Below are 72,089 nucleotides of genomic sequence, written 5' to 3'. Positions count from 1 at the left end.
TCATCCTCCTCCTCTGTGTCAGGTAATTCTTCAGTCATATCAATAGTACAGTGGTCTGTTTTTCCATCCCCTCCATCCTTCCACCCTCTCCTTTTACCCTCTTGTCTTACCATGGGCGTGCTTGCCCGTTCTTCCTGCCTGCGTCCTGGGAGGTCTCTAAGTCTGTCGACATATGGGGTGTGTGCAGGGGTGGGTGTCAGTGGGTGTGGTGCTAGATGTCATGTTGTTAGAGTGTGTGGGGCGTTTGTACCGGTGTCGGAGGTAATAGTTGTGACGCTCTACTTCCTACCTCTTTTACCTTCTCTTTACCTTTCGTATCCTCTTCCCTTCTTTCGCACGACCATGGTGACTTGTGGTTGGAGCATGTAATGTACAACCTCTCTAAACTTTCCCCATTGCCATCTCCTCCGCTTTTCCCCTAAACATTCTTCCCCCTCGCTGCAAAATCCATCAGGAAAAGATAATCCCCAGTCCGTGCGTTTTCCACCCACTGTCACCATCTGTAGATCTATTAAGTCTGCTTCCTTGTGCTCTCCTCCTTTAACAGCTGCCCCTAGTGTTGACGTTGTGGCCACCTCCAAATCCTGGCGTGTGTATGTTCGTACACCGTGCTCCACCCTCCTATCTTCACTCTCCTCATCCTTTTTTTGCATTATTTCACTACCTATTTCCTCTCTTTTTCTTTTTAGTTCTTCCAGCACCTCCGCACTTACCTTCGCTAGTATTCTTTCTTCCTCTTCCTTCCTTTCCCATTTTGCCCGTTCGCTTTTTAATATGCTCTCTATTACTTTACCTTTTTCATATTTCCAGGCGCTTTCAGATAGTATTTTCTTTTTCCACAGTTCCATTTCCCTTTCTTTCTCTTCCTCCCTCTGTTTCATTTCTCGTATCTCTGCTTGTGACACCCTTTCTGCTATTGCCTTCATCCACTCTGCTTCCTTATTCCTTTCTTCCATTCGTTCCTTCATCCTCTCCTGCTCGTCCCTATTCTCCTTTCTCTCCTTCTTTCTTCCTCGTGTTTCTTGCTCGAACTGTCTGATCAATGCACTCTCTTAATTCAGCCAACCTCTCCTCCACATTTTTTCCTCTGCCTGTGACAGTTGACCTTCTCTTGTCTTACTCACCTCTGTCCTTGTCTGTGTGTCACCCATTTCATCCTTTGCCATCCTTCTCACTATGTCCTCTTCTTCCCCTGTTAATGTCCCTCTGAGTTTCAGGAGCACCTGTGCTGCTACCCATTCGTCTGGTCCTATGGTTGCGATGTGTTCCCCACTTTCTTCGCCCTCTTCGTTCCTGCCTGTGTGGAGTTCAAGTTCATCGTGCTGGTCACCTCCCCCCCACTCTAGTAGCTATCTGTAAGTGCATATGGTGGAGGGCTGTATTTGGGGTTGGAGTACCCCTCGGCGGCCGTCAGTTGTTGTCTGTCGGCTTCTCTTAATTCCGTTACTGGGTACAACCCCCCCTTCTTCCTTCTTCACTACTTTTGGCCAGAGGCATATCTTCTGTCCCTTCGGATTCTTCCTTCTCCTTCTTCCTCTCGTCTGCGCATAGTGCATTGCTGCTCACCGTGCCCATGCTCTCTTTGTTGTCTTTCTCCTCCTTCACTCCCTTCGTTTCATCGCTCCCTTTCTCCTCTGTTGTCCCTTCCATAGTAAACTTTCCCATTGCCCCTGGCCTGGCTCCCTGGAACATCTTCCATAAGTTTAACACTTCTATATGGTGAGTTAATTTCTTTCCCTTGTACGTGTTGTGTATGTATGTCAATAACAAATTTTGTGTTTATGAGTCAAAACCGCCGCCAGGCGGCCATGGTGTCAGTATTTTGTTGTCTGTTCCTTGTGTCCAGTCGATACTGTACTTGATCATTTTCTCCTTGTATGGTGATAGTGACGTACAAATGTGTCGGAGGGGTGTAGTTAAAGCGTTCCTCCTCACCCCAGACCCCGACCCGTAATATGTGGCCATGTTACATTTTTGTTTTCACAATATCAACCTTCTTTACCTGGCCCCATAAGCTGGGGACTTCCGACCGTCTGCTGAAAGGTAATAAAGTCACAAAATATACAGTTCTTTTCCTTTATTGTTTGTGCCCCTTGATGTTACCAGTATGGCCCCCTACGGCCGTGGCGCATGCAGCCCCCTGTGGCTACGTGCCCTGTGTGGCGTGCTTTTACAGCCCCCACACCTTTCCTTCTTCTTCAAACCTCTCCCTCCCCTTTTTAAACCCCCTTGCTGAGCATGACCGGCATTCTCTGCGCGCGGCCACCTCTCCCCTTTTCACCCCTCCCTGATCGAGAGCTGCCGGCGTTCTCCATGCGCTGCCCTATCACCCCTTCTATCCCGCCCTTCCCTTTTCCTATCCCCCGGCCACTCCTGGATCAACCCGAGATGGTCGCGGTGTCCTATACAAGCCCTACAGGTGACATCACCAACTTCTTCAACTACTACTGGTAAGAAACCTTTATAAGATTAAAGAACGCGCAATATGTTTTAACTCCTTTTGTCCCTTGTAAACCCCACAGCTGTCCACTCGCTACAACCAGAGCAAGGAAAACTACAATAAACTCTTATAATCGGACTGTGCACGCTGTGTCGCCTCACGTGTGATACGCCCCTCACTAGGGGAGCTTAAGCAGCCAACTATCTTCCGCACTTGGAAACAACTAGCTACCTCCTGTGGGGAAACTTCATCTACCTAACAAGCTTCACACTCAATTAGTAGGGATCCTCATCTACTCATTGATCCAAAACACCAATTCATAGGAAAGCCACACCCCTTCCTTACAGGTGACCGCGATCTGAACAAATCAGTGCCTTCTAACAACCACACGTGGTGCCTTTCAGCTCCACTCAATTCACTCCGTGACGCGGTATAAGGCGGCCCTCGTGCCTGTCCTGCCACCACTCACTCGTCTATCGTCACTTATTTATCAAATCTTTTACAACACACTGTAAACACCTCCCGCCACCCTTTTCACAACTCCTCCCCCCCTCCTGCATAATATTACATTGCTTGTTGGGTGTGTCATACTCACCAAGTTCTCTTGAGGCAAGGCCGCTCGACTGCGTGCACCCCTCCAAAGCGGCTCGCCACCTCCCCTCGTCTGGACCACTTCTGGACACTCGCCAACCGCGGGTGGGATACTTCTCAATCGGCTCCCGAGGGCCAATATCCGGATTGCGCTGTCCGGTCTTCTCACAGTTCCGCGATGGTCTTGTAGTCCTCAAAAGGGGGCAACGGCAGAGGGGGCCACGCTGCCGGGTCACCTCATAGCAAGAGGCCTTGGAATAATGCTCTCTGGGGAACAGGCCTCAAACAGATCTCAGCAGTGCCTCCAACTTGTCGGGGTGATTATCCCGGGGGCCGGCAGAGCCGTCTGCGGACCTCTGAGCTGGGGAGGCCCCAACTCCTCCCACGTCCCAGAAGGAGTATGACACACGCACACAAGGAGCAAGGCAATGACTGCTGTTGTGACGGCAGGGACACGCTTAGTCCGTATGCATCCAGAAAAGCTCTCATCATTAGTCGGGCTTGCAGGCCCTTTTTACAGCAGTATGATGCGCTACTTGAGTCACCTGGGAAAAATCATCACAAAACCTATTGCCACTTCGGATTGGTTCCCCGAGTGGTAGGGTTAGTATATGTCCCCTATAGAGAGAGATGTTAGTGGTGGAGGACAGGTCAGGTGGTATACTTGGGCTGTTCCTAACACTTGCTACTTTGGAATTGTTACAAGGGGACCCTTGGAGATTGGCTAGGAGTGATGGCGGCAGTAATAAGCCCCCTGTATTCCGATTGGTTCTCCCGCGAGCCCCCAAGCCTGGAACCATCGCTGTTCCAAGCACGCGGTGTACCTGACATTAGCAACAATGTGCAACTATGTGTTAGTGCGGACAATGGACAGGTCTTCTTATGGGCTGGTGAGCAGGTCTTTCCCATTGCTGTAGGTGTCCATCTTTGCCGCTTCGTTGTTGCGACCTGTGTCCCAGACGTGGGACCCTGGCGGCTTCTCGTCTCGTAAGCTTGGCATCTTGTCAGTTCGGCTTGGTCACATGTGTGGAGACAGTAGCTGGAGCAGAATTATGAGCATTAGATTTTGTATTCTGTCTCTGAGGGCTTGGCACCTGCAGGTGTAACCTTGGCGCTGGACGCGCAGCGTGCGGGTTGCAACATCGTGGCCTTGGCTGTGGGCTCTCGTTAGGGCTCGTTCTGCATGGTCAGCACTTGTATTTCCCTCTGGGAGGGTTTTCGTTTGCGAGGCTCCTGCCTGGGGACTCTTGCTTGCGGCCTACTTGGGCCTAGTTTCTGGGTGGCGGTACATAATCCATAGTATGGAGGTCACGGGGCGACAGAGTGTCACAGGCAGCGTTAGATATACATGGTGGTGTCCTCATAGGGATGGGTGGTGAGAAAAAAGCGTGAGCAAGCATGTACACGAGCTCTTCAGGCATTTTGCGTTTCTGCGGTGCTGTAGAAGGCCTATGTGAAAAATAACAACAATGCATGTCTGTGGGTGTGACCGTCCGCTGCGTCGTAGCACTGAGTATGTTCTTCGTGTGGGTTGGTGTGTGAGTGACCAGTGTGCATGGTGGCACGTGTATTCTTGTCTGTTGGCTATGTCGTCATGGCATCTCTAACGATGTGAATACTCATGGCTGTTGTTTTAGTCGAGCTGATCCATGTCGCAGGCGTTGGTATGAGCCTGGCGTGTTGGTGGGCTTAGTCCTCATATGTGTAGGTTTTTGAACATCAGGTAAGTAGATGAACTTCCCTCGTGGGGGGTGTCTGGGCCGTGATCCCCTAGGCCATGGTCTGGATGAGATTGGGCGGAGGGTGTTATCCCATTCTCCCACTTCAACACACTGGAGCGACTCCTGCCCCCAGGCCCTCTCTCATTCCGTGCATCACGGGCATCCAACATCAACTCCCCGACACAGGAAAAGAGCTGCCCCCGAGATCGGCCGGAAAGAAACATGACCACTGACGGTGACATTGTCCGGAACCCAAGCTGCGCACAGCGTTACCCCATCCCGCTGGACATCCGGCACACCAGAGATAACCATGGCAAACACCAAGGGGAAAGCCAAGGCCACCATTATGGAGTCATTCACCGCAGCCAAGCCCAAAGAAACACCCCAGAAGCCCAAAGAGACTGGTCATGAGCCGCCCACACCAGAAGACAATGTCAAAGCCAACCATATACTAGAGGCCATCAATGGGCTACGCTCCTTTATAAACACCAAGATAGAAGAGGTGAAATCAGATGTGTTGCTGATGCGCCAAGACATACGCAACCTCACAGACCGCGTGACAACCATGGAGTCGGCGCAGCAGGAAATGACCGAGGCCCTCAAACACATGCAAAGTAGAGTGCAAGATCTAGAGAGATGCAATAAGTTCCTAGAGGAGAGAGCTGAAGACGCTGAAGGGCGCTCCAGACGCAACAACCTGCGCCTACTTGGAATTCCTGAGGGAATGGAGGGCTCCAATCCTACCGGCTTTATATAAACCCTCATACAACAAGAAATAGGCATCACCCACCTCTCGCAGGGGTTTGCTGTCGAAAAAGCCTACCGCTCTTTACAGAAGAAACCACCACCAGGATCCCACCCACGCCCGATGATAGCCCGAATCCTGAACTTTCGAGACAGGGACATCATCCTACACTTCTCATGCGAGGGAGGGGAAATCAAGAGGGACAATGCCAGAATTGCAATCTACTCAAACTTCACGCCCACAGTGCAGAGAGCCAGGTACACTTTCGTCCCAATTAAGGCAAGGCTGTGACAACTGAACATTAAATACATTAAATACATGTTAATGTACCCCTCGAGGCTCAAAATAATACACAAGGGCAGAGCAATCTTTCTGGAGTTGCCGGCGGCGGCCAACATGTTGTTGGAGCACAATAACCTGGTTCGCAAAGGAGACGGGGCACCGTAATGGGTACCTTCGCGTCAAGAGGCAAGACCACCCGAAGACAAGGCGACAATTTGGGTCAAGCCACGAACAGCAAGATGGACGAGAGGCTGTTAAATTACCAGCCCATGCCAAAGGCATTCCCCACAAAAGGACGGGTGACGGCACATTGCTGTCACCTCACACCCGCTCAAGATGACCTGGAAGGGCCTTGACAGAGTGAGGGCAGCCGAGCTGTGCCCAAACAAGGCAACTGCTGGGTGCAGTCATTCCAGTTGGACGAGTTTAGTTCCTTTTTACTTTTGTTCTGGTTTGAAATGTTTTTAAGTCTTTGCCGCAATTACTACACGGAAATGATGGCCACGCCACAACCGGACTGGGGCAATGCTCTACAGCCATGGCAGCTGACATAAAGTTCCTACCTTGGAATGTTAGAGGGATTGGCACCTACATGCGCAGAAACAGAATCAAATCTTTCTTGAGGAGAAAACATCTCCATTGCACTGCTCCAGGAAACACACTTCACCGCTGAGATCGACTCGAAGATACCAAACTGGTGGGTGGACAGGGCTTTGGAGTGACATACTCTAAGTTTGCACAGGGGGTGTACACATGGATAAGCGGCACCACACCTTTCAAGCTCCTGACTATGGCAGCTGACCCCAAAGGCAGATATCTCATACTCCGAGGAAGCATCGAGCAACGTGAGATCTGCCTTGTTAACACATATCTCCCCAACTGCGGTACCTCGGCGTACCTCGACAAGCTGAAGCTAAAACTGGATCCCTATACAGACTGCTGTTTCATCTGAGGAGGCGACTTAAACTGCGTACGGGGCTTCACACTCGACAGATCTGCCCCTTCGGCGCACCCGGTCAGCCGGTCCTTCTCCACCCTGCAGAGAGTCATACAAGACCTGGAGCTGTCGAAGGTGTGGAAGGAACTGCATCCAAGAGCTAGGGAATTCTCTTACTACTCATCCCCACACGAAGTGTACACCCAAATCGACTATCTGCTGATAGACAAAGCACACCTGCCTCGGGTGGAATCCGTTTCCTACCTGGGCAGGACCATATCCGACCACTCCCCATTACTCATGGTATGGAAAATGAAGGGCTTCAGACCACCCATACTGATGTGGTGGATGCCAACTGAAGCACTAACAGATGGGGCATTTAAAGAGGACCTTTGCGACAAAATAGACAAATATATGAGCAACAACGTGGGGAGTGTGAGCAAATGGAGTACCATCTGATGAGGCCCTGAAAGTTCTAGTGAGGGTGGAGGTTATAGCAAGCACCGGGGGTATCAGGAAAACACTAAAGGAGGGTCTAGAAGTCAGGGAGGAAAAGATTAGACAACTGGAGGTCATGGCTAACAAGTCCACCGAACGGGAGAAGGAGATCTCTGCGGCTAGGAAAGCCTGCCAGGAAGCCTGGGCCAGATTGGCTAAATTTGATTATATAGCTAAAACCACAAGAGCACACTCAGAAGGGGATAAAACCGTCAGACTACTCTCATGGTTATGCAAAAAAGAGAACCCGAAAACACCCAGTTGTTGAAATTATAGGTCAGACAGGCGAGGAGCACACCATGCAATCAGAGATTAATGCCATGTGCAACATTTTTTACTCCCACCTATACTTCCATGACTCAATTATACCCCAAGATGACATACACAACACACTTGAAGAGATAGGCCTTCCCACGCTTGACGATGCCCAAGGAGACATACTTAATGGTGAACTAATAATCGAAGACACACAGGAGGCGATCAAATCATTAACCACTTACAAGGCTCCGGGGAGTGACGGGTTTCCCCCGGAGTTCTATAAAGCATATGCCACTGAGCTAGCTCCGACCCTATTCAAAGTCTTTAAGGAAGCCTTTGAGACTGGAACACTAGCGAAGAGTATGAACGAAACACTAGTTATTCCCAAAATTAAGCCAGGGAATCCACCGCAAAAGTGCGGATCACACAGGCTGATAGCCATCCTTAATTACGATATAAAAATACTTATGACAATATTGCCTAACAGATTGTCGAGGGTTGTAGGGGCCCTAGTACACCGGGATCAGAATGGGTTTGTACCAGGTCGCAGCACAGCGGCAAACATACAGAGATTACAACACATCATAGCACATATAACAGCCTCACAGGAGCCGTACGTGGTGGTCTCCCTGGATGCTATTAAAGCGTTCGATTCCATATACTGGGAATGGCTCCTGGCCACCTTGAAACAATTCGGGCTAGGCGAATGCTTTATCCACTGGATTAAGGTCCTATACAAGACACCGGTGGCCAGGGTTAAAACTGGAAGAACAGTGTTGGCACTGTGGGACATACAGAGAGACACCAGGCAAGGATGCCCATTGTCACCAATGCTATACATCCTAGGATTAGAGCCATTGGCAATATTCATGAGAAAACAATTCTTCGACGCAGGCATAAAAATAGGCAGGATATACCACGTGATCTTGCTATATGCGGATGACGTTTTACTCTACCTGAGGGACCCACACCTTAATTTACCCACAATCCTGGAGATACTAAAGAACTTCGCAAAAGTGTCAGGGATCTCCTTTAATCCGGACAAATCATGTATATTCCCACTAGCGGGACTGGCTGGGACAACGAAGGCGGACCTCCCAGAGGTTGGGATAAGATGGGAGCCACACACATTTCGATATCAGGGGATTAACATTTGGCACACACCCGAGCAGACACATGGGGGTAACACCCTACTAGCTGTACAAGGGCTCAAGAAGTCCACGAAGTTCTGGGCCAAATTACCCCTGTCAATGATTGGCCGAGTCGCTATCGCTAAAATGATAGTGCTACCGTGCTTTCTGGATCACTTCTAGAATATTCATTACTACATATCGGCCTCCTTCTTTCGGCTGCTGAGCACACTACTAAGGGAGTTAGTGTGGGGGAACTCCAGACACAGGCTCTCTCTGGACACACTGACACTACCATACAGGGCAGGAGGAGTCCAGCTACCAGATCTCGAGAGATAGTTCCTGGCAGCTAATAGCACCGGTACGCCTGAAAGAAATCCTCTGGGTCCGATGGGAAGGCTCGGGGGGGACACCTCTGCTGATACAGTTGGGCCGGAAAGTATGGGATAGGACTCTGAAATTGCTGAAGAGCAGGAACCCGTACTCCCCAGAAATGTCAATGACCGCTGATGTCTGCTCCAACAGAGCGGAATTGGCGCTCATAAGACTTTGGGAAAGACACAGCATCTACACCTTGAGGGATGTATACGAGGAAAATACGTTCAGGGAGTTTGAATCCATGGTCACAAAAGAAGGTCTACCTCAAGGCCAATACCTGACGTACCGAAAAATTAGAGAAACGGCAAAACAAAAATGGATTGAATGGCCAGAGGAACCCGAAGTGAGCTTGACTCTAACCCTAATGCACAACCTGGGAGACGGTTGGAAACCTACCTCCAGGTTATATGCCCAGCTCACGGATAGACCCAACCCCAGAGGTAATGCCCTAAAGAACTCATGGGAATTGGACCTGGGAATAGGTATAACAGACAATGAATGGGAAAGAATCCTACAGTATCCCAGGGAAGTGTCAAGAAACACAAGATTCAGATAATCCAATTAAATATTCTACACAGAACATCCATAACCCCGAGCAGAATGGCCAAATTCAACAGGATCACAACTCCACTATGCCCTTGGTGCAACTCTGACGAGGCAGGGATGGAGCACATGTTCTGGGGGTGCCCAAAGATACAGCATTTCTGGGCCAAAATTGAACAAGCTTGCAAAAGAGCGGGGCTAACCCGGTATGAATGGTCACCGAGTGAATGCCTGTTGGGGGCCTACCCGCGAATAAGCAAAATCAGAAACATTGTGAAATTCATGGACATGGCTTGTGTGCTGGCTAAGAGAGTCATTGCTGTGGCATGGAAAACTCTGAGGGGGCCTCAATACGCCAAATGGCACAAAGAATTGGAACACTGGTCGGAGGCGGAAACCAGGATCTGGGGAAAAGGTGTGGCCAAGACCGGGACGGCCCGAGCATGACATACAAAGCCTGGAAATCCCTGACATGGGATATGTTTCTCCCGTCGGACGACAGACCCTTGTGAGAAACTGGAACTCACCGTCCAGATCACGATAGACAACGGGAACCAAAGCAACAACGATCGACAGATCTGCCCCCAACTATCAACCCTGACAGTCCCCCGCTGGGGACGCTGTACCTAACCCACCCCGGAGGCGCCCCACTACCCCAGAGGAAGGCGTAAGACGGCAAAGGCGTTGTTTTATTTTGTTGTTTTTCTCCTTTTTTCTTCTTTTGTTTCCCCTTTTGTTTTGTTGTTTGAATAAAGTTAATATATTTGCTTATGCTACCATTGGCACATGCTGATAAATATCGGATAAAACTGTATTTCCTGTATTTACGAAATGCCAATAAAAACATTACAAAATAAATTAAGGTCCTTCAGTAGGTTAAGGACAATACTCCCGGTTGTTGCAGGGTCCTCAAATTTGTAACTGGAGAGTCCTCAAGTTGTTAGAGGGCAATGTTCCTGATTGGTGCGTAGTCCTCGACACGTGTTTCCCCACTCTGGATGTTGAGTGGTTCCTCAGGAGGTAGAATGGTCTAAGTACTGAAAAAAAGCTCCTGTTGAAATGAGGGAATTAATAGTTCCAATAGGAATTTTTGAGTTCCAATTACTTTTTTGGAGGAAATTGTGCGCTTTGGTTACGTTAGTATATGTCCTTGATGTTGCAAATGGTAGTTTTCTCTAGTCTTTAGTTTAATGCTAGTAAGACAATACAAACTCAAGATTTAAACTGGTGCATTTTGGAGGTACTAGTTTCGATGTTCAAGCACCCCTTCTATGGAACTCTCTTCCTGTTTCCATTCGTCTTATTGACGTCTGTTTTTCATTTAAAAAAGCCATTAAGACTCAACTTTTTAATATTCGTCCCCATTAATGTGCCACTCTTTCCCTTTTCTCTTCTCTGATCTGACTCTTTGCTTGTAGTTTGTCTTGTCTTTTTTCATGTTGCGCCCTGAGGCCCACTGGCATGTGGCGCGGTCCAAAGATTCAAATAAATAAATAAATAAATACTCCCTTTCTTTGACTTGTTAGTTTTACAGGCCAGCCCGCTGCGTTGTTGTGGTGCCCATCCTCCCACTGGCTGACGGTCAATGTGCTTCCCTTTACTCCCTTGTTTCCCACTTAATACTAGTACCATCTCACTGTAGGAGGGGGTTCCGAGTCCAGTCCACGAGGGCCAAATACACTCCATAGTTTATGTTTATCTGCACAAGAAACATCTGAATAGTTCATCAGAATGAGGGTTGTTAACACGGCAATTGGTTATCCTCAAAACCTGGTATTTTGTACCCCCAGGACTGGACTTGGAGATCCATCAGCATTGCGCCTGCAGGAAAGGTATAATACTGACTATTCCTGGATGCGCCTGGAGAACCCCCACCACCCCTGACACATTTACCCCATCCCCCCTCTGCACTGCTCCCCTCCCCAGCACGCTGCTTGCCTAGCTGCCCTCTCAATCCTGGGATCCACACACTGACATTTCTTCTCAGAGGAGGAGTAGCCTTTCCTCCTATCCGGGGTCACCTCTCGGCCATTTCACACGCTCAAGTGCCAAAGCGTGAAGCCACCTGCGATGGTATTCCACTCTGCACTGTTTGCAGGCCAAGCCGCGCGCATCTATCATTTTACGCACCATTCGTACTCGGTAAATGAAACGCGCATTTGCCCGCGCATTAATCACCGGGCCGTATTGTTGCACTGTAAAGCTCGATAAGACCAGCGATGACTAATTGATGGAACCTGGATATGATCGTTGATTACATCGATGTCAATAACATGTGTTTGCCCACTGCACTCTGATTGCGGGCAGGGAACTCCCTCTCGCCCACTCCATGTTTGTGTGCCTTGTGTTAATCATTCAAGAGGCTGCTGTGTTGACTTTTCCCGTTCAGTGCTGGGTACAGTCCCAGCAGTCTGTGAGATGGAAGTGCCAGGCGTGGCCACCCTGGGCGTCGTGGCCGTGAACTTGCTGCCACTTCTTGCTCTGCAGACACTGGGCTGGCAAATGAAGGGTGCACGGGTGTAATTTGGGGGTTGCCAGAGGGACTGTGTACCTTCCACCCCCCAGTCAATCCCCTTGGCACTTCTGGCTTTGTGACACCTTTGCTGTGAGGCAGAACGCAAACATGAAGCATGACTGGCATTAGAATGCCATTAATGAGGGGCATTTGGCGTGCTACTTGGGATTCAATAGCAGCACCCGGACTAGTGAGGCTCTGCCTTATTTATGACGGATATACCTCGCATATGGGGCATTAACGTGCATTACATATCATTGCTGAAACATTTGTGTCTTCACTTGGCCTTTGATGGCTTTACCGGCAAAATGTATGGCTGTACCGTGCTTAAGAGGTTAGTAGCTGGCTTATGCTGCTTTATTGGCATACAATACAGTGTCCCTGGTATCCGTTGTGTAACGAATCCCTGAAGGTCGTCACTTCTCCCGGCTATGGGACCGACCACCAGGATACCCGTTACCACAACCGCCCCAACCCAATATCTCCAAACATTTTGATTCCTCCCCGCAATATCTCTCATCCCAATACATTGTGTGTGCTGTTGTAGATACACAAGTGTTATCTCTACTGAGACAAAGAAGATGGCAACCTAGAGGTGGAGTACATAGAGGCACGAGGAATGCTCCTTGGAACTCTGATGACAATTCTAGTTGTTCAAGAATAACAATTGGAGATCAGGGACTAACAACAGAAGAGGGACTAAGGAAATTTACAAGTTTAGCCAGAGAGGGCAGCAAAAACAAGGAATCACCAGCGCAAGAGGTGAAAAGTCTGCTGGAGAAGCGACGCAGACCCAGGAATGCCGACAGGGAGCTGAGAGGGCTACAAATGGGCTTCTCGGGAGGAGACCTGCGCCCCTTGCTTCCGAAGAAGGGAATCAGGACCGTGCGACATCAGGAGATGCCAGACGGCCACCATAGCCACGGAAGGAAGACCAGTGAAACCGAGAGGTGAGTTTCAGCCCCAGGAAACCCCAGTCAGCTACCAAAACCTGCGATAGGGTAATGGGTGGTATGGTGAACCCAGAGTGGACCAGGGGACAAGTGCAGCTAGGTCCCCCACCCCCAACCCCAGGCAAGTAGCATACAATCAGCTACAGGCCTACCAGGGGAACAAGAGGGGGATACACTGACCCATGCAGCAGACTTCTGTTGCAGGGTCAAGGCTAGTGACCAGAGACAAAGGGTCGAGGACCCACCACAAAGAGTTACCCAAGTCATTATCCTTGTGACACTTCTTGGGAGGACAGAGCTCCAAGCACTCAAAGAACACAGAAAAGAAATGTATGGGACCCACAACTCAAGGAAGAGGTCATTGCTGGTCCTCTTTTTCGTAGCAGTACCTGTCGGGGTAGTGAGCCAGTTTGGCCCAGAACAAAACACAAAAAATAATCTTGGGTCTGGGAACCACAGCCAATTGCCATATTAAGCTTGTGAACTGCCTTGAGAAGTCTAATAAAGGCCTGGGGAAGGGAGGCATTCCCCCTGGCATTGTGAACTGCCTTGAGAAGTCTAATAAAGGCCAGGGGAAGGGAGGCATTCCCCTTGAATTGTGAACTGCCTTGAGAAGTCTAATAAAGGCCAGGGGAAGGAAGGGATTCCCCCTGGCATTGTGAACTGCCTTGAGAAGTCTAATAAAGGCCAGGGGAAGGGAGGCATTCCCCCTGGCATTGTGAACTGCCTTGAGAAGTCTAATAAAGGCCTGGGGAAGGGAGGCATTCCCCTGGCATTGTGAACTTCCTTGAGAAGTCTAATAAAGGCCAGGGGAAGGGAGGCATTCCCCCTGGCATTGTGAACTGCCTTGAGAAGTCTAATAAAGGCCAGGGGAAGGGAGGCATTCCCCCTGGCATTGTGAACTGCCTTGAGAAGTCTAATAAAGGCCAGGGGAAGGGAGGCATTCCCCCTGTGAGAAGTCTAATAAAGGCCAGGGGAAAGGAGGCATTCCCCCTGGCATTGTGAACTGCAGTGTTAAGCCTGGGAAAGGCCAGAGCAAGGGAGACATCCACCTGACATTGCAAATTGTCACATTGAGTCTGAGAAAGATCAGGGGAAGGGAGACATTCCCCCGGGTAGTAAGAACCATGAGAAGTAAACCTGAAGAAGGCTCGGGGGAGAGGGTCATACTCCTCACACTGTAAACTGTAAGCCTTAGGAAAGCCAGGGGAAGGAAGCCATTCCCCCTGGTACTATAGGGTGAGAAATACCATCGCAGAGGAAGTCAGGGGAAGGAGAGATTCCCCCTGACTTTCACATTAATCCTGCAAAGAGCCAGAGGGGAGGGAGCCACTGCCCTGTTATTGTGAACAGGAAAAGTGGTATTGAGAGACTTTCTTTTCTGTTTTGATTGTTTATGAAGACATCACCCAAGAGAACTATTGGAACTTTTGTTTTGCACATTTTGGAGCATACATTTCGATACCAGGAGGAGCACACTAACCCTCAGTCCAGAAGAAGGGAGTCATTCTTCTGGTCCAAGAAGGCCCAGCTTATCCTTAGTCTAATTAAGAGTGTAAGAGACGGTAATAGGGTTTTCACACAGGACAGCGGACTATTGATTCATGGACATCCTGAGAGACTCCACTTAGAGTTAGGAAAATATAGGTTTCTCCTTACTTTTTTATTTAAAGTCTTTGCCCAAAAGAATGCCACCTGTGTGCCAGTCTAGTACTTCTGACGGCTGGTACTGATGGGTCTTTCCTGCCATATGATGACCCGCCCATGGCATATCAAGGCTACACCCTAGTTAGAAAAGAGTTGGCAACTTTAAAGTATTTCTCCTGCTTCAACAATGTTTATCTTAATAATGGCAAATTTATTTAAGTTTTTTTTTTACATTAGCATTGTAAATTCTTGGAGGTGTTTTTGATATAAATCCAATTTTCATGCAGGGGACCACCAACGATTGCTGTTACATGCTTACATTACTCAACTTTTGTAAGGAGGAATGCAAAAGTAAACATTTCAAAATTGCTTTTACTCTTTAATTTTCCTCTGCTTTAAAAAAAGTAAACGCTGCCTGTAAATTACAATTCATATGGAATCCACCAGCTCATTAGCAGTTGTTAGTGCAAAGGGGCTTCCAGTGGATTCCAAAGTTTTGACACATTTGTGAAAATCCCATGGAGGTGTAAAATAAAGTTCTCACACAGGACGAAGGACGAAAGTCCGGCAGAGATGCAAACCCTGCTTCGTGCACTTTCTCGGCCTTGTAAGAGGATGAAAATGGCTGTAGCAGCAGAGTGAGGCATGAACACACTGCGCCTTCCATTAACACCTTGCTTTACCACGCTGCCTAGATTAAATTGATCCCCCAATTTGGTCATCGGGGTCAGAGGTAATGAGATGTCTTTTAAGCAAAAGAACCCTCGGAGGGGAGGCATTATCGGTGGAGTACTGGCCTGTGGCATTATTCTACCTGTAATGTCCCACCTCTGAGGGTTCTTTTGCTATTAGTACCATGGCACGTTGTACCGGGGTACTAATAGAATTTTTGCACGAGCTGAGAAACGGCTTTGAAACTATTTCTCAACTCGAGAAAAACAAAAAGAAAAAAAGGGCTGTTAGGGATCAGGGCGAAGGGAGTACATGCAGTGAAGCGGTGGACTGGGAACCAAAAGAGGTCCTGGAAATAATGTTCAAAGTGGCCCCATATTATACATGTTCAGCAAGATCAACCCTTTTCCTATGAGAACATGTGAAAATAAAATAGGTTATCACACAAAAGGCAGCCCCCGGTGCAGAGGCTTAACGGGAAATCTTCTGAGTTCCCTTTAGGCCTGTACACCCATGTCCTTCTCCCTTTCCATGGCGGCCATTCAAAATATTTTTGAATAAGTAAACAAACAAAATGGCCACCATCGAAGGGGAGAAAAGACTACACACCATCACTTGTCCATTTCCTTGTCCATTTCCATGGCAGCCATTGGGAAAAAAGTAAACAAATAAAGATGGCTGCCATGGCAGGGGGAGAAGGGACTACACGTTGTCCCTTTTCCCTTTCCACGGTGGCCAAGAAACGGATGCGACTGGCCCAACAAAGGCTTTGTCGGGCTGGTAACGACATAGCAAGGGCCAATGAGCTTGCTTGTTGCAAGCTCATTGACCCTTGCCGGGTACTAATTCATATTATGTCATCAGGCATGCTATGTCACATCGCAGTTAACCAAAAATTAGAAGCCCCTATGCTGAGGACAAACATTGCTTGAATACCCTTTTCTGCAAGAGTGCACCCACTCAATAGGGTGAAAAATTGCATTTTAGTTCACTGTCCTTCCCAGGTGAACAATATCCATTTACTCATCGATCTGGACCTGGCCACAAGCACTGTAAGCATCAAAATGGTATGCAAAACCTCTCTGAACACGAGTACCAACAGCAACCAAGGGCATATGGTTTTGTCTTGTTGGGCGTCATCTGTACGATGAAACAGGGTGGCTCTGTCTCTCTAGACACAGAGAAAAAGTGGTCCACATCTGGATTGCCCCACATAAAGTCTTTCAAAATTAGTCACACATGTTAGAGACCCACTGATAATATATGTTGTCGCTTTTGCTACCCAATGAATATAGTTGGATTGACATCCCTATCCATGTCTGAGCCAAAAGTGGGCCCACCAGGTACCTGCACAGAAAGAGTATACAGCACACCCTCAATCCCAGGAGCATATGCTTTCCCAGGCCCAGGGATCTCTCTCTGCCAGTGTATCTCTCGGTACCACCAACAATGATGCCAACATAGGCCAGTACACATTTACTCAATGCAACGTTTGCAGGAATTTTGCGTCCTTGTTGGAGCTTATAATGGTGTAGTGTTTAAACTCGTCAGAGCCCAAACGCTTTATATTTTTAGTATTGCTTCTGATTAATGCTCATTTGTTTTTCTAGCAATGGTCTGCAACTTGTGGCTCTTCAGAAGGTTTGGACTGGAGCTCTCCTGATCCCCAGACCATTGGCTATGCAGTCTAGGGCTGATGGGAGTTGTAGTCAAGACAATTTAGAGAGCCAAAGGTTGCAGACTCCTGTTTTAGAGGTTTGTGAAGCAGGGCAGCTTTGCTGTGCCATAAAGTTCCAGTGGTACAGTGTCCCCTCAAGCTTCCTCTCCTATAATATTTTTAAAGAAACAAAGATTTTCAAAATGTCACTTATGAAACAGACGTTGGTTGGTTAGTGGGGTCTACATCTAAGTGATGTAATACATTATGTCATTACTATTCATCTTAATGATTGCTGTTCCTGCATATATACCTCTGATGCACGCTTGACCTAGTGTACCTTTCTTTCAGAAAACACAATGGCCCTCATTACGACCCTGGCGGAAATCGAAAAACGATGGCGGAAATGCAATACCGCCATCGAATAGCGCTCGGTGCGATTATGACCCGTCACCGTAAAGTACGATGCCATTAGCGACACCGTAGTGAACGCCAACGCTAACTGCACCAAGTACGCGCACGCGCGCCATGCGAAACCGTAATTACCACCATGGCGCAACGGTACGCGAATTCTGACCCTAGCGGACATTTACCTAACGCCATCAAGCATGGCGGAAAGTACCATTCCGCCATGGTGAGAAGTACGGCATCGCGAACCAACCGTAAATGGCCCTACTGAGTGCCTGTACACCACTCCCTGGCCACATTGCACAACTCCTCGTAGGTGCAATGAAGTCACACAATGCAACCAGTGAAATGTACAAGTCACCCATGCATGCCAACGAACAAATGAATGTAGGGGCTCCAAGTGCCTTGTGAGTGGCCATAAATATTTGCCATGGCACCATTGCCGTACTGATGCAGCACAGGCATGTGAAGGTTCAAGTACAGCAACATGAACTGAAATATGAGACAAACAAAAACAGGCCCCCCATCGCTTGACACCAGTGTAAGGCAACATTCAAAGCAGTATCCAGAGTGAGACTGCACCAGCCCTGTACTCCTGCCAGTAAACAAACCAACCATCAGCATAAGCATGTACCACACAAGTTGGCAGAGTGACTGGGCAGCCAGGCCCATCTCAAGAGGGGCCAATGGGAGCTGCAGGGCACAGATGGCACGAATACAGAAGCTATTCCAATGGACATGACCTCAGTCTCCCTCCAAGAAACGCACGCAAACACAGGCACCTGTGACCAGCCATATTCTGATAATCACATCATTCCACCAATCCACCTGCCTGACCGGCATCTGTTACACAAAAGCTAATCCCCCGCCCCTGAGCATGACAACATCAAAACAGTCATAATGGCAGCCCCTATCCCTGACCTCACTGGGCTTCGTAGGCAAACGCGGCCAGTACAGTACCACGCAACTATACTCAGAAGCCGGAACCCAATGCAGATCTTCTCACAATACATCGCTCCACAAATAGGAATATGCTACATTACTTGCAAAGAATAACGCTACACGGTCAATATCAGAATAGAAATTTAATGCACAACAAAATCACCAAGTCCATACAGCCATTAGGTCATGAACTCCAAAATATATTTCATTATTGTGGGCTGCATCCGCAATAAATGACCAGCTTCTTCTTGTGTGATGCCCTGTTCCTTCATGGTACACAGGGGCTACATTCACGTTCAAAAAGGCAACATGGAAGCGCCTACAACCGCAGGGCCGTCCCATTAGGTAGGCACTAGTCCAGCTGAAAGGTCGATATGTTGCTCCTAGCCACTAGTACTGCGTAAGGGCATGTGGCCCATTGGCGATCGTCCCATAAGATCGTAATGGTGCTCCACTGATTAACACGAAGCAGCAGGTGTCGGGAGTAAAAGCCATCTGCAGGAGTGGCATACAGATGGCAGCGGCAAAAGGGGAGGAGATACCTGTCACCCAAATGAAATGAAAAAGAATAGTATGGGCATCAGAACTTCATTTGAATTACTCACTTCAATGATCACACTAAATCCACAGCCATATGCATGCTAGCCCACTCAAAAGGATTATTCCCACCCAAAAATCACTTGCGAATCATAACTATATAAATCGAGGTGAAAACACTATTACAAACGAGTCTTTGTGTGCATGCGTCTGTTAAAACAGAATCCATTAGATGGGATTAGTAACGTGCATAGACACAAGTGTTTGAAGGCGCGTCGAGACAGGGAGGGTTCAACAAGGGCAGATAGACGATGGTCCCACTATGGCAGCCCTGCATCACATAGCGCAGGGGAAGTGGATAGATTCCAAAAAGCCCTGTACATGGCAAACTCTCTATTAAATCATCTGTCCATGCATCCATACATCATTCCCTCATCCCGGTATGAAAACGCCTGATTATTTACTCACATAACATGTGAAATTTCCATTGAGTCTGTGCGGAATGCAGTCTGCAAAATCCACTGTGCTCCAGCCCGGAATTCCAGTGTTGTGAAGTAACATGTATTTGGGAACGTCCTGCCTTATCGTCCACTACGCTATTGCGCATCCCATACTATTCATATCAATCATTGCATTCTCGCCATGGCCCCTGTCCGAAGGACATTATACAATAGAACTTCATATCTGCAGTCAGACCTGTGGGCGTCTCCTCGCTGCTAGCTGAAAACCGAAAGCGCTGTCCTTCGAATTCCTCATTTGCAACATCACGTCGAAAAGGCACCTGTGACCGCTTGAAATCACAAATCCATCCATGTAGTGCGGCAGTGTGTGAAAATGGCAACTGGCTTCACTCACAAATGGGACGCCCCGCCCGTCGGTGAACCTCGGTACAGTGCTGCATGAGGGTCCACCGTTAATCGAGTACTACATTCCACTGACCCTTCACAAGTTTGTTCGCGACTGCAAAGATAGTATGTGAAACAATGGGACCATAGCAGAATGAACATATAAACCAATATTTCACTGCCATCGGGATTAAATACATGATTGTAATAGCAAGATGCCATGCGTCAAATTGCAGCGTTGTGTGCGGGACGTGCTCGCCCAAAGGGGATTGCAGCTGGCACAGGTGGAATGAATCACCACAGGTGGAGGCTATACAGCCTGAAAACACATAAATTGCACCCCCAACCCCCTCCCACAACCACACCCACTCCAAAATGCTACCGGCAGGACTAGCGATGTTGGCCCTGGGGGACCTGATAGCACTGCAAGTACTCCAACTTCAAGAAGAAGACGAACACCAACTACTACAACAACCGGCCGCACAGAGGAGACGCAGGAGGAGGAGGAGGGCAAGGCAGGGCCAGCAAGGCCCGCCAGCACAGCCACTACCACCACGCAGGCAGCCCGCAATCCCACGCCTCCGAGCTCATCCGTTCAACCTCACTGATGAGCAGATCCACACCCTCTACCGTTTGGACCGTGACACCATAACCGCCATTGTGGACATGACACAGGCTGACCTTGTCAGCATGATAGATAGCCCAACCGCCATCCCACCCCTACTGAAGGTGGTGTCTGTACTCCACTTCCTGGCCACAGGCACCTACCAGCACACAGTCGGACAGTTGCATGGCATTTCACAGCCACTGCTGTCACGGACACTATTGCAAGTGCTCGATGCCCTCCTGAAGCACGCAGACGACTACATCTCTCTACCACGCTCGGAGCAGGAAATTACGAACACAAAAGTGGGATTCCATGCACTTGCCGGCATACCGGGTTGCATTGGTGCCATCGACTGCACCCATGTGGAATTGGTTGTCCCACATGCCATGGAGACCCAGTACCGCAACCGAAAACAATATCATTCTCTTAATGTACAAATGGTGTGTGACTCCAACAGGATCATTACACATTGTTGTGCCCGATTTCCTGGATCAACCCATGATTCTATGGTCTTGAGGAACTCTACAATACCACGCTACATGGAGCGACACGCAGGGAACAGATCCTGGCTACTCGGTGAGTCTCATTTCATGCATGATAATGTGGGGTATGTGATGCGGCAATGACCTGGCAGGAAGGGGGGGGATGCGTACGTAGCAATGTCATTCCACAAACATCCTTTATTGTCCACATACAGGTGATGCCGGGTATCCACTGAAGAGATGGCTCCTTACACCACTCCGGAACCCACAGAACCAGCATGAGGAGGACTACAACCATGCCCACTCACGTACCCGTGTAGTCATAGAACAGGCATTCGGCCTACTGAAGGGTCGTTTCCGCTGCCTCAGCAGGTCTGGCGGGGCACTCCTGTACCGCCATGAGAAGGTTGCAAAGATGGCCATGGCATGTGTCATGCTACACAACATGTGCGTACGTAGAAATGTGCCCATGCCCCCTGACGCAGAACTGCAAGCACCTGAAGATGGTCATGATGAGGGTGGGGATGTGGCAGCACCTCAAGGAGTCCGCGAGGCACAGGAGGGCCGTGAAATTCGTCAGATTCTCATAGATTCATGCTTCTAGCACTCACGCCTGGTGGCTGATACATGGACACGGGACTTGTGGCACTGTGTGTGTCTGGAACATGCACAATATGGACTGTACGCCTATAAAGGCCTCGTACACAAAGATCAATGTCCACACATCTCATTGGATGATTGTGAAATGTTTATAGCATATGTGAAATTATGTTACACACCCCATCGACCCGCCACCCAAGTAAGCCCAACACACCCCCTCCACCCTCCTACCTCCCCCCCGAACACCAGTGTCCAAAGATGCTCATTGTCAGTGGGCAGACGCTATTGCAAGCCCCCTCTCCGGGCATCAGGGGCACCCCTGCCTGTGGAGCGCAGGTTCCTCCCAGATCTACGTTGGGGGCTGCCCTGGACGGAACTTGCAACGGATGATGTCTCTGCCCGCTCACGTCCATGCATGTCCCTAAGGGTTTGTGAGAGCTCAGTGAGCACACGGCGCACAGCGGCAAGTTCAGCACATACGTCTTTGGACGTCGCATGCAGTTCCCCCCTCAGGCTCTCGGTGCTTCTCTCCATTTGTACTCTCAGGCTCTCGGTGCTTCTCTCCATTTGTGCCCTTAGTGTCTCTGTACTTCTCTCCATTTCTGCCCTAAGTGTCTCAGTAGATGTTTCTATGGCTGACTTAGTACCCCCACATTCATCAGCATGGTCCTTGAGGAGCGTGGCCAGTTGCTGCTGTTGCACGATCACCTGGTCGAGGGACTGTTGCCTCTGCTGTGCCATGGCCATTTGCGGTGGTGTCACAGAGGGGCTGATCACCTCATGTTGCCTTGCCACAGGGCTTGTGGGGGATGGCCAGTCGTCGTCTTGTGGGTGCCCCTGCGTGGTATCCTCATAGTGTACGGGATGAAACGAACAGGGGGATTGAGACAGGTCATGGATGGATCCTACATCGACATCACCGTTTTCTGTGTCGGAGCATGCTGCCATTAATGCAGTGTCACCTATGGTGCTGCTGCCACCAGAAGCAGTGCCTTCTGTGGCATCCATTGGGGGGACCTGTGGTGGTGCTGTTGTGGGCATGCTGGCTGCTGGGGTGCCTGTTGAAGTCCCCTCCTGTGTGCTGCCACTTGATTCGTGCTGCTGCCATGTCTTGATCCGTGCAGCTGAGGTGGAGGGTCTTTGGCCGTTGGTCTTGGCCCTCTTTGCAGGTGTGCTGGTAGGGGTGTCCTGGAGCTCGTCGTTTGAATCGGACCCTGTGGTGGAGTAAAGGAGGGCGAGCGTTATTGATGGGTCTGTGGAAATTGGAATGGCAATGTATCACATGCATTGGGGTGGTTCCTGAGGGTGATTTGGGTCAGGGCCTTGGAGGTGGTTTCATTTTTGTGTGGATTGAGGATGCAGTTGTTTTGCAGCCTGCAGTTAGGGTGTGCCTGCTGCACGTGTAGAGGGTGTTTTTAGGATTTTTAATTATTTATGTATTTAATGTGACTTTTAAAGTGCGCTATCAGGCCAATGTATGTGGACGTTCTCCTGGACATATGTTTCTGTTGCACTATGTGGACACATGGTACTTCACATGATTGGACATTGTGGATTTAGCATTGTTTTCTTTGGCCCACCTACCTGATTCTTCAGATGTCTGCACTCCTTTCTCCATCCCTCCGACTCCCTCTATACTCTCCATTCCAATGGTGGAGGCACAGATTTCTTCCCAGGGGGTCAACTTGATGGGTGATTCCGATCCTCCCCCGGTAGCTGTGGCAATGTTATGGTTGGCGGATAGTATGCTCCGTACGCGTATCCGCAAGTCGTCCCATCGCTTTCTGCATTGCTTTGGGTTGCGGGGTGCGGTCCCCACCACACTTACCCGCTGTGTCACCAGGGCCCATATGGCCTTCTTGTTCGCAAGTGCCGTCCTGGTCATTTGCGTCGAGAAGACGACGGCAGCATTCTCCTGGAGGGTCTCTGTGAGCACGGTGAGTTCCTCACGGGAGAAGTGGACCTGCCGCTTGCGGTCGCACGCTTTTTTCGCTACTTTTCCCATTTTTATTGTTTTCACTAGGGTGGATGACGGGTTGGGATGTGTCTCAGGGTAGTATTTTTAATGGTTGTGTGGGAATTCTGATTTTATAGGTGTACGGCGTGCTGTTTCCCGTTCCGGGACCATGTTTTTACTTCCGTTTCCGTATATTTACGGTCACCGTATTTTCCGATTGCCGCTCATTACGGTGACCGCTATGATGGGTGGTGGAATTGCACCTAGGGCGCCGTACGACGGCAGTGAGGGGCGTTTTGGGGACATTTCCGCCATCGCGGACTTTGCACTTCCGCCATGGCGTAGTGCTCGTGCCCGATGGGTCGGAATTAGCCGCACTTTACTCCGTCGTGCAATGGCGGAAACGCTATTTACGCTATGGCGGTCAGGTTGGTTACTTTCCGCCAGGGTCGTAATGAGGGCCAATGGAAGTAGTATTTGGGGAGAATGGTGGGCGGGTACAGACCAGGGTAAGGTGCCATGATGATGCTTCTTGCTGTACAAAGTGTTAGTCAGCAGCGACTGTGTAGCGATGGTCCTTGTGGTCTTAACCATAACTTTTGAAACTTTTGTCAACCTAATTCTCTTGCCTAGTCCCTCCTAGCTATATCTACTTTAAAGTGTGTTTTGTCTTTCCAGTGTAGGCGTGGACCTTTCGCTCTGGCCCTTTACCAAAATTAGGCCAACCTCTAAAATGAGTATGTGTGCCCTTTTGTCCATAAAGCAAGTTTATTGTACAATGGCAGGGAGGGGGCTTAGATGAAATCTAAGAATCAAACTAACCCTGGCCCCTCTGAACCACAAACAGAACACACATTACATACAATTTGCAACAATTAACACACTCCCCCAGATAGTGTTACAAAGTCATCCCGCAAACATGATTGGTTTTCTTGTACAGAAATAGCTAAAACCCACACAGTTCATTGGACACAGACATTATAACACAATCCCCTAAAAACTTATAATGACAAGATTTACATTTTCAACACACACCCTCCCAAACACCTCTCCATATTTGGTCGCAGCCTTGCCTCCGAGTTATACAACAACCACATTCATATCAATGACACACAGAAACCTACCCCAAAAATACCTAAGCACATGAAGACAAGAGAAAGACATGTAGATTCCTTTTTGACCTATTCATGTTTGCTAATCGCATTGCCCAGACTTGTCCGGTGTCCGTTATTTATGACTTCTACATTTCTGACCTTTTCTATTCACATGAGTTCCACCCACTCTCTGACAACACAATTGTTCTCCTAAAATGTATTACTAATCGTCTCAGCAAGTGCCACAGGAGACGCCACCTGCTTCAAACACTCCATGAATTCAGAATATGCCTATCTCTTAGAACAATTGAGCTGTCCAGTTCACCAGAAATCATATTTTCCCCTGCCCTCCAGAACTTGAGCCATCTGCAAACCTATCGCAGCTACCCCATTTATCAACATGAAAATCCTACTCCCCAACTGCTGACAAAGCCTTTGCAAACCTTTGCCATGATGGCGAAAACACCCTTTTGATTAATCCACAATGCGGAGACCCATGATACACATTGCAATCCCACCTCAAATATTTCATATCTTTTGCTAAACTTGAAAAATACTTCCCATACATGTATGCCATTATGTGTGCATTTTATACCTATTATGAGCGCCATTCATACAGCTAAACTTCATGTCTACATATTGATTGCCTGCTTTACCTCCGTGCAACAATGTTTCATCATTACGTTTCTGTGCATGTGAAACTCTACAAATGTATCACCTCTACACAAAATAACCCAAAATAACCTAAATGTAACACTTATCCCAATTACCATAAATATTGTAGTATTTGTAGCAATTTGCAAAAGTGACAGAAATGACAATGATTACCTGTCCACCCCTCCGTCAGTGGTATGGCGCGCAAAGTCTGACATTTTCAATTTCCCAATATTCCCCCCTTTAGTTAATCTGTTACCTAACAAACCAATTTCCAAATCATCAGTCTCACTATTTTTATGAAGTAAATCTTCACAACCTATTTTCCCATAATCCTCCGCTAGACAACCCCAATTTGACTCATCATTAGTTCTGCAATCTACCTACTGTTCTACATGTTCATTCCAACCTGGGGAAGGACAGAAGCCCACCTTCAATCATTCCAAAATCAGTTTGAGTGCCCATGTGAAGAGAATTTGTCCTATACCTAGCCTTAAATGGGTTACAAGAAGCATGGCAGTACTCCTAGGCATCAGAGTCGAGCAGCATCGAAGACATCACTGACAAGAAGAAAAAAGTGTTAGTGAAGAAATCAAAACAGGTGAAAGTACTTTTAAGATTATGTTCATCCACAATGGCATCCATGAGAAAAGAGAGTCCAAAAAAGCATCATCACTAATTCCCACCCCTCTCTCCATGGCCCCTTTCAAAGTTTGCAGTTCAGTAATTGTTTGATCCAAAGTTCTGTTATCCGAGTCATAAGGAGGCACATATGTGCAGCAAGTCTTGCCCAATTTATGGCACACCCCACCCTCCATAGCTGTTAGGGGGTCCAGGATATAACGATTCTGCAGGGCTACAAGACACACATCCCTAAGTTCTTCTTTGGTGGCACTGAACGATAACACAGAGGAAGTGACAAATACTAGCAACTCGTAATGGGTTATCTGAAGCCATTTTGCATTGACACAGGATTGCATGCCTCAGGCCAATAGAGAGGAGAAAAAAGCATTAGTATGGAATGTTCCTTAATGCCTCAGAAGATGCTGCTGATACATAGTTAGATTTTTTGATCTCCTCAAAAAGTCAGTTTCTCCAGAGTCCTGCAAAGTTCATAGATTGTCCATGTATGATTACACAAGGGATGCAGGGAGCATAGGTGGCCAAAAGGTGCACAAATGTGGATATAGACAGTGGCAGGTGGTTCTGCGGAACCACATCGGCGGGCACATGCAAATTGGTGATGTTGCATACACCTCTCCAGGCTGGAGGTAATTGTTTGTACAAAAAGGGCTCACATGACCAAAATACATCGAGAATCACCGCCATACCTCCAGCCAAATCAGGAATATGCAGAGTGGTGCTGCAGTTTTGAATTGTGCCACAGGCACCGTGCTATTGCCCCTAAAACACACAAAAAATGTGTACGTAACCAGATCTTAACAGGTTTCTCAGGTTCCTTGAGCCATGTCAAGAAATTCACATATTTCATCCAAACTTTTCCACGTGCCAAATTAGTTTGTGCCACCTCTTCTTTGGAGAGTCCCACCATCCCTCCAGCCTTGCAACTCATTACCACTTGCTCCCATTTGTTGTTTGCGAGTTTCAAACCCTCAAGGTTAAGCTGCAATTTGCGTACAACAAACATCTTTAGGATCTTCCCCAGTTGAATTTGAACATTCTTCATCGATCTAAAGGACAGAAGCTGCTACAGATTGCCCCTAAAACTGCCCTCGAACCCTGTGTATCAGACAACATGTATATGCCACTTCTACCTCATGAGGAATAAATAATCTAGGAAAACCAGAGGCATGGGGAATGAGGGAGAAAATCCTGCATGACTCAGTTACTCTCTCCCTTCCCACTTGCTTCATGTGCTGGTAGCAATATTATCAGCTGCAAAACTGTGTGCGTAATTTACAATTTCGAAAGTCCCATCAGAATCATCAGATGCAAGATCAATTTCAAAACTTTGTTGCAATTCCGATAGTGTGGCCATTGTACACAAATCTCCCAATGTTGCCTCCCCTGTACACATTGTTTGACCAACGCATATGACCCCAAAAGAAAAAGGAAATAACTCTATAAAGTGCTGAACACATTGTCCTTCTACAACCAATTCCTACTTAAAACAAGTCTACCTTTTAAGAAAATAAAATAAACACACTTTATTAGAAAATTCTCAGGTTTCGTACGCTCTTCTCCCCCTTGTCAGCTGGAACGAACCATGATTCCTTAGATTTTGCTTAACTTAATTATTTGTCGACTCCTTTTCCTCAGGCGTCAGTGGTGACATACCAGTGTCCCTCCGAACATCGTGGAGATGCACGATAGATTTAATGCCGTCCACTCTCACAGCAATAGTAGTGGATAAGATGATCTTATAGGGTCCGTGGAATCGACGGTCATTCCAGCGACTGACAAAAGAGTGAATGAATACCCTCTCCCTGGGGAGTAACAACACATGCTGATGCTTGTTTCGACCCAAGCTGCCTTCGATCTAGTTTTGCTGATACGATGCAGTAACCTGTGAGGACACAATTCTGACACTCTTGGTTAAAGCCTTAAGATAGTCCCCAAATTCATTGCCCAGAATATCTGCTGACTTATGTGCATCAGTACCTATGCATGTGGGTGAGAGAGGTATAAACATTCTACGACCCGTCACCACCTCATGGGGAATGGGGTGGTGATAATTTCCAGGCTTATTCCGTAAGCAAAATAGTGCTAAGGGAAGGCAGTACAGCCCTGACATATGCGAATCAGAACACATTTTTGACAGTTGAGTTTTCAACAAGCCATTGAGTTGCTCCACAGTTCCTTTGGCTTGCGGGTGGTACACTGAGCACAACCTGTGCCGTATCCCCAAAAGTGAAGTAATTTCAGTGAACAAAGCATTAAAGAAGTCAGTCCCATTATCGGACCTTAACACTTCACAAATACCCCACCATGGAAATGCCTCCCTTACCAAGAATCTGGCTGCTGATTTGGCATCAGGGTACACACAAGGTCCAGCCTTAAGCCACCTGGAAAATGGACACACAACCACAATTAAATAATGATAGGTGCCACACCTTTGTACCATATCAATGAAATCAACATGTAATTCCTTAAAAGGAGCTGAAGGTCGGAGTATAACCCCTCTTACCACCCGCAAAGTATTTCATGGATTGAATTCCTTAGAGTGTTCAATTACCAAAAAACATACTCACCTGCTCAGAGAGGTTGGGCACACACCAATCCTCCTGAAGTTCCGCTGCAATTTATCGCCGAGGAGTATGTGCCGCGAAATGCAATTGCACCAAAGCCACAAGGAGCAACTCTACGGGCATCACTACCTTCCACATCAGATCCTGCCTCCACAACAAATCTCTGGACAAGAGCGTACACCCCGTCTTCACCCATAGCTCCTTTTCCTCCTGTGGTGCTTTTCCCTGCAGTTCAGCAATTTGTAACAAGGGGTCTGCAGTATACAGAACTAGCAATTGTGCCTGTTGGGACATCATTTCAATTTTTGGGATATCTAGGAGGGGCAAATAAGCTGCAGCCTTTGCCGATCGGTCTGCGGCATTGTTACAAAGTGCAACAAAAACAGTTTTACTAGTATGCTCAGTGCAACTCCTACCTCCACAGGCAATATTAGCATGTCAATTCATTGTGAAAGCAGTGCAGGATGCTGGACAGGGAAACCATCAGATTTTATGAACACTCTTCTGTGCCATCTAGATAACCCAGAATGTATTGTTGTGGTAACATACACAGATTCAGAGTAGTTAGTGACTGCCTTCCCCTTACTCACTTTCAGCACCTCAATAAGAGCCACCAACTCGGCTGCTCGTGCAGAGTAATGTGAAGGCAATCGCTTCTCTACCTCCATCCGGTACTCACCACCCACAAGACTTACAACTGCTGCTCCTGCATGTCTCTCACCAGTGCCCCCGATTAATCATTGATGATCCATCAACAAAAAGTGTTCCTCCTGTCTCCAAAGCATCTTCTTTAACACTTGTACTTTTTCACTCATCTCCCTCGTAGGTCACACAATCAAGAACATCATCACAAGGCTGCACTGGGTCAGCCAAACAAGTTGCTGGGTTTACAACATCACACCTCACTGGTCGTACTGACACATTTGACAAAATAACTTCGTACCCAGAAACTCTCTGAGTATTCAAAGTTGATTTTGACTTGTCCAAAATTGCAAAAACTGCATGCTCCATGTACAGTGTCACTGGGCAGCCCATAGTAGTGTCTGAGGACTTTTGTATTGCAAAGGCCGCTGCCACAAGAGATTGCTCACTAGGAAACTGACCCTGTATAACTGAGTCTAACACCCATTGTGGGATGTTTTTACCCATGCATCCGAGCCCTACCACAAAAACTGTGCAGTACTGGCATTGAAAACATCATGATGGCCAGAGCTTCCCAGAAAATGCCCAGGGAAATGCATGAAGAATAGGCTGCCACCCATTTTTGCTGATGTTATGGGCACAGAAGGGCACTGCCTAAAACCACCATTGGACTACCCACACAGTAGCCTGAAACCATTAGGAATGGCAATGCTGATTGCCAAAAGCAACCTAGAACTGTGGGGAATTCATTTCTTAAATTGTTATTGTTGTTATTGTTATTGTTATTTTGCACTTATATAGCGCCTTATATACCATTGGTATGGTCTGAAGGCGCTGGTAGGTTGAACGCCCTTGGGAACCGAAGTTCATATCAGTAGAGAGAGTCGAGAGAGTTAAAAAGGTGCGTGTGAGCACCGGGTATGTGTACAGCTCGTGCAGTATCGGTGTAATAGCTGTTTTCTAGCGGTAGGTGTGGTGGTTGAGAGGTCAGGGGTATGTGTTCGTTCTGGCAGGATTTATCCAGATCGGATGTGGCTGCGTTAGGCCTGAGGAGAACGCCTCGCTGGGGGGAGCGTAACCAGCAGTGATTACTTAGAGTGATGTGGGGTGAGCGGCAAATGTTGATATGAGAACAGTTATACCGAATGGTGTCATAGTATCTCTGTGTTCTATTTGAGTGGTGATGTAAGGAGAGAGTAAGCGTGTTGGTGAGATATGATGGGTTACATGGGGTACACTTCTATATTCAACTTTCCACGGGAGGCTCTTGGGCGTACTTCTTGATTCACAGAGAGGCTACAGGGCACACTTCTAAATTCAGCGGGTTGTTGGGCACATTTCTAGAATCACAGAGAGGCTATTGGGCACACATCTAAATTCAACTTTCTAAGTGTAGTTCTAAATTAAACTTTCCACAGACAGGCTATTGGGCACACTTTTAAATGCAATTCTATATTCAACTTATCACAGAGTGGGTACACTTCTAAATTCAACTTTTCACAGAGAGGCTGTTGGGTACACTTCTAAATTCGCTTTCACAGAGAGGATATTCGGTATGCTTCTAAATGCAACTTCTAAATGCAGTTCTAAATTAACTTTCACAGAGAGGCTGTTGGGTACACTTCTAATTCCCTTTTCACAGAGAGGCTGTTGGGTACACTTCTAAATTCACTTTCACAGAGAGGATATTCGGTATGCTTCTAAATTCACTTTCACAGAGAGGCTGTTGGGTACACTTCTAAATGCTGCTTCTAAATGCACTTTCAATGCAACTTTCTAAATGTACTTCTAAATGCAACTTTCCACATAGAGGCTAATGGGCACACTTCTAAATGCAACTTCTAAATGCAATTCTAAATTAACTTTCACAGAGAGGCTGTTGGGTACACTTCTAATTCCCTTTTTACAGAGAGGCGATTGGGTATACTTCTAAATTTACTATTGACAGTTCTATCCAAGTGTGGGCATGCTAACTTTCAAAATTCCATCTAAGGGTGGACATGCTAATATTCACAATTCCATCTAAGGGTGGACATGCTAATATTCACAATTCCATCTAAGAGTGGACATGCTAACTTTCAAAGTTTTAACTAAGTGTGGGCAAGATAGTATTCGGAATTCCATCTAAGAGTGGACATGCTAACTTTCATAATTCCATCTAAGCGTGGACATGCTAACTTTCACAATTCCATCTAAGAGTGGACATGCTAACTTTCACAATTCCATCTAAGCGTGGACATGCTAACTTTCACAATTCCATCAAAGAGTGGACATGCTAACTTTCACAATTCCATCTAAGAGTGGACATGCTAACTTTCACAATTCCATCTAAGAGTGGACATGCTAACTTTCACAATTCCATCAAAGAGTGGACATGCTAACTTTCACAGTTCTAACCAAGTGTGGGCATGCGAATATTCACAATTCCATCTAAGTGTGGACATGCAAACATTATGGCAGTCTATGTTATTTGGATGTAAGATAGAGTGGCATGGGCTTTCAGGAGTGGAGTGATTGCTCTACTCCCCACCCACACCACACTCACGGTTTTTTGGTGGTGTCTGTTAGTTGCTGGCTTCATTGGCTTCCCCTGCGGACACCTGCAGACACATCTTGGAGCCGCCTCTGTTGGAGCCGCCCTTGGCCTTGGGGCCCTTAGCCGCTGGGGGCTGCCGGGCAGAGGGCTGCCCTGGGAGGACCTGTGATGAAGGGCTCACGGCCCAATCAGAGCGGGGGTGGGCGGGTTGGGGGGCGGGAAACAGGAAGAGGGTGCGGGGTGGGAGAGGGACGCTCCAAGGGCCTGGGGGCCTAGTAGGCTCCATAAACGGAGGCATGCCCGGAGGGCTTCCTTACCTCGCGACGGCCGCCTGCACAGAAATGCAGGGGCCGCCGCGAGGAGGGTCGCTAGAACCTTCCAGCTCGGGCTCACGGCCCAATCAGAGCGGGGGTGGGCGGGTTGGGGGGCGGGAAACAGGAAGAGGGTGCGGGGTGGGAGAGGGACGCTCCAAGGGCCTGGGGGCCTAGTAGGCTCCATAAACGGAGGCATGCCCGAAGGGCTTCCTTACCTCGCGACGGCCGCCTGCACAGAAATGCAGGGGCCGCCACGAGGAGGGTCGCTAGACCCTTCCAGCTCGGGCTCACGGCTCAATCAGAGCGGGGGTGGGCGGGTTGGGGGGCGGGAAACAGGAAGAGGGTGCGGGGTGGGAGAGGGACGCTCCAAGGGCCTGGGGGCCTAGTAGGCTCCATAAACGGAGGCATGCCCGGAGGGCTTCCTTACCTCGCGACGGCCGCCTGCACAGAAATGCAGGGGCCGCCGCGAGGAGGGTCGCTAGACCCTTCCAGCTCGGGCTCACGGCCCAATCAGAGCGGGGGTGGGCGGGTTGGGGGGCGGGAGGGGAGCGGGAAACAGGAAGAGGGTGCGGGGTGGGAGAGGGACGCTCCAAGGGCCTGGGGGCCTAGTAGGCTCCATAAACGGAGGCATGCCCGGAGGGCTTCCTTACCTCGCGACGGCCGCCTGCACAGAAATGCAGGGGCCGCCGCGAGGAGGGTCGCTAGACCCTTCCAGCTCGGGCTCACGGCCCAATCAGAGCGGGGGTGGGCGGGTTGGGGGGCGGGAAACAGGAAGAGGGTGCGGGGTGGGAGAGGGACGCTCCAAGGGCCTGGGGGCCTAGTAGGCTCCATAAACGGAGGCATGCCCGGAGGGCTTCCTTACCTCGCGACGGCCGCCTGCACAGAAATGCAGGGGCCGCCGCGAGGAGGGTCGCTAGACCCTTCCAGCTCGGGCTGACGGCCCAATCAGAGCGGGGGTGGGCGGGTTGGGGGGCGGGAAACAGGAAGAGGGTGCGGGGTGGGAGAGGGACGCTCCAAGGGCCTGGGGGCCTAGTAGGCTCCATAAACGGAGGCATGCCCGGAGGGCTTCCTTACCTCGCGACGGCCGCCTGCACAGAAATGCAGGGGCCGCCGCGAGGAGGGTCGCTAGACCCTTCCAGCTCGGGCTCATGGCCCAATCAGAGCGGGGGTGGGCGGGTTGGGGGGCGGGAAACAGGAAGAGGGTGCGGGGTGGGAGAGGGACGCTCCAAGGGCCTGGGGGCCTAGTAGGCTCCATAAACGGAGGCATGCCCGGAGGGCTTCCTTACCTCGCGACGGCCGCCTGCACAGAAATGCAGGGGCCGCCGCGAGGAGGGTCGCTAGACCCTTCCAGCTCGGGCTCACGGCCCAATCAGAGCGGGGGTGGGCGGGTTGGGGGGCGGGAAACAGGAAGAGGGTGCGGGGTGGGAGAGGGACGCTCCAAGGGCCTGGGGGCCTAGTAGGCTCCATAAACGGAGGCATGCCCGGAGGGCTTCCTTACCTCGCGACGGCCGCCTGCACAGAAATGCAGGGGCCGCCGCGAGGAGGGTCGCTAGACCCTTCCAGCTCGGGCTCACGGCCCAATCAGAGCGGGGGTGGGCGGGTTGGGGGGCGGGAGGGGAGCGGGAAACAGGAAGAGGGTGCGGGGTGGGAGAGGGACGCTCCAAGGGCCTGGGGGCCTAGTAGGCTCCATAAACGGAGGCATGCCCGGAGGGCTTCCTTACCTCGCGACGGCCGCCTGCACAGAAATGCAGGGGCCGCCGCGAGGAGGGTCGCTAGACCCTTCCAGCTCGGGCTCACGGCCCAATCAGAGCGGGGGTGGGCGGGTTGGGGGGCGGGAAACAGGAAGAGGGTGCGGGGTGGGAGAGGGACGCTCCAAGGGCCTGGGGGCCTAGTAGGCTCCATAAACGGAGGCATGCCCGGAGGGCTTCCTTACCTCGCGACGGCCGCCTGCACAGAAATGCAGGGGCCGCCGCGAGGAGGGTCGCTAGACCCTTCCAGCTCGGGCTCACGGCCCAATCAGAGCGGGGGTGGGCGGGTTGGGGGGCGGGAAACAGGAAGAGGGTGCGGGGTGGGAGAGGGACGCTCCAAGGGCCTGGGGGCCTAGTAGGCTCCATAAACGGAGGCATGCCCGGAGGGCTTCCTTACCTCGCGACGGCCGCCTGCACAGAAATGCAGGGGCCGCCGCGAGGAGGGTCGCTAGACCCTTCCAGCTCGGGCTCACGGCCCAATCAGAGCGGGGGTGGGCGGGTTGGGGGGCGGGAGGGGAGCGGGAAACAGGAAGAGGGTGCGGGGTGGGAGAGGGACGCTCCAAGGGCCTAGGGGCCTAGTAGGCTCCATAAACGGAGGCATGCCCGGAGGGCTTCCTTACCTCGCGACGGCCGCCTGCACAGAAATGCAGGGGCCGCCGCGAGGAGGGTCGCTAGACCCTTCCAGCTCGGGCTCACGGCCCAATCAGAGCGGGGGTGGGCGGGTTGGGGAGCGGGAAACAGGAAGAGGGTGCGGGGTGGGAGAGGGACGCTCCAAGGGCCTGGGGGCCTAGTAGGCTCCATAAACGGAGGCATGCCCGGAGGGCTTCCTTACCTCGCGACGGCCGCCTGCACAGAAATGCAGGGGCCGCCGCGAGGAGGGTCGCTAGACCCTTCCAGCTCGGGCTCACGGCCCAATCAGAGCGGGGGTGGGCGGGTTGGGGGGCGGGAAACAGGAAGAGGGTGCGGGGTGGGAGAGGGACGCTCCAAGGGCCTGGGGGCCTAGTAGGCTCCATAAACGGAGGCATGCCCGGAGGGCTTCCTTACCTCGCGACGGCCGCCTGCACAGAAATGCAGGGGCCGCCGCGAGGAGGGTCGCTAGACCCTTCCAGCTCGGGCTCACGGCCCAATCAGAGCGGGGGTGGGCGGGTTGGGGGGCGGGAGGGGAGCGGGAAACAGGAAGAGGGTGCGGGGTGGGAGAGGGACACTCCAAGGGCCTGGGGGCCTAGTAGGCTCCATAAACGGAGGCATGCCCGGAGGGCTTCCTTACCTCGCGACGGCCGCCTGCACAGAAATGCAGGGGCCGCCGCGAGGAGGGTCGCTAGACCCTTCCAGCTCGGGCTCACGGCCCAATCAGAGCGGGGGTGGGCGGGTTGGGGGGCGGGAAACAGGAAGAGGGTGCGGGGTGGGAGAGGGACGCTCCAAGGGCCTGGGGGCCTAGTAGGCTCCATAAACGGAGGCATGCCCGGAGGGCTTCCTTACCTCGCGACGGCCGCCTGCACAGAAATGCAGGGGCCGCCGCAAGGAGGGTCGCTAGACCCTTCCAGCTCGGGCTCACGGCCCAATCAGAGCGGGGGTGGGCGGGTTGGGGGGCGGGAAACAGGAAGAGGGTGCGGGGTGGGAGAGGGACGCTCCAAGGGCCTGGGGGCCTAGTAGGCTCCATAAACGGAGGCATGCCCGGAGGGCTTCCTTACCTCGCGACGGCCGCCTGCACAGAAATGCAGGGGCCGCTGCGAGGAGGGTCGCTAGACCCTTCCAGCTCGGGCTCACGGCCCAATCAGAGCGGGGGTGGGCGGGTTGGGGGGCGGGAAACAGGAAGAGGGTGCGGGGTGGGAGAGGGACGCTCCAAGGGCCTGGGGGCCTAGTAGGCTCCATAAACGGAGGCATGCCCGGAGGGCTTCCTTACCTCGCGACGGCCGCCTGCACAGAAAAAATGGTTGCATTACCAGTACTCACCACTATCAGAAAGCCGGCGTTTTAAAACCACCAGACTTTTGTGTAAAACTGAATAAATGAACCCAATGCAGGCCAAAGAAAGACTTACTGAGAGGTGGATACAATGTAAAGTTATATTCTGAAGTGACTTGAAGGTTTATAACAAAACTGGCTGAGCTGTGGATTTCAGCAGTTTAAGTAAATTTGGACTGAAAAACACTAAAAATCTAAATGTTTAAAAGAAATGAGTGACCTACTTTTGAGTGTCACATAGGTTGCAATTGTTTAAATGTCATAGTTTTAAACTTAGAATCAGCATTCTAGCTGCATGCGTAAAAATTGGAAGTTTGATTTGGACAGGAAAACTGGCAGCCAAAGAGACATTTAGCTGAGGCCTGGCTTAAAAAGAGAGGGAATTTTGCCCACCAGCTACCCCCGACAGGAGTTGAGACTTGCACAACAGCTGTGTTCCCAGGCCTAGCTGCCTTTTGCTGTTCCCACCAAAAGGGATATGACACTTCTCTGATTGAATTACCTGGGCTCTGCAGGAAATTGAACAAAGCCCTGTCCTGACTCAGGCAAATGTTTTATTGGGGGGGGGGTCGTAAAAGTGGCTTCCTCCTGGAAGGAAAGGGGAGGAGCACTGCCTGTGAGAGCTGGCTTGGCAGAACTGGAAAAACCAGAAATTCAACCTTGTGCTGGGGGGAAACCACACCCCTTTGGGGCCAGAACATAAATCTAAAAAGATGGATCATTCATAGAGCGGATTTGTGAAAATTTTATAAGTGATATCATTATTCTTGTGATTTTTCTGTGCAAATTTGAAGACGTGTTAGGACCCGGTGGTATGTTCAGGGGGGTTTTTAGCGGAAAAGAGGATATTACTCTAAATGTATGTATGTTAAAAATCTGACACTCCACCACCTAATGCCCACATGCTTTGCGAACATTTGTGTAAATGCGGGGACAAATCCAATATTGATAACCCGACCAAAAAGTGAAATATGTTGCCATTTTTTAACCCAAGCTCCTACAAACGACAGAATTGGAACAGGGGCTACCATCAGTAAATGCATGATGTGTGTATGCAATGCCAAACAACTGTCTATCGGGGAAGTATGTATTTGGACCAGATATAGATTGTGTGTAAAATTGACAGGGGTGGGTTCTCTGTATCATAAACAGACCTCATCATGATGACACTTCATTTCATTCCCCCAATCAAGGGGAAGAGGAGGAAGTGGCCAGTGACAAGTGGAGAGGGGTAGGGCCTAGAAAGATAGCCTCTCCACCCACTTTCAAAACACATAAAAGCAGACAGTCAGGACAGATAGAGAGATTCAATTCCATTTGCTGCGGAGCATGCTGATCGACGACTTCACATCCAGAGATCCAGACTTCAAATCCATCAATCTCCAGAACCTGTAGCAGTACCTAGAAAGCAGAGCAGTATTCAGAATGCAGAGAGGCTAGACCAGCAGAGCAGAGCTGACCCAGACCGCTGTTAGCAGAACCAGAGAGCTGACCCAGATCACTGTGAAGTGCCGAGACCAGACCGGAGTCCACTCCAAAACCTGACCAGATCCGTGGCGAGGCCTAATTCAAAAATATATTGTGAGTACCTAGCAGAACTGTGCAGAACCAATCTCTTACTTAAAATAATATAATTCAATCTATTTTAATCTAACCAGAACTGCCTCCTAACTGTCACCTGTCATTTGCAAAGCTGTCACCTGTCATTTTCTATCTGCAAGCTGTAACCTGTCGCTTTGAACTTTTAAAATTTCAAATCCAAAAAACTACCTTTATTTAATCGTCCGTATGGAACCGTTTGGGCTAGGAACTTGGTTTAACTTTCCTCTGAAAGCTTAGAATCTCAACTTTTCAACAAGCCTAGAACCGACTTCCTACTCCTCATACATTTGCCGTAATCACGATTCTCGCACTCGCGAATTTTACCGCAATTTGCGATTTGGTTAAAAATCCATCCACGTGTGAAAACAGCAGCTTCCTTGCTTTCCTTGCTAAAAATTCGTTTGCCTCTTAAGAACCATCCCTGAATCATTGCTAGAGTGAGCCTGGACTAATATTAACTAGATACCATTCACCCTGAACCTCTAGAGGGAATTAAAAGCATTTTAGCATATTTTTCACTTCATTGCCAGCACATATAAAAGCATTTTGGGCCTGTGTTTCAAACTTCTGTAGTCTAAGCTTGCTGGGGGGGAATTGAACTGAATTCTATTTGATTGCATTCCTAAGAACTGTGTCATCTTCATCTCCTTACAGTGCATAAAAGGGGGGGTGAATTGTCCAAGAAAGTGATTACATTGTCTTTTGCTGAAATCCTATCAAGTTAATTTCTGTACTGCATTTCATTCCACATTGCATCCATTTGAAACCATAAAAGTATTGTTGCTATCGTATCCATCCTATAACCACTCATCATTGATTATAAAGAAGTGTGCTAGTGCCGGACTATCCATTATTGATTACTGCTCAGATTAAGTGTGATATTCAATTATTAATTTATTATAAAGTGTGATATATATATATATATATTGTTTAAATTATCAAATAAACCGTTTAAACTTGCAAAACAGAACTACTTCGTGGCTCAGTGGGGTCAGGGGGATTCCAAGAGAGGGGTGTTATATAGGGGTAGTCATCCAGAACGCATGAACTGGACGTAAAGATATATCAATAAGGGTTTCCATTCAGTATCCCAGACTAGGCATTGACTTAGCTGTAGTGTTGAATTGAATCCTTTTACAAATTGGGGGCTCGAGCCGGACGTTTGGGTTAGATCTATCACTTGTGCAGATTAATACAGCGTGCCAGCTGACCACATACACATATCCGATCGGATCACCACGCTGTGTTACGCTGTAAAGCACTCCTCAAAGGAACGCTCTAAGGAAAAGGTCTGTTTTGCAAAAATAAAATACAAACTTCTGTAAGTCAGGACAGAGACCAATCTCTAGAATGACGACCTTGGTAGATATGAAAATAGCCAGAGAACACTTCTTACAGAAGCTATTTGTGAGAGGTGAGTGGACTCATCAGGACCAAACGGTCTGGTTGCAGGCAATCGCGCAACAGGTCACTGAAACAGGGTCAGATATATGGGGAGATCAGGGTCCCCTACATGTGGCCCTGAGTGAACTATACATGGCCCCGAAGGCCAAGGATGAGCACCACAAGATTGCCAGGGTAGCGGCATATTTATATTTACATATGGGAGCCATGCAGGACAAATGTGCTGAAGGCCAAGATCTGGCGAGTAGGCAACTGCTGGCATTACAGAAGGCCCAATCTGATCTGGACTCTTCTGAGCAGAGGCTGCTCAGGAGCCAGGAGTCAGAAAATGACAGCAGACGGTACATCACTAAAATAAAGGAGGATATGGATGTGCTGCAACAGGAAAAGGCGGACCAGGATACCAGATTTCTGGCCTTGCAGAAGGAGTACCAAGAAGGTTTGGACTCCCTACTGCAGAGCCAGAAAAAGCTGGAGCAACAGTTAGACTTCAATAGGGCATGTGCTGAGCAGGTAGTCACCCTGCAAAGCCACCTAGATAGGGAGAAGGCAGAGAGCAATAAACTGATTTTGAAAGACCTGGATACCCAGGCAGAGTTTGACCAGGAGCGCCAGAAAACTGGTGCCTTCCAAAGGCAAAGGGACGACCTGGCGGCACAGATGCAGGCTCTTAGTCAGGAAAGGGATACCTTAGGCCAGGAAGTCTGCCACTTAAAAAGGAAAATGGAAGAAAATCACCTGGCCCTCCAGGGACTGGGTGACCTCCAAAAAGAACACCGGAACTTGTTAGAGCACACCAGGAAGGTGGAGGATGCTCTGGCAAGAAAGGAGCAGGCCAATAGGGACACAGCTCAGGAGGTAACCCTCCTGCAGCAAAGACTGGCCCAGTGCTCCAGGACCAATCAGGAAACGCAGAGAGAGAATGAGGCTCTCTGCCAGCACAATGATAGGCTCCAACAACAGGTAGCGATGCAGGAGAGACTGATAGAGTCTAGTAAGGCCTTAACTGAGGAACTGAAGGCACAGGCTCTTGCATTGCAACAGGGAGCAGGGGCGGATAGAGACCAGGTTCGCTGGGAAAGGGAAACTCCTGAGCATAACCTCAGGAGCCCTAGTACCAGAGGCATTTATCTCTCTCAGTCCCTGGACTCTGCCACCCCCCTGTCCCCTGGCGCACATGTGCACCGGGCCACAGGGATGGCAGATTACTATCCAGCCAGAAGCATGGGGCTCATAGGCCAGTACCTCCCAGGAATGGATGGGCGGGCATCCGGGTATGGGCACCCAAGCACAGTGCAATTTAGTGGGGAACCCCAGGAGAATAGGCCCATTAAGGGCATCCTGAAAACTTCTGCCCAGTTAGGTCAGTGGGGGGGGGTACCCATCAAATCCTGGCAGCAAGGAGGAATCTGAAGACTCCTCTGAACGGCGCAGGACACAGGAGACCAGGTCCCCACATTCTGCCAGCCACTCCCATGCTCGCAGAATCTGGGAAAACCTGGAAGAGCAGACAGGAACCTCTGGGAGCAGTGCCTCTGAGTCAGAGGATGAATGGACCAGGGTTACCCGAACCAAAAAGGCCAATAAGGCAAAAAGGGCCTTGCTTAAGGACCCATTGAAACAGATTAAGGCAATCAGGAGTGTCATCACGCCTTATCATAAGAACGCCAAGTACTCTGTTTGGGAACACTTGGAGCTCTATGAGCAAATGATGGAGACTTTCCATTTGAAGGACAGCAGTAGCTGCATCCAGTACGTCAAATGGACATTCTCCCCAGAATACTCCAGTTTCTTTGCGGGGCTGGAGGACCAAAATCATTTAAGATGGTCCACCTATAAGGCGGCCATCTTGAAACATTTTTCTGTTCACAGAAATCCTCAAGAGGCTCGCAAGGCAGCCTACAATTTGCAATGTGGGGAGGATCAGGCCCCACAAAAATTCGTGCAAGAACTGAAACGTGCCTTTGCGCAGACCACCAGAAGGGTGCGCACAGACAGCAGAGAATTTGTCAATACATTTTTCCATGCCTTGCCCAAATATATACTGACCCAGCTCGTGAGAGATTTTCATGAGAAAAGATCTTTAGACTGGGTCATTGAACAGGCTACCCGGATCTATGAGGTGCAGAAGCCCATAGAAAATAAAAGCAATACCCAGAAAAATCCCAAAACCAACAGCACCCCTGCTGCTGCCAAGGTGGCAGAGGTAAAGGTCATCCCCGTTTTGGATTTGGAGATGGGGGGGCCGAAAAACCTACCTGCACCTAATAATGCTAGGCCCAGAAGGTCCTCGGGCCAGTCACAGACAGGGAGTGAAAGAGGTAGTCCCACAAATGAGGTCCCTCGCTCTCCTGACTATGTAAGTCCCCGTTACAAGGGAAACAGACCAATCCTGGGTTATGTGTGGACTCCTCCAGCCCAAGGGGGGGGGGATCCAGCCAAGCACCTAACCAAGGGAACTTCCCTCCTAACTTCCCACCGGAGGGCAGAAATTCTCCAAATCCTGGGCAGAACTTTTTCCCCAGGTATCCACCCAACCTCCAACCCCAAAATCATCCATCCTTTTTTCCCCAATTCCCTGAGCCCAGACAACCTAATCCGGGAGAGGGGAGGCCAAGGGTGGAGGGGTACCCAAATCTTCCCAATCCGGGATATTACCAGAGAAGGGATAGCTACCCTTCCCGGGATCAGCCCAGGGGAGAAAACAGGACCCCGTATCAGCCTGAGCGGGTTTCCCAGTTAGAGCGCCAGGTTCAGAACATGGCACAGGAGCTGGGTCGCGTGCTAAGGGCTCAGCAGAACCCTCAGATGGGCATGCCGGCACAGAATGCACCAAACTCTGGGCCTGGTGCTCCAGAGCAATGACGGGGGCAGCACCCCGACAACCCACCGGTTCCCAGGGAGGAGGCACAAGGGGAAGGGGGGTGTAAAGCCTTGGAGGAAGCTTCCTTCCCAACTTGTAAACAGCCCCTGGAAAACCAGGAACCGGAAACAAAATCTCCTGCCCCTAAAAGCCTGCCTCCCAAGGAGCAGAGGGGGGGTAGGAGAAACAAAGGACCCAAACAGACCCGTTTTGTGGAAGAAATACAGATCTTCCAATTTGAAGGAGAGGGATCCCCAGAGGATCCTGGGAAAAGGATCTTCTCCTTCAGAGATGGGGGAACTCCTCCCAAAGAAAAATGGGTCCCAAGGGATTCCAATCCAGACTGGGAAGATATGGAGACTGAGCTACCGCCACCCATCATCTCATCCCAGAACCCACAATACCAAAATCCCCTGGTTCAAACCCATCCTGGTGACTGCCTCCAAAAAGGGGGGGCGGCCCAGAACCGGAACCAGGGGAACCCACAATGGCTCTGATCTCCAGTTGCCAACTTTTTCTTTCAGATTCCCAAGACTCTCCACAGAATTCTGCCCAAATCTCTTCTCTAGCAATGTCCAAAACCAGAAAGTTAGCCCACCAGTTGTCCAAAAATGTGCATTATCTGTGCGCCCTTGAGGAGAAGGAGGGAAGATATTATGCCCGGTACAAGTACAGGGGCAGGGTACGATTTCAGCGCTGGTGGACACGGGATCTCAAGCTACCCTTCTGTCCAGAAGGGCCTTTGATGAACTGAATGCAGGAAGGGGAGGGAATTACCAAATTCCTCTCACCTCACTTCCTGGACAACTCCAGAACTTTGACGGGAAGGAAATTCCCGTCGAGGGGACGGCAGATTTGGACATTAAAATTGGGCGACACAAGTTGAAACACCCGGTTATAGTTGTGACTCCAGAGGGCACCCCTTGTTTACTAGGGAATGACCTCCTGAGAAGGTTGTCACCCCTAATAGATTGCGTTAACAAGGTCCTCTGGACCCAGACTAGCCGACCCATAAAATTAAAACAGAGTGTCAACCATGTTAGTTTAAACGGCACAAGCCACATGGTTGAACAAAATTCTGACCAAGTAGAATTCCACTTCCAGAATAACCAAATTCCAGACGTGACAGTAATAGCAGTAGGACAACAGACTGGTGATGGGGGGTCCTCTCTATTTCTGAAAATCAACCTTCCTTCCAGTCTAAAGTGGTATTCCACGCTGGAAGGAAACACTCTGAAATTCTATACTAATCCACAATCAGAAACTCCCACTCCTATAGTCCAGAAAGATGTGAAATCAGCTCAGAGCCTGGCTGATATTCAGCAAATTGGAGAGCAGTTGTTCATCCCTGTTCAGTTAAATGATGGGAAGGACTCTGTTCTCGCTCGAGTGTGTGTGAACAACGGTAAGAGCTTCATCAGCGAAGCCAGGTTCCGCCAACTCCCAAAAGATCCAGCCATTCCCACATTCAAACTGATAGACAAATGGGAAATGGACCTGGAAGCACCCAATTCCAAACATCTCCTGCCAAGCAGGTGTATGCTCAAAATCTCCATTGGCAACAAGAGCATAGTCCACAATTGTTGGTTCGTGCGAGACGTCACTGCCGCTTTTTACTTAGGCAGTGACATTCTCAATCGCTTTGCCATTAGTTTGGACCTAATAAATTTCAAAGCTTGGTCCCGATTAGCGGATAATCCCATGGGCTTTGATGATCCAGAAAAAGCATTTAGGTCAGCTCAATTGCTACCTTATGCAGTTGAAATTCAGATTAAAGAGGAAGTCACCATCCCAGAAAGGACCCGACAATTCTCCCTGGAAGTGAAAGTTAAAAGAGGACAATATTTGCAAAACCCTGATGCTTACATACATCTAAACGCTTCTCTCCAACAGCAAGGATTGGGGGTAAACCCAACTCCATTAGTCAACATAGAACATGACACCATTCTAATAGAGGTGGATAACAGCGACTTGAAGAGTATTACTCTAGCCGCAGGCACCATTATTGGAATGGCGGTTGATGACCGACATTTTTCCATTGATTTAGGTAATGAACTGTTAGGGCCAATCCCCAAGGACTGCTTTGACAGTGACAGTGATGACAATACAACACCAGACAGGATTTTTACCCGGCATGGGGGGAACTTCCTGGTGTACACTTCTTGCCCTTATGGTAAGGAAGATGTGACTTGTGACTTCAGGAGGGATGAGGTGATTTTCCAGGTCCATGAGGGCTGCCTTTCCCACCTGAAGCCTCCAGTCCAAATCAGCACTCTGACCAGGGACTTCTCCACCCAGCTGGAGGAGGCCACTGAAACAGCCAAACCAGAAGTCTTTCCAGGCTTCAGGTAGATGGTGGAAGAGAGAGTCAACCTAGCTGATGCCTGTGTGACTCTGGAACAAAAGCAAAAGTTGAAACAAGTTTTCTTGGATTTCCAAGATCTCTTTGCGGTAGACTCATATGACTGTGGCCGCACCGACATCCACACAACAACAATCCCCACGGACCCTGGCATGACTCCAGTGTTTGTGAAGCAATATCGTTTGCCTCTCGCATCCATGGAGTCCCTTACTGAAATAATTAAGAACCTTGAGTCCCGGGGAATAATCCGTCCAGTTCACAGCACCTTCAATAATCCGGTGCTGGGAATATTGAAGCCAAACGGCCAGTGGAGACTCGGCGCCGACCTCAGGGAGCTCAACAAACGGGTCCATACTTCCCGATGGCCTCTGCCCTACATTGACCAAGGGCTGGCCCAGATCCAGGGGTCACAGGTATTCACTGCAATAGACCTGACCAATGGATACTGGACTGTGCCTGTCAGTAGGGAGGACCAATACAAGCTGGCTTTTACCTTTGGGGGCCAGCAGTACACATGGACCCGGACTCCCTTCGGATACCTCAACTCCGGCAATGAATTCAACATTTTCCTACACAAGGCCATGCCCGACCTGGGTGCAAGGGGTAACCTGGCTTATGTAGATGATGTCCTCATCAAAAGTTCATCTGTGGAGGAACACATAGCGGAGATCCGTTATGTTCTGATGCAGTTGAGGGCCGCCGGAGCAAAACTTTCCTTTCAGAAAGCACAGTGGTGTAGAACCCGTGTTAATTTCTTGGGGCATGAGATTACTCCTCAGGGTCTCTGTCCCCTGGAAAAGAAGGTGGAAGCACTCCAAAAACTGAAAGACCCCACAACTCAGCGGGAACTAAGGAGCCTCCTTGGACTGACTAATTACAGCAGAAAGTTCATTGAGGGCTACGCAGAGATCACCAGACCCCTGATTCATCTCCTGAAGGGGGGGTCAAGTGGGAATGGGGTCCAGAACAAGCCGAGGTGGTAAAACAACTCAAGAGAAGCCTCTCACAAGCGCCTTGCCTAGCTTACCCTGTCAGAAACAAGGAGTTCTTCCTGGAGACAGGGTTCTCTAATACGTGCTTGACGGTAGTATTATACCAAAAGCATGACAAGGTCAATAAAGTAATCTCCTATGCGAGCAAAACTTTATCCTCTGTGGAGGAAAAATTCAACGATTGTGAGAAGGCACTCCTGGCAACGGTGTGGGCATTGAAGAATTACCGCCCGTTTATCCATGGGGAACACATCATAGTGGAGACTCCACACCAGCCTCTGCAATATCTCCAAAGTGACAGAATCCGGGCCGGAAATGTGAGTAATTCCCGAATTACTTCCTGGATTCTGTCAATGCAAGGCTTTCCTGTGCAGGTCAGATATGGCCAAAACAAGAAGAGTCCCCTCGCGCAAGGTCTGGCTGACTTGCATGATTGTGCCAGAGAAAACTGTCTCGAGGACGAAAGTCTAAAAATCAAGGACAACACGGAGGCATACCTTAATTCCCCACACAAAGTCTTTGAAGAGGACAAGTGTGAGGGAATGCCCACTGTCTATGTGGATGGATGCTCGTACCATGTTGACAACGACGGGGAGAAAGAACTGGTGGCTGGCGTAGGGAATGCATGGGTGAAGGAGTTCCCAGAACCCTCCGCTGGATACAAAATTGGTCCCCGAAGTAGTCAGGTGGCAGAATTGATGGCTGTGCATCAGGCCATCCTCACTGCTGTCCAGCATCAACTCCACAAACTGGTCATAATCACAGATTCGGATTATGTCCGGAACGGGTTCGTGGAGCACCTGGTTAATTGGAAAACCAGAGGCATGTTATGTGCTAATAACAAACCCTTGAAACATGGGAAGTTGATCCAAAACATTGATGATCTGGTCACCTCGAATGAGATGACCATCTATTGGAAAAAGATCAAGGGTCATTCCAAAGTAGAGGGACCAGACAAAACTGGAAAGGACTTAGCTGATCAGCTAGCCAAAACCGGGGCCATCCAAGGGCATCTAATTGAGATTGAGTCCCTGTTGGGGGAAATCCAGGTCACTGCTATCACTAGGTCCCAGACAAATGCTCACAATGACCTTTCAATTGCACAATGGAGCAAGGAGACCCCTGATGCTGATTTGATTACCGCTCAGAAGGGGGATCCAATAATTGGTACATTTTACCAACACATTGAGGACCCTGAGAACTTTCCCCTGACGGATACCGATTACAACGGGAAAGAGGACCTTAGAGTGTTGATGAAATGTCCAAAAATGTTCCGGATCCAAGACGGTTTGTTGGTAAGGAAATCCAAAGCTGGCCACGATCAGTGGGTGGTTCCTACCTCATTCCGAAGCCTGATGTTAAGTCACGCCCATGATGCGGCCACCGCCGGTCATAGGGGGTTTCATACAACACTGGAAATCTTAAGAGAGGTTGCATACTGGCCACACATGGGCCAGGACCTCAACCAATACTTGAAGGGTTGTCTTGTGTGTGCACAATTTCAGCCAACATCCCTCACACACCGGGCACCTCTCCAAAAGAGGGAGATGACACTGCCATGGTCAGATTTACAAATCGACTTTGTAGGCCCTGTGATTCGCTCGACTAGAGGAAACAAGAACATGTTGACCGTTACATGCTTGTTTACCAAGTGGGTGGAATGTCTCCCAGCCCCAAATTGCAAGGCAGAAACAGCAGCTGCCCTGATGATTAACCACATCTTTTCCCGTTTTGGTCTACCTCAAAGGATTGAGTCAGACAGAGGTAGCCACTTCACCAGTGAAGTAATGACAAAGATGTGGGAGATACTGGGGGTCAAGAGAAAGCTACACATTGCTTACAGGCCAGCTTCTTCTGGGGCAGTAGAGAGATATAACCGAACCATTGTGAGCATATTAAAGAAGTTCGTGGCAGATTCTGGGCCAAGTTGGGATATCCGATTACCTCTGGTCCTAATGGCCATCAGATCTACCCCTTCATCTGCAACCAAAATGTCACCATTTGAGTTGATGACTGGACGCAAGATGGTGCTTCCTCAGCATTTGCTCTACAGAACCCAAGAGCAAACGTTGATAAATGCCTCCACAACTCATGAGTATGTGGAGAATTTAAGGAAACACCTTCAGCATGCTTTTGCCTATGCTCAGCGGAATCTAGAAAGATCAGCTGAGAGTATGAAGACCCACTATGACCTGAAAACTTCCAGGAAGGAATATCAGGTGGGGGACCGGGTCTATTAATACAATTTCCAAAGGAACCAGGCCAAACAGAGGAAATCTTTGCCTACATGGAAGGGACCCTTTGAGATTATAGACAAGATCTCCCCTGTGGCCTACAATATCCGCATCCCCAAAGGCGGTTTGGCAGAGGGGGAAGACAAGTGGGTCCACATTAACCAGTTGAAGTGTTGCCATCCCAGGCACACTCTGCAACAACTGGAGGAATCCTCTGGAATCCTAGAGGGTACTGTCTCAGATTAATTCAGTTCTAACTTAAAATATCCTATATATCGCCTATCAAATTCTGAGTTTCTCAATGTGGGTGTTTTCGTTTTTGAATGCAAAAAGAAATGTGCATGTTCATATGTTTTGACTATAAATTTATATGCCACCCCACTATATCAATGGTGGGGGAAAAATGTCTATGAATAGGTATTGCCGCTCTTCCTTTGTCGTCCTAGGAGAAAGAAAACCTTGAGACTGGCCAGGGAGGACGATCCGGAGACCGGGAGCAGAGACGCAAGGCGCCCGGGGTACCGCCCAATCTTCCCATCAGGACCCGCGAGGAGAACCGATCGATCAGTACCGGATGGAGGAAAAGATGCAGAACTGTGCCATCTACCGGAAGAAGATGAGGGAAACATCCCAGATCTTGCGAGTTCCATCAGTGAAAGAGAATGGCCATCGCAAGAGGGGGGCTTGTGGGATGTTTTTACCCATGCATTCGAGCCCTACCACAAAAACTGTGCAGTACTGGCATTGAAAACATCATGATGGCCAGAGCTTCCCAGAAAATGCCCAGGGAAATGCATGAAGAATAGGCTGCCACCCATTTTTGCCGATGTTATGGGCACAGAAGGGCACTGCCTAAAACCACCATTGGACTACCCACACAGTAGCCTGAAACCATTGGAAATGGCAATGCTGATTGCCAAAAGCAACCTAGAACTGTGGGGAATTCATTTCTTAAATCCCAAAAATGGTTGCATTACCAGTACTCACCACTATCAGAAAGCCAGCGTTTTAAAATCACCAGACTTTTGTGTAAAACTGAATAAATGAACCCAAAGCAGGCCAAAGAAAGACTTACTGAGAGGTGGATACAATGTAAAGTTATATTCTGAAGTGACTTGAAGGTTTATAACAAAACTGGCTGAGCTGTGGATTTCAGCAGTTTAAGTAAATTTGGACTGAAAGACACTAAAAATCTAAATGTTTAAAAGAAATGAGTGACCTACTTTTGAGTGTCACATAGGTTGCAATTGTTTAAATGTCATAGTTTTAAACTTAGAATCAGCATTCTAGCTGCATGCGTAAAAATTGGAAGTTTGATTTGGACAGGAAAACTGGCAGCCAAAGAGACATTTAGCTGAGGCCTGGCTTAAGAAGAGAGGGAATTTTGCCCACCAGCTACCCCCGACAGGAGTTGAGACTTGCACAACAGCTGTGTTCCCAGGCCTAGCTGCCTTTTGCTGTTCCCACCAAAAGGGATATGACACTTCTCTGATTGAATTACCTGGGCTCTGCAGGAAATTGAACAAAGCCCTGTCCTGACTCAGGCAAATGTTTTATTGGGGGGGGGTGTCGTAAAAGTGGCTTCCTCCTGGAAGGAAAGGGGAGGAGCACTGCCTGTGAGAGCAAGCTGGCTTGGCAGAACTGGAAAAACCAGAAATTCAACCTTGTGCTGGGGGGAAACCACACCCCTTTGGGGCCAGAACATAAATCTAAAAAGATGGATCATTCATAGAGCGGACTTGTGAAAATTTTATAAGTGATATCATTATTCTTGTGATTTTTCTGTGCACATTTGAAGACGTGTTAGGACCCGGTGTTATGTTCAGGGGGGGTTTTAGCGGAAAAGAGGATATTACTCTAAATGTATGTATGTTAAAAATCTGACACTCCACCACCTAATGCCCACATGCTTTGCGAACATTTGTGTAAATGCGGGGACAAATCCAATATTGGTAACCCGACCAAAAAGTGAAATATGTTGCCATTTTTGAACCCAAGCTCCTAGAAACGACAGAATTGGAACAGGGGCTACCATCAGTAAATGCATGATGTGTGTATGCAATGCCAAACAACTGTCTATCGGGGAAGTATGTATTTGGATCAGATATAGATTGTGTGTAAAGTTGACAGGGGTGGGTTCTCTGTATCATAAACAGACCTCATCATGATGACACTTCATTTCATTCCCCCAATCAAGGGGAAGAGGAGGAAGTGGCCAATGACAAGTGGAGAGGGGTAGGGCCTAGAAAGATAGCCTCTCCACCCACTTTCAAAACACATAAAAGCAGACAGTCAGGACAGATAGAGAGATTCAATTCCATTTGCTGCGGAGCATGCTGATCGACGACTTCACATCCAGAGATCCAGACTTCAAATCCATCAATCTCCAGAACCTGTAGCAGTACCTAGAAAGCAGAGCAGTATCCAGAATCCAGAGAGGCTAGACCAGCAGAGCAGAGCTGACCCAGACCGCTGTTAGCAGAACCAGAGAGCTGACCCAGATCACTGTGAAGTGCCGAGACCAGACCGGAGTCCAGTCCAAAACCTGACCAGATCCGTGGCGAGGCCTAATTCAAAAATATATTTTGAGTACCTAGCAGAACTCTGCAGAACCAATCTCTTAGTTAAAATAATATAATTCAATCTATTTTAATCTAACCAGAACTGCCTCCTAACTGTCACCTGTCATTTGCAAAGCTGTCACCTGTCATTTTCTATCTGCAAGCTGTAACCTGTCGCTTTGAACTTTTAAAATTTCCAATCCAAAAAACTACCTTTATTTAATCGTCTGTATCTCTGGAACTATTCCCGCTCCTCATACTTTTGCCGTAATCACGATTCTCGCACTCGCGAATTTTACCGCGATTTGCGATTTGGTTAAAAATCCAGCCACGTGTGAAAACAGCAGCTTCCTTGCTTTCCTTGCTAAAAATTAGTTTGCCTCTTAAGAACCATCCCTGAATCATTGCTAGAGTGAGCCTGGACTAATATTAACTAGATACCACTCACCCTGAACCTCTAGAGGGAATTAAAAGCATTTTAGCATATTTTTCACTTCATTGCCAGCACATATAAAAGCATTTTGGGCCTGTGTTTCAAACTTCTGTAGTCTAAGCTTGCTGGGGGGGAATTGAACTGAATTCTATTTGATTGCATTCCTAAGAACTGTGTCATCTTCATCTCCTTACAGTGCATAAAAGGGGGGGTGAATTGTCCAAGAAAGTGATTACATTGGCCCTCATTACGACCCTGGCGGAGGACCATGGTGCAATTTGCACCATGGTCCATGGCGCAAAGCTGCCAACTCCGCCATGGGGGTTGGCGGACTTACCGCCCCATTCCGACCTTGGCGGGGCGGTAAGTCCCCAATCCCCATTTACCCTTCCCCATTCCCATTTTTGCCCCATAGGGTATAATGGGAGTGGGGAAGGCGTTAATTACGCCACCGTAAATTACGGTGGCGTAATTAACAACGAGTCCCGTAGCGCCATGGATTTTTCCGCTTGCAAAAAGCAGGCGTAAAAATCACCATGGCGCTACGGGAACTCGTAGTCGGGCGGAAAGGTACGCCATGCATTACGCCGGCGTATACCCCTTTCCGCTAGGGTCGTAATGAGGCCCATTGTCTTTTGCTGAAATCCTATCAAGTTAATTTCTGTACTGCATTTCATTCCACATTGCATCCATTTGAAACCATAAAAGTATTGTTGCTATCGTATCCATCCTATAACCACTCATCATTGATTATAAAGAAGTGTGCTAGTGCCGGACTATCCATTATTGATTACTGCTCAGATTAAGTGTGATATTCAATTATTAATTTATTATAAAGTGTGATATATATATATTGTTTAAATTATCAAATAAACCGTTTAAACTTGCAAAACAGAACTACTTCGTGGCTCAGTGGGGTCAGGGGGATTCCAAGAGAGGGGTGTTATATAGGGGTAGTCATCCAGAATGCATGAACTGGACGTAAAGATATATCAATAAGGGTTTCCATTCAGTATCCCAGACTAGGCATTGACTTAGCTGTAGTGTTGAATTGAATCCTCTTACACCATCTATAATAGGCCAAGGGTTTGTGGCCTAATGATATTTTCTGTGTTAGGACCGCTGTCATTACCTTCCCATCTGTATGTGAAAAAAGAAAAAATGGTTTTGGTAATCTGGAGTTGTCAAAATGGGCACATTACTGATCGCAGTCTTGAGCTCCTGCAAACAATTTCTCATTTCATCTGAACACTCAATCAGACTCTTCTCTTTCTGTGCTTCCTCGAGAGCTTGCAGCAGGGGCGTCGTATAACTAGAGCAGTCTCAAAAATCCAAGACCTACAATAGTTACAGAGCCCCACAAACTGTTGCATCTGTTTTACTGTAGTTGGTTGAAGTGTGTTCTGAACTGTGGTGGCTCTACCCTTCTCCCTGTGGATGATAGCACCTGTCCCAAACCTGACAAGGTGCCCCAATTTCAAAAACCATTATTTCACCTGCGTTTTCTGTGTCCTCGAACAATCGCTCATCGGACACGTCTCTTAACGATGAGGTCAGATCAATTCACAACACTGTACGCCATTCTCCTCCTTCCTCATTGGTGCATGAAAGAACCACCCTGTCCTTCTTCACAACAATGGCTTCTAGAAGAATGGTAATGACAGTGCCTGGCGTTATCTTCTGCGACTCGGCAGACCGGAACAAACATTCTAGGGGTATCGCCATGTCCGATCTCTTGTTCCAGGTACCCAACTTAACACTATCATTACCCCATACAAGAATAATACAGCTTGTACTGGCACCCCCCTAATCACTCTGTCACTGCAATACACAGGGAAAAACACTGCTTCTCCTAATGGGTACAATCCTGGAGTTGAGCATACTATGCCATCCTTTGAAAACATGATCGACATATTATGCTTGCTCAGGAGGTCCCTTCCCAAAAGATTTTCTGGGGTATCTTTGTAGTATAACAAGGGAGCAGATAAAGTTTGATTACCTACCTTGATACGCAAATCTTCAGTGTATGGAACCGATAGGACAGCCCCAGTACATCCTTGTGTGTCCATTGCTTTGCCTGATAGGGGAAATCCACCTTATTTATTACAGGATTTTGTGGCCTCTGTGTGGATCATGAAAGAAAATATCTGTTTACCTACCTTTACACCTATCCGGGGTTCCTCTTCCGGATCTGCAGTAGCCGATAGAATTGTATGTGTCAGAGAGACCTGTGGGCTGGCCTATTCCTGATACATTTGAGCATCAGGAAGTGAAAAATGGTTTCCTCCGAGTACACTTGCTCCAGTGTAATGGGTGACTGTGCCATTCGGTAAAGGATTCTTCTCCCAAGCCTGCACTAGTGCCTGGGCTGACATGATCGGGCATAGCTTTGTGTCATTCCAGCTCCCCGGTTCTGATCAACCTCTACTTGCTGCAATGGCACAGAGTTCTGGTCATAGGGCAATATTTGTGCATTCGTCTTGAGGAGACCTGTGTTAAAATACTGTGGTCGACTTCAAAAATCCTGTGACACATGCCCCATTCTTCCACACACCCGAGACTGCGCTTCATACATTCTTCCCATAGGCTTATTGAACGGGGCACCATTCCTCCAAATTCGCCGAATGACCCGAGGACTTGTGAAAATCCTTACCTACCCCATGGAAAACCTCTCATCTGTCTTGGTCCAGGTACATACCCGCCCGTCCATGCTTCTACCATTCTAGAGTCTATTTCTCCCCCTGCTGTCCCGCTATGGGGCTAGATATCATTTCCCTTCTAAACAAATCTTTGCTAGTTTTTTCTGGACCACTTGGCCTCAGCCTTTTGTGCCTTGTCTGTACTCTTCCTTTTCCTGTCACCTTTTACAAAAATGCACAATGTGCACCTGTATTTCCTGCCAACTCTTCGCCTCCATCTCTACGACCTTGTCTAGGTCATGCTGTACTTCTTTAGGAAGTCCCTTTTTCAACAGGTGATAAAAAATAGGCACCTTTTTTTCCCATGCTTCTCCCGTCTCTGCTCTACACATCTCCTGAATCAACTGAATGTGGGCAGTGGGATCCTCGTCTAAATTCACTGTTTTTGCCAAAATTGAATTTATGTCTGGCGTATCAGGATACATTATCTTCAGTGTTCCCCAAACTTGTGCCCTATAATTATTTAAATCTGCTCCATCGTGGGTATTTGTGTCTAATTGAATTTCCGATACCCCACTTTCTTCTACAACTTGTCTGCTCATTCCCCCATCAAGGCTGTGAAAAGGTTATTCATGTCCCCAATTGCCAACATGACACCGGCATAAATCCACTTCCTGCCCCTACAGTGAGTGAAGGAAACACCGAGTGTCCAAAGACCCCATGGCATCCTTTGCAGAGTCCTTCCCAGAGAGGCAGGCATTGCCTCTGCTTCCTGTCCTCCTTACTAGTTGTCTGTCTCCAAGTCATCCTCCTCTCCCTCCTCTGTCCCTTCTATCACATCCCCTAATCATTTTGTGGGGACAATCACAACATCGGGGCTGCTGTAGCAGGCCACCTCTCTTCCCCTTCATTCTAACTCTGCATCCATAGCGGTGCTCTCCCTTTCCATGTCCACACTTACTCTCTTTATGACAGATTTATCAAGCCGTACGAGTATCTGACCATGTCTCCATCTTCCTTCCTCTGCTTTCTGTGTTTCTTTGTTTTTGTCTTTCTGCTTTTAACTCCTATCCTGTTGTACATAGAATGGGATCCCATTTAATTTACTATTAGTACAAGGATTTCACGTCTTTCAAGAGCATGGAAGTGACACAAGGTAGGACGCAACTTCAATCCCAAAAGCCTTCAAAGAATGCTAGCTTTATGCGAACAAAGTAGAGTAAACCACTCAATTCCACAAGACCCCCAGTATGGGAACCTCAGACTTCTCCAGAAGGCACTGCATGCAAGTGGGCCACCTTGATGTACCACAGTCGTCCATGTCTGTCGCCTAACTAGATGCCTAGGTGTGACTACCAAACACATTGCAGTTATGCACCCCTCTGAGCACAAAGAACTGAAGTCGCTCTTCAAGTTTTCAAGCCTCAAGACACAATCTGGAACTCACATCTTTTTCACCCCAGGCTTGGTTTCACAGTGGTCTTAATAATCACATTCTCCTCCTGGCCTTCAGTGAAGAAGATGAGCTTCCTCAGAGATCCATAATCAGACCCATGTTGTTGGCCAGATAGACGCCTTAAAGCCTGGTCATTGATTCACCGTCCCAGCATCAACCAATGAACTGCAGTAGGTACAGCTCTATTACCAGCGCTCATTACTGAGGTCTCTGTATGCACCTATGAAGCAGCCACGCGGTTGCAGGAGTGTTCTGCCAAACTCCTAAATGAAGGAATCTTAAATTAAATAATACAATGAAATAATGGGACATTGATTTGAATTCTGCAACCTCCAATAACCTGTCTGATGTACACAGGTCTGCAACCGGTGCCTCTCCTGATGCTTTTCACTTGAACTCCCATGATCCCTCACCATTGACTATGCTGTCTAGGGCTATTGGGAGTTGTAGTCTGAAACATCAGGTGAGCCAAATATGCCGACACCTCTGTTAGACTGTGTGGGTTGTAGCACAGGGTTTGAAATTGACATTCATAAGCAGGAGCTAAAACCAGCTCCTGGGTGTCGGTCATCACCCTGTACACAGGAATTATCGCAGCTGAACCAACAGCTCCCAGAGATGCTCCTTTTAACTTTTCATCCATTTCGTATGAACCATTGTGTTTAAATGAATGTTAGATATGTTCTAATTCTTCTTTATTAACATTCTCAAATTCTCAAAGTTATTGTTACATTTACATGTTTAGAAGACACCAGTTGGCTGTAGGAGCCAAAGGTAGCTCCTGTTAGCTGTTGATTTCAAGCTAATCAGACTCTACTATGCTAGAAGCTGGAGCTAAATAGCTCCCAGCTCCCCTCAATATCCAACCCTGTAGGATAATGTTCACCAGCGCTGGCCCCACCTCAAAGAGGAGGAAAGGTACACACAGGTGGACAGTGCATGTATCATTTTATTTTTAAATGATTTTGTCCTCATTGGATGGCAACATATTGTATTAGTATATGTGTGTCCTTGGAGTGAACACCGGGACTCAGAACTAGTGTTCCCACAATTCTGCTGAGTGTATGACCCATTAGCCACTGGCCTCTTGGCTGTAGGCAATGCATTTGATGTTTGGCTAAATGTTATTATCTCTTCATTAGTACCTAGTGGTGAGAATCCACGGGATACACTTAACGTGGATTTAATCCCGTGGACGCACTTGCATGCATCGCTTGGTGGGTACACTGTCTTTTTATTTTCAGGTGACCATGGAAAGGGAGAAGACACGTAGTCCCTTCTCCCTTTTCCAAGGTGGCCATTTCTTATGTTTATTTTCCTCCCATTCATTAGTTTGGAAAAAGTTGGCCCAAAATGGCGCCCTGTTGCTCCGTACTAACAAAGCAGTATGCACGTTCTAGTGTTCCTAGAACTAACACGTACTGCGGCAACGCCTTTTCAAATGGCAAAAGAAATGCTGCTTAAAAAATGTTTTTGTCAGAGCATTAGTATTCCGGGGCTGCAAACTCTGGAAAATTAGTATCCCGAGCCTGCAGACCCCGGAATACTAATGGCAATAACTGCCTCACTGGCGGGCCATTACCACCTGAAGGTAATGCCCCCGGGGCCACCGTTAAGGCCCAGGGGCATCATTACGTTAGGCGGTAATGGCCTGCCAGCTCGACTGTTATTGCCATATTAATGCCACACTGACCAAAGCAGGTGTAATAAAACTTGCCAGTAAACTGAGTGAAGCACAAAGCAAACAAAGATACAAGGAGACGCAATCTATAATTGCCATCATCGTCATTACCAGTCATGTCACAGTAGCACTTCAGAAACGGCAAAGCCGTAGTGCACAGGTACATATTCATTAGGGTTGCAAACTTTTTATAAGCCAATAACAGCTACCTTAAAGCCTTACCTTTACCATTTGATAAGAAAGTTTGGCGAATGTTAAATTCCCCTAAGTGGCAACATTACCTGTTAGCTACTCTAGGACACAGCAGCATGGTCGAAGAATGTTTTTGTTTTGTAAAAATGTGTAATTGTATCTGCCATCCACATTGACAGCAATTAAGTTTTCCATAGGATATTTACCTGATGCAAATAAATGTATTAGTCTAATTAGAATGCGGTATGCCATCAGGTCCAGATCCCGCCATAACAAGAGGATCCAGTATCCTAGGATTTAGGGAATTTATCCCAATTTATTCAAACATACAGAGAATTCTTACTCCTCCTGAGTGACAGGACTTCATAAGTCTCCGCCCCATAGAATGCAGCCGAGTCACATGGAAAATTTGGTCGCGCCATTATCTATCCACTGATCCAGCAATCCAAGCAGTGCCAGAACACTATATATACTACAACAAATATAGACGCCTTCCTGCCTTTAAAACCAGCATAGCAAACCCTTTGTGGTAAATCCCATGCAGGCCAAGTGCGCAGTGTTGTGTGCCGCAGGTCTGCAGGTTACGCTGCCCGATCAACCCTTACTATGACTACGCCATGCACCCTACGCCTCGACGCTCGATGCCTTCCTGCCTTTTAAAACAGCCTACTGAACCCTCTGCTGCAAAGCCCGCAGAGGCCAAGGGCACAGTGTTGTGCGCTGCAGGTGTTTGGCGCTAAAGGTGCACAGCGCACTCCTTAATCCTCACAACGGCATCCCTCCAGCCTTGCTGCACTGCTCACCTTACCCACCATAACCACTGCAGGCCTCTGGCCCGCCACTGCGCTCGCGCTTGCCTACCACCCGCCCAATGCCCAAGGTAAGCCCCTATGCACTGGCTCGCTATTGTTCATCCGCCTAGATTGAGATTCCCTCATTCACCCATTCCTACCCGCATCTACCCCTTCACCCCTCTATCCCTCTCGCACCCACCCGATGCCAAACTGCTCTCCGTACCCACCTATGCTAGCCACCAGAATGCCCGCCTCTATGCACAACTCCCCACTGATCACCAACCACCTATGCCAGCATCGCGCCATGTCTGGCTATGCGCATGACTCCCCCTGACTGCCAGCCCCTTACGCCAGCATTGCGCAATGCCCGCCTTTGCGCATGGCCCCCAGACACCTACAATGGCATTGCACAACGCCCGCCTATGTGGACAAATCCCCACTAACCTCCAGCTACCTACGCTAGCATCGCACAATGCCTGGCTTTGCAGACAACTCCCCACTGGGCCCCAGCCACCTACACTAGCATCGCGCAATTCCCTGTTATGCGCACAACTCCCCACTAGTGCCCAGCCACCTAAGCCAGCATCGTGCAATGCCCGCCTATGTGCATGACTCCCCTCTGGCCCTCAGCCACCTACACTAGCATCCCGCAACACCTGCCTATTTGCATTGCTCCCCTCTGGCCCTCAGCCACCTACGCTAACATCCCACAATGCCCGCCTAGGCGCACAACACCAAATTGGTCCCCAACACCTCTCCTCATCACCCACACAACCCTCCACCCCTGGTCCCATCGACCACCCCATCTACTGTGCCCTCACCAATGTGCGCTCTGCCATCGCACATGCCATTGACACCCATGACCTCATAATCTCCCACAACCTCGACCTCCTGGCCATCACCGAAAACTGGCTCCATGATGCCACTGGCCTCTCCCTTTCCATCGCCATCTGGCTGGCTTGCCTATCCTATGCAATGACCATGTCTCCAAAAATGGTGGTGGAGTCGCACTTATCTTCAAAGACACTCTCCACATCTGCGACACCACCACACCACCCCTCACGCACTGCCAAACCCTAACCACAAAGCTCTCCTAGTCTGCCACCAGCACCATCAACATCCATTTGATTCACTGCCCACCAGGCCCCACCTCCTCCTTTGAGGATGACCTCTCCCACCTCCTCCTGCACAACCTTAAACCCCATACCAAGTCCCTTGCCCTAGGCGACTTCAACCTGGGTTACTGGGACCCATCTGATAAAGAGGCCAGATCCCTCTCCTCCAATATGGACTCCCTCAACTTCTCTCAAATGATCTTCAACCCCACATACCACCAGGTTGCTCAACGATAACTGCCATCCCCTCATCATCTCCAAAACCCCATGTGCCAGGCAAGCTCACCACCTAATCCTCTTCTCCATCCCCACCAGCCAACCTACCCCCCCATAAACCCATTCCTGCCCCCACCCACTTACTCCTGCTGCACCCAAAACCTCACCATGATGACATCTTACCCCTACTTAACCCCCACCCACCACCACTGCTGGGAACCACATTGACAAACTTGTCACCCTATACTATACCACCCTCACCATGGTTGTGGGCACCCTTGCACCCTTAAAGAAACACACCCCCAAGCTCTCCTCTGTCACAACTCGCTCCCTTCGCTCCCGTTCCCACCATTTGGGGGCATGATTTGGGGTTTATTCCCTACTGGACTTTTCCTCCGAACTTTATGCTACAGTGCTGTGATGATTTGGGAGCGCTAAATCCCTATTTTCCAAGCTACTTCCCTTCCGGATCCACTCCAGGTTTTTGGCAGCCAGCATGCTTCTTTAACCAAATGACTATCCTTCCCAGAATGCCTGGCCCACTGCTCCACCTCCACCCTTGCAACACAAGGTTGGGTGGAGGATAGGTAACAGCTGTGGCGGCAGGTGCAGCAATCAGCACACCCGAGGCGTGTGCTCGTTAAGCAGCTTTAAAAGCCTCAGTCTTACTTCAGTCCAGCGCTGGTCATCGTTTGCAGTGTTCCTGTTTTTGACTAGTCCCTGGTTCCTGGTTCCTTGCCTTTGTACCTACTTCCTTGTTCCTGTTTTCTTGTTTCCTCCGCCCTGAATTTCGGATTCATGCGCTAATTGATTTCTGCTCCCTTGATTCCTTTTTTGTCTTCCTCTGTTTGCAGGCAGCATTTCTCAGTGCTTTCCCCTTTTAGATGCAGCCCAGTTTGTCTGTGTTCTATATTTCTTTGACTCTGTCCTTTGCAGCTGTTACCCGTTTGCCTTAGCCTTCCTCTTAGTTTAGTTTTCTGTCTTTCCCTTGGAGGGGTAGGGAGAAGCTTGCATAGGTTATTTCGTTTTTCCCTGCTCCTGATCCTTACTTTCTAGAGGATCCATTCCATGTTTTCCACTGCACTCCTGCATTTATTTTCCCTTTGATTATTAGGTGTGGTGTGCAGTAGTAGCTAGCTCCTGTGTGAATGCTTATGTTTTCCTCACTATTTTGTAAACACTATTCCAACTTAGGTATTTAGTTTTCCTTCCATTGCTGTTCTAGCCTTTCGGGGTCCCAGTTTCTTTCAACAGGATTCGTGGGCTAGCTGACATTCAAGAGGTTTTTCTCGTCCTCGTGAGTACAGTTCTTAAGTTCCCTTATGTAATACCATCAAGAGTGTTAGTACACAGATCCTGTCATTGCTTGCCCTCCACGTGGGTTTAGCGCTGTCAGTACCTGTAACAGCAATTGGGGGTAAGGCGCTTGCCGACTTTCCTCGCGGTCAGGTGCTTACCCCACATCCCTTTTCATATATTGGTTTTGATGTCACACTCTATTTGCACTCCTGGGTTCTAGCATACCTGAGTCGTTGTTCCTGGGTGCACATTTCCCTTGCCATATTCGCTGCCTTTGTACTCGCCTGACTAATCTTGACAGTATGACCAGCCCAAAATTCCCATTGAATATGGCAAGTTTAAGAAAGAAAGGCAGCAAGGCCTCTAACAAGTTTGTACAGAAAGCTTCCCCTACATTTACCTGTGACAATCAAATCACTAGTCCTGACTCCAATGAACTCCTTGTCACGAATGGGCATTTACGTGCAAAGTATTTTTCCCATAGGATGGCACATCCTACATGGCCTGATCCTAGTTCTATCTTTGGTTTTGATCCCGATTCTATGTCAGCACAAGCCTTAGCCTCAGAAAACAACACACTGTTAGACTTATTATACGAGAGTACCTCTGTTGTTGAACCCCATGATTCCAGTTGTGCTTCACCTCAGATAGAACAGTTTCATGATACCAACATAAAGAATGGAGGGGTTTCTTGCATAACTTCTGTTTTCTACCCTCAGTCTAACGCATACTCCGTTGCACAGGTACATACTGTAGTCCCTAATGCCAAGAGGTCTAATGTCAATAGTTTGTTTAAGGGAAACACAGACCAAGTTGGAAAGATAAACTATAAATCACAGAACCTGCAAGCAGTAGAGGACAATGTACAATCGATGCACATCCAGATTGCTAGTGCAGGATCCAGCCCTGATGCCACTATGCTTCCCCCTGTGCCTACTGATAGTGATGTACAGTTAATGCAGGGCATGCTAATAGCTAAACTTGAGGAGTTAAGACAAGAACTCATTTCTGCACAAGAGGAAAATAAAACCTTACACTCTTTACTGAATACACCTCAGACTTTATCTGTTGATGTGGAGGAAGTGAACACTGTTCAGCCCCTGAGTGCAGAGACTTTGGTAAACCATGATATTTGTCGATATGTTAGATCTATTGGGAGTGAAGGTCTTTCGTCTAGCACAGCGCTTAATCTAGGCACAGGTTCTAACAATTGTTCTGCTGTTTATCAGGGATTGCAGTTAGCTGAAGAGTTACAAGCCACTCCTTTACCAAAAATACCCTGTGTAGCAGTTTGTCATAATTCTGAGCTAGCACACATACAAGCTTCTGATTTCCAAACACAATCCACAATGGTGGCATACACAGATTCAGTCACTACCGTAGGCTTAGGCCCTGCTCTTGATACAGCTGCTGAGACTGAAGTAGATGTTAAAGCTGATGTGGAAAACAATGTTACCTCTGGGTTCACTCTTCCTTCTGCCAATTCTGATCAATACGAACAGTCGGAGACAGGACAGATTTCATGTTCTGATGGACTCATTCCACAGTATACTGAACCGAAGAACCGTCAGGCGGTTCCTGAACTGTTGATTGATAATCTGCCTCTTTCAGAAGCTAAAACAGAGGAATGGACAATAGACGAAATCCTGATTAACAGAGACTTTACTATGGTGATTCCACTGGTTGATTTTGACTTCTACAAAGAAAAAGACTCTGTGTCACCCACTAAAGAAAGGGACTGCAAGGGTACAGTTCAGTCTTTGGTTACTGGTGCTAAGGAGTCTACTGCCCTAAAGGTGCCCTTCATTCCTGAGCCATCAATGGGTCTGTCAACTTCTGAGACTTCTGTCTGTCCTCCTACAACCATTGACTCTTCTATGATTCAATCCACAGCCCTGCAGTCATCTTTGGCACACCTGTCTTTAACCAATGAACCGCTGCCATGTCTGCCATTTACTCAAGAGCCAGTCCCAAAGACCTGGACATGTTTGTATCCAGCAACCGAGATTGCTCCAGCTTGCATGCCTTCAGCCTCAAGGTTTCCCCTGGCCTGCCTGTCTTCCGCTACAGTGACTCATCCTGCAGAGCATACTTCAGCTTTAGAGCCTCCGGTAGTCCATCAAAAGAGCATGTCTTCAGTCCCGGAGTATACTGAGTATTTGCCTTCAGTTCATGAGACGCCTGTATCCTGCATAGCCTCGCTGCCAATATCAGAGGTATACCTGTCTTCACCATCAGATCCTGCTGTATTTTCTTCTGCTCCAGCGATTCCTCCTGAATCCCGACCATTTACAGTCGATGAACGTCTAGCTTGCCTTTCTTTTGCTTCAGGAGGAGCACCAGAATGCCTGCCTTTTCCACAAGACGATTCTCCCAACTGCTTCGCTTTAGCATCAGAGCCTCCTAAAGATGCAGCATCAGAGTTTGAGACTTTTGCCAGCTCCCGCTTCAGAGTCATCAAGCTGGACCAAGTGGTGAGCCAGAACCACTCACCTGGGTGTGCGCAAGGGGTGGTGCAGACCGGCGTATTACCTACAGGACTTGTGCAACAGAATTCCGCCAAGAAGCACCAGTCGGGTGCTAGTAGCCAAAGGAAGGGAATGACTGCTGCAGTTCAAGATGTGTCTGTTATTGCTTCTTCTGCGAGTCTGCCTGAAATACCAAGTACTGCGTCTATCACTCCTATCAGTATGCCAAACGTCCCTGCTGTTGTATCCCACGTGAAACAAAGTGGCTACACGACTGTCACCAGGAGTACTAGCCTTGTACAACCCATTGGACTTTCAGGTCTCCAAGGCGTAGAACATGTGCAGTCAAACCTTAGTCACTTTCAACCACAAGCCTTTTCCCAGATGGATGACAGAAGGAAATCTGAACCTCTACCTCAGCCACCACCTTCTCTAATGGCTGGGCATAAACCTTTCCTGAAGCCAGCATTTTCCTCACCTCCCGCATGTCCACTCTCGGCAGAAAGGCTAACAGAGCTTCTACCATTGTCTAAGGCATGTTGCACCAGCCTGCCTCCCTCCTCAAAGACTTATAAGGGTCCACTCCCAGTGACTGAGCTTCCTGGACCTTCCAACTCTGCTTCTGGTCCTGCAAGTCCTTCATGCCTTTCTTCGAACCATGAGTCTCTTCCTCACCAGAAGCCACCGTTTCCATCAGTACCACCTCCAAAGACAAAGCACTCCTATCATGGAAGTCCATCTGCCTTTGCCCACAGGCCACCATTTCCATCAGTGCCACCTCCAAAGAAAAAGCACTCCCATCATGGAAAGAAGATGTCTCGTGCGGGTGGCGGGCACCCGAAGCCAGCCGTAGGAGGGGGTATACTGTCACGACTCGCTCCCTTCGCTCCCGTTCCCACCATTTGGGGGCATGATTTGGGGTTTATTCCCTACTGGACTTTTCCTCCGAACTTTATGCTACAGTGCTGTGATGATTTGGGAGCGCTAAATCCCTATTTTCCAAGCTACTTCCCTTCCGGATCCACTCCAGGTTTTTGGCAGCCAGCATGCTTCTTTAACCAAATGACTATCCTTCCCAGAATGCCTGGCCCACTGCTCCACCTCCACCCTTGCAACACAAGGTTGGGTGGAGGATAGGTAACAGCTGTGGCGGCAGGTGCAGCAATCAGCACACCCGAGGCGTGTGCTCGTTAAGCAGCTTTAAAAGCCTCAGTCTTACTTCAGTCCAGCGCTGGTCATCGTTTGCAGTGTTCCTGTTTTTGACTAGTCCCTGGTTCCTGGTTCCTTGCCTTTGTACCTACTTCCTTGTTCCTGTTTTCTTGTTTCCTCCGCCCTGAATTTCGGATTCATGCGCTAATTGATTTCTGCTCCCTTGATTCCTTTTTTGTCTTCCTCTGTTTGCAGGCAGCATTTCTCAGTGCTTTCCCCTTTTAGATGCAGCCCAGTTTGTCTGTGTTCTATATTTCTTTGACTCTGTCCTTTGCTGCTGTTACCCGTTTGCCTTAGCCTTCCTCTTAGTTTAGTTTCCTGTCTTTCCCTTGGAGGGGTAGGGAGAAGCTTGCATAGGTTATTTCGTTTTTCCCTGCTCCTGATCCTTACTTTCTAGAGGATCCAGTCCATGTTTTCCACTGCACTCCTGCATTTATTTTCCCTTTGATTATTAGGTGTGGTGTGCAGTAGTAGCTAGCTCCTGTGTGAATGCTTATGTTTTCCTCACTATTTTGTAAACACTATTCCAACTTAGGTATTTAGTTTTCCTTCCATTGCTGTTCTAGCCTTTCGGGGTCCCAGTTTCTTTCAACAGGATTCGTGGGCTAGCTGACATTCAAGAGGTTTTTCTCGTCCACGTGAGTACAGTTCTTAAGTTCCCTTATGTAATACCATCAAGAGTGTTAGTACACAGATCCTGTCATTGCTTGCCCTCCACGTGGGTTTAGCGCTGTCAGTACCTGTAACAGCAATTGGGGGTAAGGCGCTTGCCGACTTTCCTCGCGGTCAGGTGCTTACCCCACATCCCTTTTCATATATTGGTTTTGATGTCACACTCTATTTGCACTCCTGGGTTCTAGCATACCTGAGTCGTTGTTCCTGGGTGCACATTTCCCTTGCCATATTCGCTGCCTTTGTACTCGCCTGACTAATCTTGACATCCTCTCCTACCAACACCTGGTACACCCCTGAGTTCCACACCCTCCGCTCCAGTAAAGCAGGCCAGCAAACGTGCCTGGCTCACATACCCCTCCATTGCGAACAAGACTAATTCCGCCTCCAATGCTGAAGCCCATAAGAATGCCATCCACCTCGCCAAGCATCCGCCTACTCCTCCAGAATTGTTAACATGAAATCGGACTCTCATGAACTTTTCTGTATCCTCCGAGAGCTGGAGTCCCCTACCCCACCACAGAAACCTTTTAACACCTACTACCGAGCCAACCATGTTACCTTCGACTCACACCACAACTAGCATCCCAGAGTTCCATTTCATGCCAGTGAACACAGAACAGGTGCTCACAGCCATAGTCTCTCTCAAACCTTCTAATTGTAAGGGTGACAGTTTCCCCACCAAATTAGTCAAGGAATGTGCCCCCATACTCGTGCCCATCATCACCAATTTCGTCAATGCCTCATTTAACACTAGCACCATACTAGCCAACATCAAAGAAGCCTGAGTCACCCCACTCCTTAAGAAACCATCATTAGACCCCACAACCTCCACTAATTATATGTGACTTGACAAGTACCCTTGGCTGAGTTTCCCCTGTACCCACGTTCTCCTCACCTGAGCTTTCCGAGTCAATGGTTCCTTGCAGTCCTCGATGTGCCAGGTAGTCTCTCTCCTTTTTCTGGTGCGTGTGCTTGTCACGGGGAGAAGCCACTGTGGCCGCTGGGTGAGAACAGCGGCACAGTGACCTCCTTTCCGGGACCAAGCCAGAAAATGCAGGGAAAAACCCGCAAAGGGGAAAAAACCCTGATAAGAGGTGCCAAGGCTTGTCGGTGAGGGCCAGTTGTTCCCAGGTGAAAAGAAGGAAGCGAAGGATCTCCAACAACTGACGGGGGCAATAAATGTCCAAGTCCAAACAATAGCTGTGGGCCTGAAGCGCAGGCGGAGAAGGCAGCGGCTGAGGAGGCTGCAGTGAAGGTCGAGAATGTTCCAGAAAGGCACTGCGGAGGAGCACGGAAGGAACCCTCACGCTGACAAGGTGAGGGAACAGGAGAAAAAGTGGGAGAGAGAGAGAGAGAGAGAGAGAGAGAGAGAGAGAGAGAGAGAGAGCACGAGAGCCCGTCGGAGAAAAGCACAGCTAGGGCTGCCGAGGGACGGCGGCGAAGAAGAAAAGGAAACAAGTACGGTGTTCTGAAATGCCGGAACCCCGGAGTAAAGTATCCAAGGGGAAAATCCCCTGAGAAATTCCAAAGCGAGGTGCAGAAGAAGAGCGAAGGACCCAGAGTCGAAAAGTAAACAACAGAGGAGGGTTGCAACGCAACGACCTGCCGGGAGGCGGGGATTTAAATACTCCCGGCAGCGTCGCGTCCCGCGTTCGGAGCTGCGGAGCGAAACACAGAAAAAGGACTAAAGTAATCCTCCTCTACGTCCTCTCAAACTCCAACGCGGAAGAAATCGCCAGTCGTGGTGATGACCGCGACTGCGAGTGACATTATAGGCCCATCATCACAGTCCCCTTTCTACTCAAAACCATAGATAGAATTTCATATAAAGAAGTTCAATCTCATCTCGAACATAACCAGCTGCTAGGGGATCAGGCTTCCGACCGAGACACAGTACAGAGACAGCTCTACTGGATCTAAAAAGCCAAATGGACGCTAGGGACTCAGGCAAACTTTGTATTCTACTTTTACTTGATTTATCCGCAGCTTTCGACTTAGTAGACCATAATAAACTCTGTCTAACGTTAGCGAATAACTTCCAATTTTCAAAGGACGCTACCGCCTGGATCAACTCATTTCTTACAGACCGCACATCCAGAGTAGCATTAGGCGATGTAGCAGCAGACCCAATACCAGTCCCACTGGGAGTCCCCCAAGGATCCTGTCTGTCCCTGACATGCTATAACACGTACACAAAATTACTATTTGCAGCACTTGATGCTATGAGAGTAAGATACACTAACTTCGCTGACAATACACAAATACTAATTCCCATCTCAGGCAACCTCGAGCAAGATACCATTGCTGTCAACAAAATGAACTCCATCATCCAGAACTGGATTGCGACCAACATTCTCTGCCTCAACGGAGAAAAAACAGAGCTCTTGGTAGTAGGATCCCCAGATAGACTAAGTAAACTTCAGCCGCAATATTCTGCCATAGTCATTGATGGCACCCTAATTACCATCTCAAACCAAGTCAAAACACTAAGGGTTTACTTGGATTCCAGCCTCACCATGTGTAAACACATTAGTGCACTCTCCTCGTCTACAGCATACACAGCCAAACTCATAGCCTTAAGTAGACCCTTCCTCATGCCCCAAAACTGCATCACGATTGGCAGAGCCCTCATCCTGGCTAAGATCGACTACTGTAACATTCTCCTTCTAGGGACATTAAAAAAACATAAATAAAATGCGAATTGAGAGAAGAATGGGTTTGCTCTCAAACTGCGCTCACACATGAAGTAAACAACAGACTTTTATGTGTTAATTTAGTCAGCCAGCCTCTTTTTAACATAGGCATCCGATATCTGTTTTTTAGGGAGCCCATGTTTAATTAACCTAAACATTTAGCCTCAACCACTTTTAAGTGGGGTTCAATCTTTTCCCTTGTATGGTAAAATTACAGACCTTGTACTGGTACAACCATTCTACTTTTGTCTTTTCTCCAGTAACTAGATTTAACATAAGCCAAGATTAAGGTAAATTTATACTAGTCTGTATCTCTACACATGTATCTCTGTCTGATCACCATGAACATCTCTTCTTTTACTTAATAATTGTGTTTCTTTCCTCCCCCCGCCCCCTGTTTCTCTAATGTATTATGTTTTCTCCCACCGAAATGCTCATCTTATGTTAATTTTTTCCCTCTTGTCTGAACTGGGTTGAATTGTATTGTGCATTCGGTGTATTTGTCCATTATCATAACTTATACTTCTGTTTGGTATACCCTAACTGCCTTGCTTGCCCTGGGTCTGGGCTCTTGTCTGTTTTATTATTGAACCACGCTCGATATATGTTTTTGCCTTTCAAACATGTCTTATAATTTTGCATAAGCAGCCTCAGTAGAAGAGCTGGAAGCTCGAAACACGTGTCAGGCTGCAACGGCACTGATTAAAACTACTTAATTAATCTGCAATATGCTTGTTACTTCATGTGTGAGCGCAGTTTGAGAGCAAACCCATTCTTCTCTCAATTCCCATTTCCTGTGGGTAATTGGCAGGATCCCACTCTTGCTCTCAGCCGCAGCCCGTCCACAGCCACAAAAGTTGCCATCTATGCGCTGTACCCCGCTGGCCCTTTTCTGCCACTTTTCCCTCATAAATAAAATGCAACTACTCCAGAACAAAGCACTCAGAGCAGCGCTGGGCATAAAAAAGAGAGAACATATCTCACAACATAGGAGAGAGGCCCATTGGCTTACCATTCAAGCTAGGATACTACATAAAACCCTCACCATAGCACATAAATGTGTATCTGGCATTGCACCCAGCTACGTCAATCAATGTCTAACATGCAAAAGCACAACTAGAACACTGAGATGTAACTCAGACACGCACCTATGCATCCCTCGTTTCAAGAATGCAAGAACAGGTAACTCCAGTTTCCCAGTAGCAGCCCCCAGAATTTGGAACTCACTACCAGCCAATATCTGTATTGAGCTCTCCCTCCAAAAATGTAAGAAAATACTCAAAACCTGGCTCTTCAATAAATTCTAAATAACCACGAGACCACCATTACAACACTCAACTGTGACTGTAAATACTTGACTGTAAAATTGTAACATTGTACCACCATGTAACCGTTCAACTGTTGACTGCTATTATTAGACTTGCAATTCGAAATCCTGCATCAACTTGTAACCGTACATAACACTGTATGTATGCCAAGCTGAGAATATGTAAATACTAAGTTTCTAAGTAATCTTGTAAACTACGCTGTGATACCCAAGGGTTTGGGCATATAACAAAATGTAATAAATAAATAAATAAAATCCACTGTCTCCAAAGATAATGCCTGGTGCAATAGCGTGCAGCAAGCTCGCTTTAACAAAATCTCCCTCCTTCAAACCAAAATCCAGCACAAACACACCTCCCTCAGGGCCCCGCCTCAGCCTCCTCTCCCCCCAACTATACACCTGCACAGCACCCCCCTGTTCAAATTCAACCATGTCGCCACCCAAGAGGTTACATCGCTCCTCAAAAGCCTCAAGCCCTCCATATGCAAAGCAGACATTTACCCTGATCCCCTCATCAAAGAATGCTTTGAGCCCCTGATCCCTCTCATCACTGCCATCATCAATGCATCATTTGACTCCTGCTCCATTCCATCCTCCATCAAAGAAGCCTGGATCACCCCCTAAAAAACCCTCTCTGGACCTGCACCGTCTATATCCAGGTCCAAGATCACCTAGAAAAACTGCACCACCTCAGCACTCGACAATCGGGCTTCCGCCCTGGTCACGGCCTACAAATATCAACTAGAGAATGCCAGTGACTCTGGCAACCTCTCTCTCCTCATGCTACTACACTTATCTGCGGCCTTTGATCTCATTGGCCATACCATCTCTGCAACCACCTCTTCACAGCCACCCTATTCGCCCTGAAGCCTGTCAATGGCTCTCATCTTTTTTGTTCAACCGCACCTCTCATTTCTTTGCAGGCAACCACTCATTCCACTCCCACCTCTATCGCCTGTGGGGTCCCCAAAGTTCATATTTCTTCACCACCCTCTACAACGTCTTTACCAAGGCCCTCTTTGAGCTCATCTACTCCTGCCGAATAAAATAAACCAACTACGCCAACAGCACCCTGATCCTCACCTCCCTCTCTGGTAACCGTCACCAAGACACCGCCAAAATTAACTGCATCTCTGAATCTGTCCAATCCTGAATGGCGACCCATGGGCTTTGCCTGAATGATGATAACACTGAGCTCCTTCTTGTCAGCAACCCATTCCACCTAGCCAACCTAGAACCCAAATTTCCCACTTCACCATGGACACCAACACCGTCCCGGTCCCCGCAGTAGTCAACAAATTGGGCGTCCACTTGGATTCTACTCTCTCGCTCAACAAACATGTGAACTACATCGCCTCCTTGTCAACATACACCGCAAACTCATCAACGGCTGCCACCTTTACCTCTCCACTGACAATTTCACCAACATTGCCCAAGCCACTATCTGCTCCAAGTTGGACTACTGCAACTCTCTCCAACTTGGCACCTGCAAAAGTAACCTGCATCAACTACAAACTGTTCAAAACACCTTCAGCGCTGCCCTGGGCCTAAAACAAAAAAACTCAGACCACATCTCTCAAGCCAGGAGAGACGTCCATTGGATGCCGCTGAAGGACCATATCTCCTTGAAAATTCATTCCCTGACTCACTGATGCATCAATAACACTGCTCCTCAACAACCCTCAGAGCGTTTCACCAAACCAACTTCTTCCAGACCCAGCAGGACTGCCTATACCAACCTCCTGCACACACCTAAGTTCAGAAGAGCAGAGCAGGTGGCTCCAGCTTCCCCGGCAAAGCCACCACACTTTGGAATTCCCTCCCACCCCACCTCAGGATGGAGAACTCCCTGACTATCTTCAGAAAAAAAACTCAAAACATTTCTTTTTAACTGAACTGATCTGACTTGGAACCTGATGTGCATACCAGGCTTATACGTATCTGTAACCATGCCTCTATTCTCACAGTGCCTTGACACCTTCAGGTTTTCGTGCGCTCTACAATTGCAATAAATAAATAAATAAATACATGACAGGACATTTCTGGCTTAAATTTCTTCAATTTAATCTGGTGATGCAGATTGTTTGCAGATTGTGTGCAGATTGTTTGCAGATTGTTTACAATTTGAGAAAACAACATTTTGCACCATCCAACCAAAAAAACTTTTTTTGTTGAAAGGCAAAAGGGAGATCAAAGAACATTGACACTAATAGCATCATATATGCACATATAAAAATTATAACATTGCAAAAGGAAAAATATAATGCGGAACAACTACTTGTTTACGTGGCCTGCGGCCAGGCACGTCTGTCATTGGGTCAGTCGTTTACATAAGATGTTATTCACGCTAAATCATGCTATATGGTCGGGCTACTAATTAGCTAATCAATATAGTCCAATATTCAAAACATAGGAATGGTTTCATGCATTCACTATTAGTTGGCATGTCACTGTTCAGTATATTTATTCATGCTTGCTTCAAAACGCCAAATTGCAATGTAAAATGCAATATTGTGTACGGGTACAACATGTCAAACAAACAAAGATGTTTAAATTAGAATGTAGTACAAAGAACACAGAGAATAATTACACCCAAATGTGCACCGCCATGAAACAGGAAACTGGCCCGCTTTGAACTTAAATCAGCCATGTTTACTGTAGTTTATTTATGTCTTATTCCAATATTATGACATTTCTAGTTTCTAGACATTGTTCATTTTCACAGAGAGGGGATCTTGGGTGCAGGAAAGTAAGTGAATTTGTCCAGGATTATACAATGTGTGAATGTGCCAGGGTGTCTGTTCATAGGCCACAGCAGACTAACATAGTCCTTGGCCCACATTTTCTTTTAAGAAGGAGCTGCCAGTTGTGATCTGGGGAAAATAGAGCATTTTCCAACCTGTAACTCCAAAAGGCTAGCAGGGCTGGATCCAAGTCAAGCACACATGCCTGACCAAGATACAGCTGAAGTTGCCCGAAACCCTGTGGGCCTTTCCATAGGGTACAGACTGGCTGATGCCTAAAACAGTGACAATGGATGGATAAGGGCCATTGTAACTATGTGGGGGTATTTATGCAGAGGCTGGCTCGCATGAAAGTGTAATTCAGAGCAATGGCTTTGAATACGACTTGTATTTTATTTATTTATTTATTTTGGATTTGTATAGTGCACTACAACCCATGGGCAACGAGGCGCTGTAAGAAGATGAAAGTAGGCTTGCTTAAGGGTTACAGGTGAGCGGCCCCAGTTTGATACAGTTGCTTAGTTACAGAGAGTCCGTAGACCCAGCACAGGTTGTATTTCACGGTATAGTAGATGATATGAGAACAACAGTGGGCACAAAGCACAAAAACAGGTTGGAAGGGGAGGCCGTCATACAAAGAGACTCGTTTTTAATGCCTCACAGAAGGCTGCATAAGATTCGATCAATCTGATTTGGGCTGGGAGGGTGTTAAAGTATGTCGATGCCATGCTTGGGAAGCTGGAGCCACCGGCTCGCACTCTCTGTGTAGGAGGGACAATGATGCGATTGGCATATGCAGTCCTGGAGGGTCTAGTGCATGTTTGTTTGGTGATCCTTTGAGCTAGGTAGGGGGGGACTAGCCCATGAAGACATTTATGTGTGAGAGCCAGTGTTTTAAAAACAATCCTTTCTTTGACATGTAACCAGTACACTTGCCTTCTGACACCAGAGATGTGATCCCTACGTGAGATACCAGTTGCGGCCCTTAAAGCATATTCTGTGCCAGCTGTGCCAATAAAAAGGGCATTGCAGTGGTCAAGGTTAGATCCAATGATGGCCCTTGCAATAGTGAGGCAGTTCTCTTGTTATTAGAATGGCATTATTAGAGACTGCATTGATTAGTTTAGAATGATATGCTGCTGAGGATGTGATGGCATTAACCTGCCTCTCAATGCTCAGGCTAGGTTCAAGATATACACTCAGTGTCTTGATTACTTGAGACACAGTGATAGGTATGTTGTCTATTGTGAGTGAGCAGTACTGCTTGTCCAATTTGCCCAGCGTGGCTGTGGATCCAATTAGCAAGAGTTCCGTTTTTTCACTGTTGAGACAATGCCAGTTTTCAGCCATCGAAGATTGAATTGTGGAGTAGATGAGGTTGAGGGTGTTCATGTCAGAGGGATAGTCACCGGTCATAGGTATGAGCACCTGGGTGTCATCTGCATAATTGGTATATGAGATGCCCATGGTGTCGAGGATTTGGAATAGTGGCCTGGAATAGAGGTTGTAGAGAGTCAGGCTATGCAGGAACCTTGTGGGACACCACTTTTTATTGGACTGGGGTTAGCACTAGAGGAATCCGAGAACACCTTTATCACTCTTCCTTTGAGGAAAGATGATATC

Source organism: Ambystoma mexicanum, chromosome 1q (assembly GCF_040938575.1).
Source record: "Ambystoma mexicanum isolate Mex_15411 chromosome 1q, UKY_AmexF1_1, whole genome shotgun sequence".
In the NCBI taxonomy this organism is placed as follows: Eukaryota; Metazoa; Chordata; class Amphibia; order Caudata; family Ambystomatidae; genus Ambystoma; species Ambystoma mexicanum.
This window is presented reverse-complemented; position numbering follows the sequence as displayed.